At 50.1% G+C, this 70,746-nt stretch overlaps 1 protein-coding gene across 2 annotated transcripts; it reads left to right on the top strand.

Annotated features, from left to right (window-relative positions):
* The first annotated feature begins 18,726 nt into the window (after positions 1–18,726).
* LOC129517742 (proto-oncogene tyrosine-protein kinase receptor Ret-like) lies at positions 18,727–44,283 on the top strand. Of its 2 annotated transcripts, XM_055337826.1 has the most exons (18): positions 18,727–18,989; positions 19,916–20,074; positions 22,231–22,475; positions 23,695–23,890; positions 25,182–25,381; positions 27,850–28,108; positions 28,837–28,962; positions 29,508–29,618; positions 30,157–30,279; positions 31,261–31,517; positions 34,791–34,938; positions 36,439–36,546; positions 37,539–37,753; positions 37,839–37,961; positions 39,910–39,980; positions 41,257–41,394; positions 42,497–42,596; positions 44,104–44,283. In XM_055337826.1, exons 1-18 carry the CDS (start codon positions 18,791–18,793, stop codon positions 44,281–44,283), a joined length of 2,958 nt encoding a protein of 985 aa, XP_055193801.1. In that variant the 5' UTR covers positions 18,727–18,790. The 2 variants fall into 2 exon arrangements, with proteins under 2 accessions (XP_055193801.1, XP_055193880.1); XM_055337905.1 differs by lacking the exon at positions 19,916–20,074.
* The last annotated feature ends 26,463 nt before the right edge of the window (positions 44,284–70,746 follow it).

Below are 70,746 nucleotides of genomic sequence, written 5' to 3'. Positions count from 1 at the left end.
CCTCCCTCCTGGCAGTTCTCAGGCCAGCAAGGCTAAGTCTTCACCTCTGCCCTCTACTGGATGCCACTCCGGTTAGGTCCCCGGGCATGCGGTGGGAGAGGGTAGGAATGTCCATGTATGTGAATACAGGCATATATACATATGTATACATGTATGCCCATGCACATGTATACAGGGAAATGCATGTGAAGCCTCCCAGACCTTTTTCTAAGAAGAGGGCAATGCCCCCACCATAGTGTGAGGTTTCCCCTCAAAACCCTCATAGGTGGTGGTGGAGAGAGTGTGGAAAGGCCTGAGGAGGTCGAGCAGGACCACGGCCTCGGCTTTTACGTGGTCACATAGAGCATAACCAGACATCTAGCCTGTCCAGTGTCAGCCACTGCCTGGCCACAGTGGTCCCTGAGAGGTGTGGGGATGAGGCTGGTTGGAAGAATGGGCCAGGCCACCCGTATTCTGCATTCTCTTGCCATGAGAGATTTGTAATGAAGTCCCCTCAGCCCCTTCCTTCCTACTCAAGTCCCTTCCCTGGGCAGGCCTGAGTAACACAGCCTTGGTAGTCCTTATTAGCACCAGAAGTAAGGCTTGCCTGCACCCAAGAGCCCTCCCATGGCAAACTCCAGACCCTAAAGTCCAAGGCCCTGGGGCTCTGGTGGTATCTGGCAAGCAACCCAAGGTCTGGTGGCAGCAGGGTGGCTCTCCTGAGCTGGCAGCACAGCGCCCTGGCCTCCAGCCAGCAGGCCTGCTCTGGACATCTCTGCTGGCAGAAGCCTCGGGCAGCTCCTCCTGCCTGCCAGGGTGACTTCACTTTGACTTCCTATCTGCAGAGTGATGCGCTCATCTCTTACTCAGCCCTGAAGAGGGTGGGGCTCTCCTCACAGCAGGAAGAAGAGAGGCTGAAGAAGGGGCTCTCCAGGCCTCCCACCTTCGCCCCTCCCACCCCAAGGCCCCATGGGCTTCTCTTCCTCTTCACCTATGTGGAGGCCAGACCTTAGAAGACAGGTAGGAGTGGGAGAACGATGGACTTTTCTAGAAACTTAGACTCCAACTCCAACTTTACCCCAGGACCCCGCATGTTAGGGACCCAGAGTCTCAGTCTCCCCCTTTATATAGGACTGGGTGTGTTTATGGGCATCATTTACTTGGGCAGAAACGAAGGTATTTTGGGTTCCAGCTAGTTGCTCTCCTACCCAGTATAGTCCACACCCTAAGAGTTCTTCTGTTTGCGAAAGGAGGACTGTCACCCTCCAGGCACCCAATAGGCGCCAGGCAGGCCTCTCTGAAGGCCTGAGCCAGTTTCCGGCTCCCATCGGTCCGAGCAGTCCTACAGAGAGGGGGATCCCAACGTAGCCCCCGGGCCATACCCGGGCCCTAGCACGGCCGCGGACCCTGTAAGCCACGCGTCCGGCTCGCTCCACGAGTGCGCAGAAAGCGCTCAGGCTCCCCTCCCCGGCCCGGGCTCTCCCCGTCCTCCGCCGCGGCCCCCGGAGAGGCCGTGCTCCCCCCGCGTCCCCGCTCCCCCCGAGAGATGGCGGAGGATGCGCTCCGCGGGGGGCCTGAGGGCGGGGCGCCCGGGCTAGCGGTCCGCCGGGGCGCTCCCCTACGCGCGGTTCCCTGCCCTCACCCGGCGGCCGGCAAGGACCGCGCGCAGCAACCACGAGCCCACGCGCAAGCTGAGGACGCGGCCGGGGTGCGGGGCGGCAGGCCGGCTCCCCGCCGCCCGCACGTCGCTCCGCCCGCGCCCCGCGCCCCGGCCCGCCCGCCCGCTCCCCGCCGCCCGCATGTCGCTCCGCCGCGCCCCGCCCCGGCCCCGCCCCGCCCGCTCCCCGCTGCCCGCACGTCGCTCCGCCCGCGTCCCGCGCCCCGGCCCCGCCCGCTCCCCGCCGCCCGCACGTCGCTCCGCCCGCGCCCCGCGCCCCGGCCCCGCCCCGCGCCCCGCACCCCGCCCGCCCCGCCCTACCCGCCGCACCTGAATCCCAGCCACCGCACCCTCCCGCCTCGGCGCCATCGCGCACGGGCCATGGCCACGGCGACGCCGACGGCCCGCGCCGCAGGGCTGCGGCTGCTGCTGCTGCTGCTGCTGCCGCTGCTCCGCCAAGGTGAGTCCTGCGTGCGGCCGGGGCGAACTGGCTGGCGGGCGGGCGCTGGGAGGCGCCTTCCTCCGGGCGCGGGGGGCACCCGCCGGGCTGAGCGCGGAGCGAGGTGGGGCGGCGCTCCCGCACCCGAGGCCCCGCCGGAACGGGCCGGGCTCCATGCCCAGGGCGTGAGCCGCAGCCGCGCCTGGGAGCCAAGCGGACGGACGCCGTGGCCGCTCCCCCAGCTGGGGAGCCGCGTCAGAGCCGCGAAAGCCCACGACTCGGCGCGGCCAGCTCCGTGTCTGCACGCTGCTCCGCCCTGGCGTCGTTCCCGCTGCACGTCGGTGCCTTGCTCCTGCGGCTCGGATGCCCCGGCCTTCGGGGGTGCGGGGGAGGCCCGCTCTTGTAGAGGAGGTCGCTTTGCCCCGGGTGCGCTTTTGCCGCCCTAGTCTTTGAAAAACCCAAAAGCCCGTGGCGTCTGGGAGGCTGCCCGCGGGGCCCGCTCTGCCTGGCCCAGCGCAGCCCGCAGGGCCCGAGTTCCAACAGCAGCTTTACAGTCGCGCGCCAGGGCCACGGAGGGGGAGGCCGTCGGGGCCGGGGCCGGGGGCCGGCTCTTGGCCGCCCTGTGCCGAGCGCCCGGGGCCACCCTAGAGTGGGGCAGGACCCTGCGCTGCCCGCGGCCAGCTCGGCGCTGGAGGCTGGGATGTGGCCTTGCGAAGGCTGCTCACCGCCGCCAGCCCACACTCGGGCGGAATGAAGCTTGCGGCAGTAGAGTCTCCAAGCCCCTTAAGCCCCTTGGCCAGGCCTCTAGTTTCCCTCGAGCCAGCCTTGACTGCATCTCCTCCTTCGGTGCCGAGGTGCGAGCAGGGAAGGCCGCCCTCCCCCACTGCTTACAAAGGGCTTTCTCTCCCTGTGGCCCCCAGGGACAGGGGAAGTGGTGGTCCCCTGCCTCTTGCCCCTGCTCTTGCAGACTCTGGGCTCACAGACCTGCCGCAGGGCTTCGTTTGTGTAACTGGATACTGAGTTTCCCTGGCAGATCCTGAAGCCAGAATCTGTGTTCCCAGCGCATCATGGGGAGGACAGGGGAGAAGCCATTCCCTTGCCTTGAGAAGGAAAGAGGGGGAGAGGGTCTGTTTCCTGTGTTAGAAGTCTGGGGTCACTGGGCTGCTGGGGGAAAACCGCTAGGAGGCTGCAGTCAGAGCAGAAGTAAGCACAAATAGAACGTTCTAAAGGTGTCTTGTGCAGTCAGAGCAGAAATAAACACAAATAGAATGTTCTAAAGGTGTCTTGTGACTCTTAGTTGTAACTTTGTAATTATAGCTGTGTGGTCGGTGTGAGCGGAGGCCAGAGCTGGCTAGGCAACCCGTGCCAGCTTCTGCACCCTGCAGAGGATTTCCCTGTGCTCTTCCACAGCCATGAGCTGAGCTGGGGTGCCGGGAGGCTTTAAGGACTAGACTGTGGGGCCCAGGCTGCCAGGGTCTGCCTGTGGCACTTGGCAGGAAGACAGGTGGCTGTCTCACACCCCTGGCCCACAGAATCTGGTGGCCAAAGACAGGCTTCCTGATCCAGGGAACAGAAGCGTCCCACCCTGCCCACCCTTCCCTTGGAATGACCAAGAAACCCCCATTGGCCGATGCTGAGACTGGAGAAGTGGCCCTGCAGCACCCAGGAGGAGACAGCTGGGGCCCTTGGAGAGGAATATGGGCACCCTTCCCTTGAAGCCACCGTGGAGCTGATGAGGCTGGCTCTCACTGAGCTGAACCAGACCGCCACCGGCGGCCCCCTGCTGCTGCTCCAGGACCCACCCAGGCTGAGAGCCGCGTGGCCTCGGGCGCCCTCGTGTGGACACAGCATCCCAGTGGCCCGGCCTTTCACCCAAGAGATGCTCTGAGACTTTAGGGGAGACCTTCCCCTTTGGCTGACAACTCCCCAAGGCAGGAAGCTCTCTTTTGTGCTGTGGACTGACAGGAGGGGTGTAGGGAGGCAACCCAGATGAAGAGGCAGGGGCCTGGAAGAAGGGGCCCCGCTGCTTCAGAGCCAGCCAGAAAGGTGGGAACAGGGTCACTCACGGCAAGGCCACGGGACGTGAACAGATACCCGCAGCTTGTTCCCTCTGTGTGTGCACGTTGTCATAGTGCGTGAGCACATGTGCCTTTAGAAAGACGTACCGACACAGACTCCTCTCCTACATCATGCTGTCCACGTGTGGGTGGGTTTGTGTGCACATGTGCATACACATGTACACACAGGGTTTCTCTCTCTCTCAGGGTCTCTCTCGTACACACACAGGGTCTCTGTATCTCTCCCTGTCTCTGTCTCTCTCTCTCGTCTCACACACAAGACACAGTCCTGCTCTTGCTCAAGGATCTGTGATCATGCTGCCTGTGGACACACACACACTCCCACAGTGAGTGAGGCCTGACCACCCTCATACTCCACCTTCACCCAGGGAACCCAGCCCCTTTTCCTGCCATGTACACATATTGGGTTCCCACATATATACATAGGGACCCCTGCCCTTCACCCCCTCATACACTCAAGGACAGAGCCCATCAGCCCCAGCAAGCCTAGAACCAGAGCTGGGGAACCTCCATCTAAGACTTGTTCCTAGAAGAGTTTCTGGCATTTTGCTGCTGACACAGAAACAGCCGCCCTTGGGATGTGGATGAGCAGTTTGAGTCCGAGCTCTGGGGCTCTCCCAGGCTGACACCTCACCCAGCACCATTTCCCTGACTCCTGCGTTTTCCCAGCAGGCTTCACATCTCTCATCTTCCTGGCCTGGCTTCTTGGGTTCCCTTTTGCTCAGCACCTATGGTTTCAAGGAAGGACCCTCCCTCTCTCCCTACAGGCCTCTAGGACTTTCACTCCCTGGCAGCAAAGAAGGGAAGACTTGCCATGGCTGGGCGCGCTCCCTCTCCCGGATGCCAGGCCCAGCCCTCTGCAGTGTGGCCTGGGTGGGCCACTTATGCCTGAACCAGCAGGTGTCAGAGCAGCCCCTGCTGGGAAGGCTGCCACCTACTTCTCACTTTCCTTGGCCAGGGACCAGAAGACAAGTCCCGGTTTACCAGCTCACCTGGGCTCTTCCCTCTTTCTCCTCCACCCTAGCCTGTGTTCCTACTAAGCCACTCTGACTTCTGGGTGCTGCTGGCGTCCCACGCTGCTGCCCTGGGCCCCCAACATCTCCTAGCCTAACCAGGGACACGGTGGGCTCCTAAGTAAGGGCAGGGCCTGCAAACGGAGAACAAATGGGGAAGTTTATTGAGCCCATTGCTAAATTGCCTTTATTCTGCAGAATTGCTTTAGGGATGGCTAAGTAAATCACTGTTTCCTTGGTGGTGTGAAGAAAATGGGATGCATTCACCTAATGGGGAGCTAATGGCCTTTTAGCCAGGGGAAGAGAAAACTGATTAAAAATGATGGTAACTGTTAAAATGGAGCCCGAGGGTGCCAAGGTGACCGGAGGGCCCGGAAGCTGCCACAGCCCCCTGAGGCCTTACCCCTCTCTGTGACCTGAGAGAGGACTCCTCTGTCCTCTGGTCTTAACTGGATAAGGCTGATGTCAGCAGCAGCCACCCCAAGGGAGCTCACAGCCTGCTGGTGCTCAGCTGAGCACTGCATGTCTGCTAGCTCCCTGTAACCTCCCGGAACCCTGAGGGACATGGCCTTGGTTTCCCATTTCACAGGTGAGGAAACGTGCCCTACATACAGCTGGTGGAGAAGACTTAGTGATTCTCCGCCCCAGGCCTCTGGCTTTCAGCAGTGCCTTCTCTCTGGGCCAGTGGTGGTGGGGCCCAGGGATGGGGCTGAGAGGGATCCTGGGAAGGGAAGGTAGCCCTGAGCCTGCTCACCCACCTGCTCAGGGCTCCACCAGTCTGGCACGGCGATGGGAATGAAGTGTGGCGCTGCGCTTGAAACAGGAGCTCTTCAGGGTCATGGCTGATTTCTTAGGTCAGACCACTGCTTTAGCTGATGTTTGGGAGTCTTACGGGTTTAGAGACAGCCCCCAGGCATGGCCCTGGCATAGCCAGCCCCAGGAGAGGGACGTGTGTGCTCTTGTGTGACAGGAGGAGATCTCTGTGAGGGTGTACCCTCTGCCTGGGGACCCAGCACCTGACAGAAGCTACTATGCAGTGGGGTGCTGAGCTTCACAGGGCATGGGTGCAGCTGTGTCTCCTTATCCAGGACACAGACCTCCTCCCCAGGGCTCCGGGGCAGACTGGGAGAAGAAGGCGCCCAATCAGTCACCCCGGAAAGAAAGCAGAGTTAGAGAGGCACCCCCGGCCCCCTAATACTGCTTCCTTCCGTCCTGTGGAAGTGGCTGCATTTCTCCTGTGGAATCCCCTCCCTCTTCCTGTGGGAGTAAGGGAGGACACCTCCTGATGTGAGGGTAATGCAGGGGCGCCTAACCTTGGCAGCACTCAGCTCAGGTCCCCATGTCCTCTTCCTTCGCCCCATGTCCTCCCCTTCCTATGTCTGCCTCCTCCTCATGTCTTTCTCCTCCTCCCATGTCCTCTTCTTCCTCCCCACGTCCTCCTCTCCGTGTTCTCCTCCTCTTGCCTGTGTTTTCCTGTTCCCCATGCCCTCTTCTTCCCAGTGTCCTCCTCCTCCTCATACCCTCCTCTCCATGGCCTCCTTTCCATGTCCTCCTCCTCCTCCTCCTGTGTCCTCTTCCTCCTTCTGCCTGTGCTTTCCTATTCCCCATGTCCTTCTCCCCCTCCCCGTGTCCTCCTCCTCCTCATTTCTGCAATTGTTTCTCTGAATGAGTGATTTAATAATAACAATAACAGTAATAGTGATCCACAAACACTCCCAGAGGGACCATCTGCTGCCTAGAGAGCTTCTCCAGGGCAGGGGATGCCTTCGGGGAGACAACATAAGGGCCTTTGACCTCAGAGCTGTCACTGTTGGCAGGGGGTGGGGGGTAGGCAGTAAAGGAAGCACTAAGCCATCACTTCTCTCGAATACATGTGTGTGATTTCAGAGGAGGTGCTCAGCAGGAAGCAGGCTAAGGGGCAGGGTAGGAAAGGGCCGTGGGCAGCCAGGCAGGCAGGTGACTATCCTGATTGTGGACTGCAATGTGGTAATGACAGCAGGGGGTCATCCAGTCCCCCTGCACATCTCCCTTCCATGCAGGGGGACTGGATGACCGCCTGAGGAGGTGCAGAAAGTGGGCCTCTGCTGGCCTGGGGAGGGTGCTCCTGGGAGGCTTGAAGAGGTGGGAATGCCCAGGAGGCCTCCTAGAGCCCACCTGGCTTTCCCTTCACCACCCCAGAGTGGCAGTCCAGGCCTGGTGTTGGGGGTTTAACGGAGGCTGTGACTTTGGAGGCAGGGCTCTACCTCACCTCGGAAGACCTTAGCAGATTTTTTCTTTGAGCCAAAGGTCCAAGACACTTGGGAGCCCGTGTAGACTGGGCCTTCTTGTCCTCCCTCCCCATCCGTCTTTCTACTGTCCACCTTTCCTAAACTCTGGGAGCAGACCTGGGCTTCCGTCCATCTCAGGCTTCAAAGCTGTGTGGTTGTAGGAGCCTCTAGGACCTCCCTTCGTCCCAGAGACTGGAGCTGTGAAGCCAGTGGGCTCCTGCACCATCTTCTCCGAGACTCTGGGCAAGGATCAGGTGGGAAAAGAGGAGGCAGCAATGTAGTGTTGTTCCCTCAGCCCCCTGCCCCGGGAGCTGATCTGCCTAGAAAACGCGGTCATGGGGTAGATGACGCCAACAGGACCTTGAGATTGGCAGTTCAGGTACCACCTGGGCCCCCAAGGAGAGCAGGTGGCCAGTCCTGAGCAAACACCTCTGTTTGCTTTTGCCTTGTGAGTGGCTCCACAGAGTACAGCAGCCGGGGTACCAACCACCGCAGAAAGGTCACCTGTGCACCTGTGGGCTGGCTGGTTCTGGTTGTCCATAACAATATCGAAGCCCAGAGTGGCCAAGGCTGGGGTTCTGTGACAGGCAGGGCCCAGTTCCAGGCCTAGCTCAGGGAAGATGCCTGTGCCCCTGGAGGCGCAGGTCCTGGGGCCCCAGTCCCCGTCCCAGGTTCAGGCACTGGCAGTTGTACCTCATTGCCATCTTGGACCTTTGCTCCTCTGCGACAGGGATGCTGATGGGTTCCTCAGGGTCCAGGGCTCTAAGCAGTGCTTAGAAGGCAGGATGGCCCAGCGGGAGGATGCAGGGAGTTGAAGTTCTGAGCCCTGCTCCGAGCAACCGGCCAGACCTGATCACTGATTGGAGAAAGGGCTCTGCTGCTAAAATAAATCAGAAGGCCCCCAGCAAGATACTGCCCATCAAGGCTGGTTCTGGTGCCACCCCCACCCCACCCCCCCATAGATGTCTATATACCAGAAAATTCCAATGATTCTCACTCTTCTAGAAAGGGGAAAAGAAAAAAAATGCAACTTCCTAAAATTTAATTAACAGCCTTGACAATGCTGGGGAAAATGTGCATTCTATGTGCCAGGACCCAAAGGTGGGGTGTGTGGGGGGAGTTAAACTGGAGGTGTACAGAGTGATGGCACGCATCTAGAGAGTCTAGTGACAGTTTTCTTTAAATTTCTCTTGCCAGTGAAACAAGCAAAGACAGAAGCAGTGAAATGCTGAAAGGCAGGCCTGGGGCTTGTCCTGGGTGTGTGCAGGTGGTTTTCTCCTTGCCTGATCCCCATGCTGCCCCTCCGATACTGGTTGTGGGGCATCTACTGCTCTCTGTCATTTCTGGGGAGGAGAGAGGGTGGAGTCAGGGGGCAGGGCTCTGTTCCAGAAGCCACTTAGCCCTGGAGTAGCTGGCAGCAGAGTTAATGTGCATTTAGCACGGGGGGGGGTGCTTTGCCACTGGAGGGTTTGAGCTTTGTTATGTCGGCAACCCGCAGGGTGGTCTTCACAGGACATTCATCCAGCAGGACCACAGACATGACTCCACAGAACCTTGAAGGGTCTTGAGTGAGAAGCCATTGAAATACTCTTTGCTTCTCAGCTTCCCACCCACTCGAATCTTTGAGGGCAGGTGAGATTGTACTTGGTAACAGAGACCCCCCCCCAGTCTTAGTGACTCTCCTGCTTGCGGTGCGGTGCCCCTCTAGCTGCTGCATGGCCAGCCATGTGCTCAGGGAGGGGCACTCTGCCCATGTTCTGTGGCTTGGAGTCCCATCACATGGCCCTTCTCTCCTCAAGAGAGGCCCAGGGTACAAAGGAGAGCCTGGGGAGTGGGAATGCACACCCTGGGGCTCCTGCATGCACTCTCGGGGGCCCCCTTCTCTAGACTCGCACCCCTGAGCCCCACCACCTCCATGTCAGCTCCGCTGGTCAGCACAGCCAGCGCCTGTGTTGGGCCCGGGGACTAGGATGGGATGGGAGGCAGATGATTGCACTTTGCTTTTTTTGGTGGGGTAAGATTCCCATAACACGCATCAACCATTGTAAGTGAACAATTCAGTGGCATTTATTAGTATATTCACAGTGTTGTCTAGATGTCACTTTTATGTAGTTCCACGACATTTTCATCACCACGAAGGAAACTCCGAAGCCACTAGGCATTGCCTCCTCGGCCCCCGTCCCCTGCCGGCCCATGGTAACCACCGCTCCGTGTCCTGTCTCTGTGGGCTTCTCTGCTTTGGATATTTCATGTAAATGGACCTTTGTATCTCTGGCATCTTTCTCTTAGCATCATATTTTCAAAGTACTTACACACTGTGGCATGTGTATAATCAGTATTTTATTTCCTCGTAAGGGCAACATTCCCTTGGATGTAAATACCACATTTATTGATCCATTCACCTACTGTTGGATATTTGGATCGTTTCCACCTTTTAGCATGGTGAACAATGCTGCTGTGAACATGCGTGTACAAATATCTGTTTGCGTCCCTGGTTTCAGTTCTTCTTAGGTATGTACTTAAGAGTGAAACTGCTGGCCCGTATGGTAATTCTGTTTTATTTTTTGAGGAATTGCCAAATTGTTTTCTACAGCAGCTGCACCATCTTACATTCTCACCAGCAGTGTGTCAGAGTTCTGATTTTTGTCACGTCCTCAACAACACTTGTTATTTTCTGGATTTTTGTTTTGTTTTGTTTTAATTATAGCCAGCATACTGGCTACAGTGTATCTCATTGTACTTTTGATTTCCATTTTTCTAATGACTAGTGATGTTGAACATCTTTCACGTGCTCATTGGCCATTTGCATCTTCTTTGAAGAAATACTATTCAGGCCATTTGCCCGTGTTTTAATTGGGTGAGGGTTCTTTAGGTTATGGGGTTTACCTTGCTTCATCAAACCTCCACCGGGTATTCCTCAGAAGCCCTTTTGTGTCATTAGCATTTCACTGTGTCACTAGCCTTTCTGTCACTGAGAGGCCTAGATCCCTTTTGAGGACCTAGGTTCACCTGATGTTTGGGGCGGGGGAGGGGGGTTGCTGCTGAGTCACCATAACCCCACTGGGACCCTGAGGACATTCTCAGAAGACCTGGACCCTGAGACACATTAAGCTCGAATGCCCCAGAAACAATGGCATCACAATTTGTGTGTAAGATGCCCCAGCCCAGGGATCACCCTGTGAAAGACCAGAGAAAGGAGGGGTGCCGGGAATCAGCAACCCACCCAGCCCACCTGACAAGGCAGGACTCAGCAGGGGAACTCAGGGCTGCCCTGTCTTGCTACACCTCAATCTTGACTCTAAAAATAACCAGGCAGATCCGGTGTAAGTTGATTATCGTAATTGTAGCTGTGTGATATCATGCTGCTGGTCTCTAGAAGCCATTTTCCTGGGACAGCAGTGTGTTCTGGGGCATTTGCTCCCCCTTGCACCCACAAGCTACAGGAGTGTTTGGCAGTGGCACGGAGCTGGGCAGACCTTGGCTGAGGAGTAACTGGAAGGCTTAGTGGGCTCCAGGCAGATGCACCTCCAGAGTGGGAGAGGAAGAGTGGAGGAGGGAGAACAGAGAACTGCTTCTGTCTGCAGGTGCTCTGTACCTGGCCTGTCCCAACCACGCTTCCAAGGAGGGGTTCCTGTCCTGGTTCACAGCTGGGAACGGACCTGGAAAGGCTGCATGCCAAGCTGGACACACAGAGAGGCCTAGTGAAGGGGTATGGGCTTGGGCCCAGCTCTGCCCTTGTCTTTCTGCTTCCGTGTGTTACACTAAAATCTCTCTCTTGGATCTAGGCTCATGTCTTTTTGCCTTATCATTGGTGGTCTAGGAAGACAATTGTGATTCTAATCCTATTCTATCACATGGCCCAGCCCCCTCCCCCTGCACAGAGACCACCTAGGTCAAAGCCCACCCCAGTTTCCATCATGCCCACCACCATCCTGCCACTTGTCCCTGGTCAGGAAGTTCATTCTATAAATTCTATCACATAAACTCATATGGGAATCATAATGAAAAGGAGCCTCAGCATCAGATGCAACCTTGTCCTTGTATAGACAGGGAAACCATATAGATGGGGAAAGCCCTAGGTGGGCAGTGGACCCTTAAGACCTGCTGACTTCTCTGGCCCCAGGTCCGTGCTATGTTGGAATCTGCCCCTCTCAGAGGCTTCCCCAGCTCTCTTCCTTACACCCTCCCAGCAGAGCAGACTCTTGGGCCTTCTTTGAGGCCTCCCACATCCCCAGAGAGAACCCAGCTTCTGCTCCAGGGATCGCGGTGGCCCTGCCGGGGCGGTGGGGGTGGGGGGGTGGGGTCTCACCTGCTGTTGACTCTGACTGCACCTGTCCTGGCTTACAGTGGGGAATACGGAGAGGAGGGAGGAGCAGGTCCAAAGCTGCAGGGAGGGAGTAAGGGGGAGCTCCCGGTGGAAGTACTGTGACATCCCTAACCTGCCGCACGTAGGAAGGAGTGTGTACTGGGGGCAAGAGGCCAGGCCTGTTCCTTGAATCCCTGAGAAAAGGGCCTTCCTTGGAGAGGGCCCTTTCTAGTTCTCTCAGACTTGACAAGGAAGCACATCCAGACCATAAGGTGGCCTTCCAGCCCCCATCGAGTGATAGCAGTCTCAGTAGGCCCTGCTCTGACCAACACGCTATAGCTGGCTTGTGCAGATGCTTTGGTCCCAGTCAGCCTGTATAGGTACTACCTTCCCAGGGGCTGCCCCGACCACCCCCCAGGAGGTAGGAGTCATGGGTCGCCATACATATGCAGAAGCTAGACTTTGCTGATTCCACCTTTTCAAGTATTTGGTGAAAATAGCACCCAGTGGGATGGAGGGAAGGATTCCTCGAGGCTCAGTTCTGTATCCAGCAGGACACGTCAGGCCCCTAGCATCGTTGGGCAGCTGCCAGGTGCCCCCTCTGAGGCCACAACCATTACTGTGTCTGTCCTCGTCAGACAGATAATGCCTGAGCAGACTCCCCATCACACTTACCTGAGCTTCACCCCATTTCATTGAAATGTTAACATATTTACACCAGGTAACTTCTAGGGCACCTGCTTTTTAGAAGAGGCTAAGGGAGGTATGGATGGTTATGTATGATGGCATTTTCTAGCTGGTCTGGAAGCAGGTGGGTTGGTGTCCCAGGTCCTAGTGCCCTGGCTTCTCTGCACGTGTGTGCGCACATACAGCCGTCACTGAGCAGAAGGGCTTGGCGGCCACGCATACCACCCAAGGCAGGACCCTTAGCTTAAGTCTTGGCTTACCGTCTGAATGGCCTTGGGCATAGTACTTAGTCTCTCTCTGCCTCAGTTTCCCCCTCTGCAAGACAAGCATCATAATCATCCCTACTTCTGGCAGTTGTGTTAATTAAATGGAACAATGCACGGGAAGTACTTTAGAACAGAGTCTCTCGCCAAAAGTGTACTGTAGAATTCTTGCTAGTTAATGTTGCACAAAGAGTGCTAGGGGGAAGACAAAAATGAGCAGGACCATCTCTGTTCAGGAACTCAAGGTAGGTGGGGTGACACATTTGTTTAGATCTAAGTCACTGTGCCCTTCTGGGAGCATGAGGGACAGTTCCCCAAGCAGAGGCACCAGAGTCAAAGCTGGTGATGTCCTGGCCAGTCACCCCCAGGCCAGGGCCAGCACACCCGGAGTCAGCTGGGGCCTAGGGCAGGAGAGTCCTGGAGCCAAGGGGGCCTGGTGACCCACACACAGTCATCAGCAGGCCACTTGGGGTGGCCAGTCTTTTTCCATCCAGGCCTCGCCCCGGGTAAGAAATTAATTGCAACCTAATTGGCAGTTTCCTTTGCATAGAAGCCGGAAGGAACTGCCAGTGAGGCTGGTGATTAACTCAGCAGCAGCTGGAAAATCACATTTGGGCAGGAGCGTCCATCATCTCAGTGAGGCTACTGCAGCTGGCCTGGACTGGTGTGGAAGTGTGGGCGGTGGTTGCGGGTGCATGCGGAGTACAGCCTGGGGCCCAGGCCCCTCAGAGCAGAAAGCAGGGGCCTGTGTGCAAAGAGTGCATCTGGACTACTGGCTCCCATGCTACCCGGGCTGTAGACCTCAGTCATTGGCCTCATTCCCCCAAACTTCAACCATGCCCAGACCCCTTCCCCACTTTTGGCAGAGGTCTACGTAGGCGATACAAGCAGTTTCAGGAGACCTGGGCCCTGACTGCACTTCCACCCGAGTGTGAGAGGTGAACCTCAGCTTCTCTTTCCCGTCGTTGAACGGGGGGAGTGACGTTCCTGGCCAAGGACAAGAGCTCTGGCGAGGTGTGCAAGGAAGAGCTTTTCACAAAGGTAGTGGGGTGTGCCTGTGTGTGCAGAGTGGCATCTCTGAGGCAAGGGCTGGCTTCCAGGTCTCTCTTCCTCCATCCAGCTGCTCACCCAGGCTACCAGCCACCTTTTACAGTCAGGGCCCAACAGGACAGGTGTCCGAGGATATAGTTCACCCCACATAGGGCTCCCTGCCCTTCCCTGCCATGAACCACACAGTGAGGACTGAGGCAGGAGGGAGGGATGTGGTGGGCCTTGAGAGCTGTGTGTGCCCCTGGCCAGACAGGCAGGAGCCCTGGGGTCTGTGCCAGAGAGAACCTTTGGGAACAGAGCCCCAGAGCTCATCATGGGAAATTCAGGCACCCAGGATGTGCCGGGATGCCCACCTGCTCCTCCTTGTGTGATGGCCTATCCAGTTTGCCCTTGCTGTGTGCCCAGCCCACACCAGGATGGCCACCCAACCTTGTGGCCATGGTGGCACAGGCTGCCCACTGCATGCTGCTGGCAGCATTTTGGGAGTGAGTGGAAGACTGGAACTGAAGCTGCACTGCTGTAATGGTGACTGATGTCCTTGTTGGGACATTAAAATAATTAAGTAATTAAGATGATTACTTTTATGTGTATTTTACCACAATTAATTGTAAAAACTGGGATTCCCTTGTATGCTTCCCAAACCTGTTATTTATAAAATTGATTTGCAAATTTGATCTGTACATTATAATCCTTTGTAAAAGCAGAACCTCCTACTGAGACAAAGCATAGTGATTGCAGAGTGAGCCCACATGCGTGTGTGTGTGTGTGTGTGTGTGTGTGTAAGTGAGCACACACATTCTGTCCACCATCTCCAGTTGGCAGTGTTCCTCAGTCACCAGTAAGTCATTTCCTGAGCAGGCATCAGAGGTTTTGTTGTCAGCCTGGTGGCTGTTTGCTCAGCACCCACCACTGGCCCCACCAAGATGGCTAGTGCACTGGAGGGCACCACATGTCCCTTATGAGTCTTGTGAGCATAGGAGGAGCATCCAGGTGGCTCTTCCAGCTCATCCTGCTGCTGACTCTGCACCTGTGGCTCCCAGTGCCCATCAGACCCAGCCAGGGTATCTTAGCTACACCCTCTCCCTCTTCCCAAATTTGTACCATTTCCCAAAAGCCTCAGATTCCTCTCCCTTTGTGAAACCATGTATATATTGGTTTGCTCCTTCATTATTGCCTTCACTGGTTCACTCATTTGTCTGTTCTTTCAGCTCATACATAGTGAATTGGCTGATATTCCTAGAAGGCGGGTGCTCGAGAGAGTGGGGAGGACAGTTGGGGCCTCATCCCTGGTAAGAAGCTCTGTTTTATTCTACAAGCTATGGGCACTTAATACAGGGCTTCAAGCAGAGAGTAACATGATCCGACTGACCCTGGTTACTCTGTACATGTGGCCTTGGGTTAAGAGTGGGCTCAGGAAGGCCCCTTGAGCAGTGTGGCATCATCCACTTGAGGGAGGTGTGGGAGCATGGCAACTTGCACTGGGGATGGCAGAGGGCAGTCTGTGGGCTGGTGGGAGGGGTGGGAGACGGGAGAGCACATTGTCTGTGTTTGGGAAGCAGTGGTCCTGACACTGTCTGTCTGGAGCTGTGGAGAGGATGAAAGGTCAACATGTATGCATGGAGGATTAGCCTTGTCCTGTGTTGCCTCCCAGAGCCATCCAGCCAGGTTGTGCTCACCCTACACTCCACCTTTGAGAGGCAGCAGCAGCCTGCAGGGGGCCAGCATCTTCAGAAGGTTGTGGGGGGAAGAGAGTCATTCTTTCTGTCCGTGGGGCAGTGAATATCACCTTCCCTAACACCCTAACACCCCTGCCCCAGCCCTCACTTTGAGCTCCTGCTGGATGCTCTGACTTGTGGAACCTTCATGGAATGTTGGATGGCAAGGAAGCCTAGCTGGCTGCTGCTCATGATCCAGTCCCCTGTTGTGGAGCAGCAGTGCTGTGCGTGGCTCTGATTCCCCTTCTGAACCTGCCTTCCAGGACTCGGCCGTGCTGGAATGCTGCCATGGGTTGGGAGCCCCTATAATATCAGATTTCTGTGGGGGAGACTGGATGGCCCCGCTGAGGAGCACAAGCCAGGAGTCACCCTGCCAGGCAGCACAGAGCAGGCTCTGGCACACTCCTGGTGGGAGGTGGCTGCCAAGCCCCATCTGGGACTCCTCTACCACTGTCCCCTCCCTGTGGGTGGCTCCTCACACACAGGGAGCATTTCTGTCTTTGTCTGAGCCATGACTTGATGAGTCAGTAGGGTCCCCTTTAGGGCTCCACTCTGTGAGGTGTGTGAATGCCTCTCGTGGGACATGCAAGCCTCTGGAAGGGATCCTACCTGTGCAGGGACCCTCCAAGGACCTATCAGCCATGGCCCATCACTCAGCTCAGCCTTGTGCTCGTGTCTCACTTCAGCAGGCCAGCCATTACAGCTCTCTGAGCTGCCCTCCTGTCCCTGTTACCTGGCAGCCACTGAATCCCAAGGAGGTCAGCCCTGAGTGCATCTGAGAACCTGTGTCCTCCTGGCCAGTGGGGGATGTGGGGAGATTCAGGTGGCATTCAAGCTAGCTCCTGCCCATAGTGTCTGCTGGTGAGACCCCAGGGTGGGGGAAGCATGGTCTCAGCACTCCCTCCCCAGTGTGACTTCATGGCGCTCCATAAGTTGCCTCCCCCTTGAATGGCAGCCAATGTGACACTTTGGAGTAGATCCTTCCCCCAAGAAACCTTAGCTCAGAGCACAGGGCAGGCTCCTCGGAGGGCCTCTCTGAACTGCACCCATAGGGACCAAGTAATTCTAGGTCCCACTCCAAGAAGACCTCTCCTAGAGAAGGTCTGAAAGGCCACTCTATGAATGTTGTCGTGCCTCCACCCCACTTCTCTCCATCTCTGTGGTTAGTGTGGGGTTCATGCCCTTGGCTCTGGCCAGAGCATCTATCTCCCTTCTCTCCCTTTCTCCCTCTCTTCTCTCTCTCCTTCTCTTCCCCGCTTCCTTCTCCCTCTCTCCCCTCTCGCTCCTTCCCAGTCCAGGCCTGTCTGGCAGGGAGCAGGTGGGGCCAAATGCACGCTTCCCCCAAGTTGGTACTCGCAGCCTTGGCTGCCTTTTGAAGTCATCCTGGAAAACATTCTACAGTGCAGGCAGCCTTCCTGTTTGCTTATTGTTTTATCATGTCTGGGGACCTGGAAAGGGATTACTTGGTGTCTTCACCTGATTCCACTTGGCACTTGATTCCCCATACCCAAATGTGTCCTTGGGGCCCCAAGTGGTGCTGGGAGTGTCCTCTGTTGGTGCAAACTGGCCTGGCTGCTAACCCCAACAGCTATGAGAAGAGTGGGGTCTAGGTAGAAACAAGTTTATTGAAAAGATAAATTGGCTACACGAGAGCAAATCCACAGGTAGTTCTAATGTTTGCATTGTGTATTGGGTACTTTCTATGCATTATAGAGTATTTGCAGGGTTTTAGTGGTTTTCAAGCATTGTTCGTCTATTTATCCTAATTGGAAATTCTATTTTTAAAAACTTTTTAATATGAGAAATGTTGATCTTACACAAAGTCAGCAGAGTAGTGAGGTCCTACATGAGCTTACCCAGCAAGGCCATGTTCAACATCCTCTCCCTTGAGGCAACCATGGCTCTCTCTACCCACAGTCCCTTGGTGATCGGGTTTTTAGGGAAAATGTACCTAAGTTGAAATGCACAACCCTTAGCTGTACATTGTCAGCTAAGACCCACACTGCTATCAGGACGTGGGACCTACATTCCCCAGAATGTTCCTTTCTGCCCTTTCCAGCCCTTTGCCTCCTCCCACCCCTAAAAGGTAGCCAGTCTACTTTCTGTTACCTAAAATTAGTTAGAATCATGCCATGTGTGTTCTTTTGTGCCTGGCTTCTTCTCTTTGGCATGATGTCTTACATATCTTTCCAGGTTGTTGTGTGTATCAGTAGTTCACCTTTTTTATTGCTGCATAGGATTCCGTGGTGTGAAAACTACACTTTGCATATCCACTGACCTGCTGAAGGGCATCTGGGCTGTTGCCAGTTCTTGACTGTGTGAATAACCCTGCCGTTTGTGAATAGGTCATTTAATGGACATATGTTTTCATTTCTCTTGGATAAATTCAGTGGGATTTCTGGGTCAAACGGTAGGAGTGTTTAACTTTAGATAAAGATTTGTTTCTCTTATAAAGCGCCCGGGTCCAGGGACACCTAGGTGGCCCAGTTGATCAAGTGTCTGGCTCTTGGTTTTGGCTCAGGTTATGATCTCATAGGTGATGAGATCAAGCCCGACTACAGGCTCCAAGCACAGTGGGGAAAACTGCTTGAAGATTCTCTCTCTCTGCCCCTCCCCCAATATGCATACACTTGCATGTGCACGCTGTCTCTCTAAAATTAATAAATCTTATAAATGAATGAATGAATAAGGTGTCCTGGTTCATTTTAGGTGATTGTTGCCTGCCCTGCTTGTCTGGCATCCTCGTGTACACTTGAAAACCTTGGGTTCAGGTGATTTGGTGAGAAACCAGGGTAAACTCCCAGCTTTTATCAAACTTGGATAATTGAGAATGATTTTATAGTGGTTTTATACTGCCTCCTTCTCCCTTTATCTGTTTTACAGCAATCCACTTTCAGCTTGTGTTTAGCTACACAGATAGTTGTTTGTGTGTTGATGTTAGGATTATAGGTGAGAAAGTCCTACGAAGATCAGAATTTTATTTATTTCTGTATTTCTGTATGAAAGCCTTTAATTCTATAAATTCTGGAGGCTGAGATCTCTTTCCTATAATTTCAGAATGAGGAGACTCCTAACTTACACACAGTTTTGCTTATAAACTATTACTTATGCTAGATTGGAATTTTAGTTAGTAAAATTTTTGGTCCATAGAGAACCTTTTATCAAAGTGTGAACTAAAGCTGCTAGAGAGTGCTGGTCTGCCTGGGAGGTCTGCTCTGGATATTGTCATCACCACTCCCTCCCTCACATGCTTCCCTGCTTTCTGCAGCTCCACTGGGACTCTACTTCTCCAGGGATGCTTATTGGGAGAAGCTGTATGTGGGCCAGCCATCTGGCATGCCCCTGCTCTATGTCCATGCCCTGCGGGACATCCCCGAGGAGGTGCCTAGCTTCCGCCTAGGCCAGCACCTTTACGGCATCGCCTACCGTGCAAGGCTGCATGAGAACGACTGGATCCGCATCGAGGAGGACACAGGCCTTCTCTACCTTAACCAGAGCCTGGATCACAGCACCTGGGAGAAGCTCAGCATCCGCAGTAAGGAAGCTGCCTGACCCCACCCTGTCTTCTTCTCTCACAGCCCACATCACACCCACACTGAGGCTCGGGAAGGTGGCTCCTGTATGATCCCTGCTGTGTAAGAATGAAGGGTGAGGTGCAAACATAGGGGAGTGGCCACTATCCTGGGGCTGAGAGAGAGGACCCAGGAAAGAGTCCTTATCACTCTGGCAGAGATCCAGACCTTGTTGGAGAAAGAGCCTCCATGATGGAGTTTGCTGGAAATTCCCCCCTCCAGGTGCTGGGAAAGTCTGTCCTCTGTCTATGGGTGTGTCTCTGCAGTGGTGCCGATGAGGAAAGCCCTTGGGGAGGGTTGGGGAGGGTGAAGACCCCCCCCCCCATGCAGTACTGTGCGGCATGCAAAGTAGAAACCAGCCTGGCAAAGCTCTCCACCTGCTATTAGACCCAGGACTCAGGGCACCCCTCTGAGGGGGCAATGATGCAGTAGAGGCTGGTGGGGAGAAATAGGAGGAATAGTAGACCCCAGTGCTCAGAGCACCTGAGGGAGTGGTATTTGAGCTGAGACCTGAATGACAAGAGAGGCAGGCCTGTGAGGCACCCAAGGCAGAGGGAGCAGAACCATGGGACCATGAGCAGAGACAGGCACCAGGTCTAGGGCAGCTCAGGGCAGGCAGGAGGTGGCCAGGCAGCGTAGAGAGCCCAGTGGAGCCCTGTGGACAAGGGTGAGGACTGGACTTTCCACCAGCCCTGGAGCTCCTGCCCCCTCCCCTGCTGGTATGGTGATGCCCCACCAGGCCTGACTTCTCTGTCTACAGATGGCGGCTTCCCTGTGCTCACCATCTACGTCCAGGTCTTCCTGTCATCTGCATCCCTGCGTGAGGGCGAGTGCCAGTGGCCAGGCTGTGCCCGTGTGTACTTCTCCTTCATTAACACCTCCTTCCCAGCTTGTGGTTCCCTCAAACCCCGGGAGCTCTGCTTCCCTGAGACTGGTGTCTCCTTCCGCATTCGAGAGAACAGGCCTCCCGGCACCTTCCACCAATTCCGTCTGCTGCCCGTGCAGTTCCTCTGCCCCAACATCAGCGTGTCCTACAAGCTCCTAGAAGGTGAGTGCTGACCTCGCAGAGTGACCCTTGGTGCTGCTGTGTGCCAGGTATGGCACCGCCAGCTCTTGACAGCCATCTGGTATACTCTTCACCACCACACCATCCTTTCATTTAATATCCCAGAAATATTTCTTGTGTGCCTGTCATGAACCAAGTACCGTTCTAAGGGCTAAAGATGTGACAGTGAACAAAATAAGTCACAATCTTGCCTGCCTAGAGCCTCCATTACCCCTGGGAAGTGGAGGCCATGCTCATGCCAAGGCAATGGAGGCGATCTCTGGAACATGCTAGTTGGGAAGTAAAGTTCCAGGAATGTGGAGTGGTGGAGACTGTGGTCTTCTGTGCCCTGGCTGGGGAAGGGAGCACTGGAGCCAAGGTGGGAGGGCACCAGGCAAGTTGCGCTAGCCCCTTTGATCGCTGTGGCGGGGCCACTGTGTGGCTGGACTGGGGAGAGTAGAGGCACATGAAGATACAGAAGTTCCTGAGGATTTCCCCTTGAGGGACTGGGGAGTCATGGAAGGCTTATAGGGGGTGGCACTGACAAGACCTGCCTTACCCCTAAAGGATTATTCCAGCTGCTATGCTAGGAATGATTCCGTATGGGCAGGGGAGGGTGGAAGCAGGGTCACTACCTGAGAAATCCCTAAGCAACAGAATGAAGACTGGAAGAAGGGTGGAAGCCACAGAGCAGCGAGAAGCAGGTGGCTTCTGGGCATGTTTTGAAGGAAGATCCAGCATGATTCCTTGATGAGTTGGATGTGGGTGTTAAGGGAAAGAGGGGAGTCAGTGTGGTTCCAGGATTCCACCTGAGCAGCTGCAAGGGCAGCCAACTTGGCCACAAGATGGCCCTGGGGAGGCTGGCCAAGGTGAGAGCAGGCAGTAGATCCCGAGGGAGTTGAGAGAAGCCACATGAACAGATCCATGACAGGAGGCACCATCGAAATATCCAAAGCAAGGAGGTGGGACACAGAAGTCACACTGCTAGCCCGGGGGACGTGGATTCACAGCAGGTTTAATTGCATACACATGGCAATGATGTTAAAGCAGATCTCAGTAAGGTAAGGAAAGGAGCCATCCACTCCCCCAGCCTCCTTCCATTTGCCCTGCAGCTGGGCTAAATGTCTTTGTGCAAGGTTGTCAGCCACACATCAGGTTTAGCAGGCTGCCCTTCCTCATGAAGATTACATAATTAAATTTTGTTGAGCATGTGTTTTGTAACCATAAACAACAGAGAGAAACATATGATAAGCATTTCCCAGGTGTAATTCACATATAATATGTGGCTCTGATGTGAGGGACCGAGGGATGCTTGCTCTCCCATGCAGTGGAGCTGACATAACCCTGCATGCTTGGCTGTGAGGGTGGTCAGTGTGGACCTTCAAGCCTTCAGCATTTCCCCCTTTTTCCTGAAGGATGAGTTATTCCTGAAGGATGAATTTCAGGACAGGCTTGGATTGAAGAGTGTGCTATCACGACTGGTCCTCCCCTCACCAGGTTGTGGGAAGATACACGAATCACTGACCATATGGCAGTGCCTAGTGAGGAGCAGGCATGTTAGCCTTCATCTATCGTGTCTTCTGGTGAGGAAACTGGGGCACAGAGAGGCGGAACAACCAGTCTGGGATCACACGGCCAGGAGGTGTAAAGCAGGGGTACAAAGAAGGCAATTGGAAGCATTTGTGTGTTAACTTCCAGTCACACACTAAAAGTCCACCGTGTTTGTTTTCAGATGGTGGAATAGTGGCTTTATTTCTCATGTTCTCTAAAATGAGCACGTACTAGTTCCGTAATTTAAAAATCGCCTGTTTTTTTTTCAAAAGCCAGCCAGTGCTAGGAGCTGTATCTCTGGGCCTACAGCCTGGTTGAGCTGGTGTTCCCCTCCCCCATCAGTATGGAGGTGGGGAAACTGGCAGGCACAGGAAAAGCTCATTAGAGCACAGTCATCACTGCATACAGGTGCTTGGAGCTCTGTGCCCCTCCCCCAATCTGGAGCCGGGGAGGAGGAGCTCAGGGCAGGGCTGGCATGGTCCCCAGCTTGGACCCGCAGAGCCCCCCTCCCCTGCAGCCACTCCTGGCGGGCCCAGAAAAAGACAGCTAGCTCACCCTGATTCCTGGAGGGAAGTCATGTTGGGGTTCCTGGTCTGCTTGGTGTGTAGGTGAGAATCTGCCCTTCCGTTGCGCCCCGGACAGCCTGGAGGTGAGCACGCGCTGGGCCCTGGACCGTGAGCTGCGGGAGAAGTATGAGCTGGTGGCCGCGTGCACCGTGCGCGTCGCTGCGCGTAAAGAGGAGGTGGTGATGGTGCCCTTCCCCGTGACCGTGTATGACGAGGACGACTCGGCGCCCACCTCCCTCGGGGGCTTCGACACTGCCAGCGCCGTGGTGGAGTTCAAGAGGAAGGAGGTGCCTGTCTGCCTCGCCTGTGCTTGTGTCTTGTCTGTCGTCCATCTGTTGGGCCTCTGCCACTCCGCCCACCATCTATTCTGGGTCTGTTCAGGTCCGTCCGTCTAGCCATCCAGCCACGTGGCTGACCATCCTTCCAGATATGTGTCTTTCATTTGCCGGCCCAGGGCTTTCTTGGGGCTTTCTGCCTGTCTCGGGGGTAGCAGAGGAGAGGGGAGGCCAGCCCCGCTGGCCTATGACAGTGTCTGGGGACCCTGGATGCCTAGCATGTGCCTGACCAGGCTGTCAAGGCCAAGCGCTTGCATCAGGTACCGGGGCGCACCTGTGCCGCTGCCGGTAGGCACAGCGGTGCTACCCCGCGGCGGGGAGAGGACAGTTGCCCAGGAGGGCGCTCCCTTCCCCCGCTGTCAGCCCTCACTGGAGGTCTCAGAGAGACTCCTGAGCGGTTCTGGCTGGGATCTCCCTGCACGGCTCCGCCCACCGCGGCCTGCCCGGGCGCTGGTCCACACTGGTGGAGCGTGACTGCCACCTGCTGGGCCTTGGGCGTCCTGCAGCCGGCCGGCGAGGGGCACAATGGGAGCTGGGTGTTACCTGCCTCTCCACGCACCCCGCACCCCGGGTGCTGGTTTGGCGGATGGGCTGGCGGGAGGAAAGCACAGCTCATTGGTAAAGACCCCATAAGCTTGAAAGGGCTTGCCTTGGGGTAACAACAGAGTCTAGTTAGCAGCGAAAGCAAATATGCCCTGTGACTGCTCTGAACTTTTCTTGTGATCCCCTCCCAGCCTGGTATATGGAAGGTACTTGGAAGAGAACATTCTGGTGTACACCGGGGCTTGACTCTGCTTCTGCCAACTATCTCAGTGTGACAGAGAGCTAACCCCACCCTGGGTGGCCTGGCCTACTGTTCTCCTAAGGGACCTGGTAAAGCCTGTCAGCAGAGCACCTGGACATCTGCTTTAAAAGTCTCTTCCTACCGGAAGTCTGTAGATGCCTATCACACCTGTTGCACAGGTGAGACACAGTGGCCTAGGGATGGTGACTGGGCCAGACTTGCAAGGGACCCCATGGGAACTCTAACACAGGTCAGTCTGTTGTTAGAGTTGGCTCTGACTACATAGCTTGGCCCACCGGTAGGGCATGTGCCCTTCTGAAGTCTCAGGCTCCAGGGTCTCAGAGGGGTCCCTCTCACCAGCTCTGACTGGCATCCTGTTGTCTGCAGGGCACTGTGGTGGCCACAATACATGTCTTTGACGCGGACGTGGTACCAGCATCTGGGGAGCTCCTGAGGCGATACACAAGTACACTACTCTCTGGGGATGCCTGGGCCCTCCGGACATTTCGTGTGGAACACTCACCCAGCGAGACCTTGGTCCAGGCCAATGGCAGCTTTGTGCGGGCAACTGTGCATGACTACAGTAAGAGGGGCCAGGCATGGCCTGGCTGGGCCCCCTAGGGAACTGGCAGTCCACTCTTCCAACAGCACCCTACACACACAGACACCTGTCCTGGCCTCTGAGCCCCAGGCTACAGATCCTTCCACCCTACCCAGCCCTTCATTGTCTTTACTGGGCTCACCTTGGCCACACTGGTGGGTTTTTACAGGCTTTCTTCTCTCCTTGAGCTGCCTCCTGGCAGATGGACTTCCCAGGTCCAGGGAAGTGCTGACTGTGCCAGGGCTCACTGCCCACTACAAACAGACATCATTGCCTGGGGCCTTCCTCTGGCCTCTGCTTTGTGGGCCCCCAAGGTGCCTAAGTGCTTGGGGATTATTTCTCCCTTGTCCCCATAGTTCTCTATTAGTAGGTTAGTATATAATGGCAGCTCTGTGTGCTTGAGTCAGAGGATTCCACAAAGATTGTCCTATCTGGCTTCTGGAATGTACCACAGAACTAAGCTCCAGGGATGCATGGTGCTCACCTGCAGGTTGGGGCACCTTCATCAGCTGCCTTGCCTCCTCCACCCTGTTGCCCATATTTTTCTAGAATCACCTTCCAAATACCCAACTTGCACTTGAATCCTTGTTTTGAGATCTGCTTCTGAGGGATCCCAGAACCGCTGGTACCATTACCCCTTTGTGCCTGGACCTATCCTGTTTGTTTCTCATCCTCTCCACCCCCATTGAGCCTTTGAAAGTCTCCTTGCCTGTACAAGGGAAGATGTTATCCCTGCCCAGGCTCACTCATTGTATACAGCATGTGTACGAAAACCTCCCCTATCGTTCTGTCTCTGCAAAACTAGGACCATAGCCGTGGCATATAGCAGGTACAGAAACGTGCAGGCTCCAGGCTCTGGAGGAATGGAGGCCAGTATAGTCTTCCCAGGGCCTCAGTGGTGGTAGATCTTTATCTTGTGTATGCCTATACCCCACACATACATACTCCATGTACACATGTAGACCCTATACACAACGCACACAGACACCCCACCACACATGTACCTACATACCACACATAGGTACAGGTTACCTCCCAGCTATGAAGGGTTCTCTTGGCTTCCAGCTCAGCACAGGGCCAACATTTAAACAGTGGTTCTAACTTAACACCACCTGCCAAGTCTGTTATCCACACAGCATAAGTGTGAAAGTCTGTGTTTGCACACATGGGTGTGCATGCTAGGCATGTGGCTGGGAGGAGGCCCGCAGTGGCATGGAGCAGTGGTCCTAGGCCTGCAGCAATTAGGGAGTCATCAGTGTGCTCCCACCCACAGGGCTGGTTCTCAACCGGAGACTCCCCATCTCGGAGAGCCGCTCCCTGCAGCTGACCGTTCTGGTCAATGACTTGGACTTCCAGGGTCCCGGGGAGGACATCCTCTTGCTCCACTTCAACGTGACGGTGCTGCCTGTCAGCCTGCACTTACCCAGCGCCTACACCTTCACTGTGAGCAGACGGGCCCGCCGCTTTGCCCAGGTGAGCCTGCAGCCCGATGCCTGGCCTGGGAAGAGGCCTGCAGGGGCAGAGGACCCCCGATGGGAGGGCACTCTGTTTAACAGATTGCAAGCAGGGCTGGGGTTGAGAGACCCTCCTTCCCTGGAGTGAGTACACAGAGTGGCCCAGGGGGAGCCATGGGCACAGGTCTGGGGAAGCTGGACCATGGCGGAGTTGGTAGAGTCCTGGGCAGGGGTGGTGGGCACCAGGGGTCTCCTTTTTGCCCTCTTCCATTCTTATCTTTAAAACGCGTTTTGTCCTAACATAAGAGCAATGCCAGCTAGATCTACATATGGTAGACTTAAATCTTCCTGGTAAATTATTTTTAAATTTTTTTTTATTATTTATTTATGATAGTCACAGAGAGAGAGAGAGAGGCAGAGACACAGGCAGAGGGAGAAGCAGGCCCCATGCACCGGGAGCCCGACGTGGGATTCGATCCCGGGTCTCCAGGATCGCGCCCTGGGCCAAAGGCAGGCGCCCAACCGCTGCGCCACCCAGGGATCCCTTCCTGGTAAATTATTAACCAGAAAGTGGTTTGTAAAAATACGGGCCTCATGTGGCTCCTTACGTTCAAAACCAAATTTTCATTAATGGAATTTGCCCATCTGTAAATGCAGGCAGTAAGCAGTGGCGCCCTCTGCGGGGAAAGGCTGGGAACACTTCCACTTTACCTGCTGCAAGTGCCTTTACTAGAGCCTGTCTTGTGTTTGTCGTTGGAAAACAATGAGAAGTGGAAAAAACATAAAGTAATAAGTATCCATTAAAGAAGACAAGGGACGGAGAGGACTGATCCCTTCTCACCCTGTCAGCTAGTGCTTATCATTTTGATACAGTTCTTTCTAGAATATTTCTCTTAAGGACTTTTGTCATTATACTTGGAATTGCAGCATGCATAGGACTTTCTGCTCCTTCCTGATGGAGTGGCTTCAGACACATCCCCTTCAGAAGGTCCTGCTTAGGGCTATTTCCAGTTGTTCCTGTCTCTGTGGTTGGTTCCCGTGCCCCCTCCAGCCCTGACAGACACCCAGGTCCAAAACACAAAGGACCCCACCCTTGGACATGTCCCAGCTCCCTGACCTGCCATCCAAGGTCTTTTATGGAGGCAGAGGTCAAGAATGGTGAGAGGTGGCAAGGCAGAGGGGCCCGAAGGGTCTCCGAGGAGCTACTGAATGGGAACAAGCACTGCAGAAGACGTGTACTCCAACACCCTCAAAAATCATAGGGACCTGAGTCCCAATCTAGCCTCACCCTCACTGTGATCTTTCACCCCCTCTCCAGGCTTTATGATTGTAAATTGAGGATAGTGGCCTGGGCAATTTGGAGGACCACATGGGGGAGTGGAAGCCAGCACACTTTATATGGGGATGTGCTGGGACAGCCACCATCCACGAGGTGGTTTTGCTGTGGAGTCAGGCCTGGGTATAGAGGAGCATGGCTCTGCCCTGGGCCTGAGCAAGGCTGAGCAGGGACCTGCTAAGTGGCCGCAAGCAGAGCCTCACCCTGCCCCACCCCTGCCCTCTGCCCCCCAGCCTTAACTAGTCAGAGTCTGGGTTTAAGCCTCTGAAACTCTCATTCTAACTCAAGTGGCCAAAGGATAGAAAGGAGAGTTTCAGCTGCCCAGCTCCAGGACCCAGCAATGGTACTACCAGCCTAGCATCCCCAAGAGAAGCATCTTGTCTTTCCCAGGGCTTCCAGCCACAGTCCCAGGAAGGCCCCCTGGAGTGTAGGACAGGCAACTATGGTACATGAATCATGTGGCCCCCAGTGCAGTGCTCTCACTGCCCCGGCAGGTAGCCTGGGCAGGGGGTGGAGCACCCTAGCCACTTGGAGTAAGGGTGGCAGTTGGTGGTCCCCAGAACAAATGTGGCCTGGCCAGAAGAGGTGAGGGGAGGGACCCACTCGGCCTTCATGTCAAAACAAGTGAGTGAATAAAGAATGAGCTGGAGGGATCCCTGGGTGGCGCAGCGGGTTGGCGTCTGCCTTTGGCCCAGGGCGCGATCCTGGAGACCCGGGATCGAATCCCACATCAGGCTCCCGGTGCATGGAGCCTGCTTCTCCCTCTGCCTATGTCTCTGCCTCTCTCTCTCTCTCTGTGTGTGTGACTATCATAAATAAATAAAAATTAAAAAATTTAAAAGAATATATTAAAAAAAAAGAATGAGCTGGAGAAGGGGCATCTCTTGAGGCAGTCTCTAAACCGAACCTCAGTCCCTGTGTCCTTTCACCTCTGGCTCCCAGGAGCAGGGGTGGGCGGTGGTGTGATGGACGGAACCAGGGCCAGGCAAGTAGATGGGTCTGCCAGTTCCAGGGGCATGGAATACAGGGACTTGTCATTTCTGGACCTGGTAGGGGACTGTTCAGGTTTCAGGCTGCCAAGAAGCCCCTCCGGCCACCAGCACAGGCCAGTGCACCACCCAACTGAGGCATTCCCTGTGCCCCATGCCTAGATTGGGAAGGTCTGTGTGGAAAACTGCCAGGAGTTCAGTGGCATCCACGTGCAGTACAAGCTGCAGCTCTCCAGCGCCAACTGCAGCATCCTGGGGGTGGTCACGTCAGCCAAGGACACCACAGGGATCCTGTATGTGAATGACACGGAAGCCCTGCAGCGGCTCGATTGTTCTCAACTCCAGTACACAGTGGTGGCTGCCGACCGGCCAACCGGCAGGCAGACCCAGGCCCTGCTGGTCGTCACTGTGGAGGGGACATGTGAGTACCAGGGCCCCATGGAGGGTCAGGACAGGCAGGGTGTGGTAGAACTACGGACTTTTCACACACAGAAGGGGCCAGGCCTGCCCCCCTTCGCCTATTGGTAACGTCCCTGAGACTGCCTGAGTATCCTTCCCTATAAAGTGAGAATAACAGTGCACCCTGCATAGCCAGGCTGGGAGGATAAAACAGTGTAGCCCAGAGTGACTGCATAGTAGATGGTCACTACTCCCCATCACCACTGCCCATGCATTCTGTCCATGCACTTGCTTCAGGGCTGCCTTATAAAGCACAAGACCCTGGTTAAATTTAACCTTCAGGTAAGGAACAAGCAATTTTTTGTTGTACGTCCTACGTAACCTTTGCAGAGTCTCTTAGAAGGCAGACTTCTAAGGGTGTCCATGCGGTGTTAGAGACACAGTTACACAAAGTGAGTATTCGGTGTTTATCTGAAATTCAGGTTTAACTGGCGTGTGTGTTTTTGGCTGAGTCTAGCCACTAGCCACTGCACATCCTCCCTCCATACTTACCCCACCTTGCCATGACTGCGGTCCCAGCCCTCTTCTTCAAGGGGCCCCATCACTGCCCTGTGTCCTAGTGCTAAGGCACTCCTGCCCTTCTGGGCTCACCCATGAGAAAGGCTCTACCGAGGCTTCTCTCTGCCCCTGGATGCTGGCTGGACACTGGGTCCAGGCCAGCCCCCTCTGACCAGTTTCTGCCACCTGCAGATGTGGCTGAGGAGCCAGGCTGCCCCCTGTCCTGTGCAGTCAGCAAGAGACGGCCTGAGTGTGAAGAGTGCGGCGGCCTGGGCTCTCTGACGGGCAGGTGCGAGTGGAGACAGGGAGATGGCAAAGGTAGGCCCCACACAGAGCCAGGCCTATGGCCAGGCAGTTGAGAGGGGTAATGGTGGCTGAGTGGAAATGGGGTCCATGTGGGCCTGCTGGCCGCTATGATGGCCCTCCCTTCTGCACCTCTGTTGTCCAGAGCCCTGTCCCACTTGTAGTTCCTGATGCAAGGAGAGGGTGGGCATGAGTGCAGAGTATGAGCAGCACAAGGACATTCAGGCTCTTCATCATTGTGGGACCGCAGGGCCCTTTGGGTTTGGGAAGGTCTGAGCCAAAGTTGGGATGTGCAGGAGACAGAGAGGCTCTAGCTGGAAGGCCCCAGGCCAGGCCATGTGGCCCCAGGCAGTAAGACTGGTACATAGACAGCAGCCAGGTCCACACTGTGCCCTCCACAAGGATCCCACTTATGGAATCTCTGCTCCGGCCTCAGTTTGCTCCTCTGGAGGGGTCAGAGTTGGCCAGGGAGGCCCTGGGATGCCGCCTTCTGGCTCTGGCAGTCTGACCAAGGCGGGTACTCCCAAATGGTAGTGACTGGCCTGCCGTGTGTATTATAGGGATCACCAGAAACTTCTCCACCTGCTCCCCCAATGTCAAGACCTGCCCTGATGGCCGCTGCGATGCTGTAGAGCGCAGGAATGTCAACATCTGCCCCCAGGACTGCCTCCGTAAGCAACCACTGGGCCCACCAAGTTCAAGGGCCTGGCATGGGTAGGGGTAGCCAGCCAGTGGGAGAGGCTTGGACTCCCACCCCTCCTTCAGCCAGACCAGCCTCATCCCTGAGTCTCATATACCAAGACTTTCTGACATTTCCTTGGAATAAAGGGCTCTGCTCCATCAAAACTCTGGAGACTGGTGCCCTGACCCACACTCTCCAGTGTCTCTCTGGCCAGCTGACTTGGGTACAGCTCCTAACCCCTGATTCTCCTGTCTCCCTGCTGCCCCTTCTGTGCTTTTGTAAAGTAACCTCAGCAAGGACCCTGGGCAGCCTGTGGGTTCCTGCTCCCATCTGCTGGTGCCAGGGACCTGGACTGGGGGCAGACTGTGCTGATTCCTGCCCAGGTTTCCCAGATTTCAGAGTTCACTGCCCTCCCCAAGTCTGAGCATGTTGACATCATGTGGGGAGGGACCTCTCATGTTTCCGCCTGGGTGGTCCTGGTTTGTCCAGTCACACCAGGAGGCTTAGTGGGCTGCATCTGTCACCAGGGGGTGGCAGCATCATCGGTGGGCATGAGCCAGGGGACCGCTGGGGGATAAAAGCTGGCTTCGGAATCTGCAACTGTTTTCCTGAAGAGAAGAAGTGCTTCTGCGAGCCTGAAGACAGCCAGGGTGAGTGGGTAGTGGGGGCACTGCTGCCGGGCAGGGCTCCCCACACCTCCCTGAGCCCCAGTGAGCCAGGGAGGAAATTGCAGGAAAGCAGGTGAAACCCAAGAGACCCTCTTCCTTTCCTCTGGGCCTCGATTCCCCAATCTGTGTAGACAGATCTAGGTCAGGGCCTCTACAGAGTGACTTCTGGCCCAAAGTTCTGTGACTAAAGTTGGGCTGGAAAGTTCTTCCACAAAAAAAAAAAAAAAGAAAGAAAGAAAGAAAGAAAGAAAGAAAGAAAGAAAGAAAGAAAGAAAGAAAGAAAGATAAGAAAGAAAGAAAGAAAGAAAGAAAGAAAGAAAGAAAGAAAGAAAGAAAGAAAGAAAGAAAGTTCTTCCACCAAATAATTCGGCATCTACTCAGATTGTCCTTGCCCAGGGCCTTGTCTGGGCCCCAGCACCATAGATCAGAACCCCCGCCCCTGCCAGCCCCAGCCTGCAGATGTTCCTTCCATGCTAGCAGGTACAGTGGGCAGCATGGGCCTGGGCACCCGGGGAGCTTTCATGACTGAGCCCAAGGATTTTTTCTCCTAGTTGAGTTGTTGCTGCATGGTGCTAGGTCCAGAGCCACTTTCCTTCCCTCTCCCAGTTTCATAAAGAAAATACTGCCTCCCACCAGTGCTCCAGGGCCAGCTGGCTTTGGTGCAGTGTTCCACGGCCGGTGCAGTCGTTGCATATGCTGCCTCTGCTGTGTGACCTCAGGCAGGCTGCTTAAACTCCCTGGACCTCTTGGCCCTTCTGTAGGAGGGTGACAGCAGTCTCTGTAGGGCAAACATAACGCACAGTCCCCGCCAAATAGTCAGTGCCGTGTGAGTGTCTGCATGTCTCTCACATCCTGACGCCAGCAGCACTTGCCAGCTGCTCAGTTTGCCACAGCAGCCTTCCAGCTGTGGATCCTGGGGCACCCTTCCGGAGCGCTGCCCCTCACAGCCACCCCTGCCCACAGACCCACCGTGTGATAGGTTCTGCCGCATGGCGATTGCAGTGGCTGTGCTCTTCTCCTTCATCGTCTCCATGCTGCTCTCCACCTTCTGCATCCACCGCTACCACAAGAATGCCCACAAGCCGCCCATCGCCTCCACCAAAATGACCTTCCACCGGCCCGCCCAGGCCTTCCCAGTCAGCTGCTCCTCATCAGGCACCCGCCCGCCCTCACTGGACTCCAGGGAGAACCAGGTCTCTGTGAATGCCTTCAAGATCCCGGTGAGGCTCTGAGCAGGTCCTCGCCATTAGAGTCCACCCTCCTGGAGGCCCTGCAGGTGGCTGCCTTCCGGCCTGGGGAAGCTGGGAGGTGTGGGGAGGGGTGCACAGGGCACCCTGATGCTGAGTGTCCTGTAGCCCACAGGCAGCTAATGCATCCACCCACCAGGAGGATGCTGTGAGCAACCCCCCCAGTCTTCGCGGAGCTGCCTTCTAGGGAGGGCAGCAGGCGGAGGGCTGCAAAGGCACAGGGGCAGTTTAGCAGAGTGGAGAATAAGTGCTAATTTAGTTGGACTGAGATTTGGGATGGTGGGCCTGCCATACCTGATAGGGCATGGTCCTGCGGATGCCCCAAGAACTGGGCGGAGATCCTGAGGAAGCCTGTGGGCTTTATTCTCAGAGGATAGGACCCTGGGGCTTAGGGGTTCAGCAGAGGAAGCCTATATTCTGCCTTCATTTCTGCAGGCTGCTCTGTGGAAACATCTATGGGGTGGGTGCAAAAGTGGGAGCCCTATGATGAGGCGCTCTCCTCATCCAGGCAAAAGATGGTGGCGGGCAGGGGCTGGACCAGGGTGGCAGCAGTGGGGAGGGGAGTTCATCTGTGGAGTGAAAAAAGAGGTGCTATGGGGCCTCTGGTCCAGCTGTGGAGGAGGCAGGCCCCAGGATTCTGTAACCAGCTGCCTGATAGAGAGTGCCAGCCAGAGCCAGCAGGCTCCCATCCCCTTCTCCATGGGAGGGCCTGGGCCCATAGTTACTGGGTACTCCATAGAACCTCCTCCTTGCTAGGCCTGCCATCAACCTGCCCTGCTTCTTCTGTATCCCTGCTGGCAACTGCTGAGGAGCTGGAAGCCAGGTTCTTTTTTAAAATCTTTAAAGATGTTATTTTTTGGGATCCCTGGGTGGCGCAGCGGTTTCGCGCCTGCCTTTGGCCCAGGGTGCGATCCTGGAAACCCGGGATCGAATCCCACATCGGGCTCCCGGTGCATGGAGCCTGCTTCTCCCTCTGCCTAGGTCTCTGCCTCTCTCCCTCTCTCTGTGCCTATCATAAATAAATAAAAATTAAAAAATAATTAAAAAAATAAAATAAAGATGTTATTTTTTCATGAGAGACACGGAGAGAGGCAGAGACCTAGGCAGATGGAGAAGCAGGTTCCCTGCAGGGAGCCTGATGCAGGACTCGATCCCAGGACCCCAGGATCACACCCTGAGCCAAAGGCAGAGCTCAACAGTTGAGCCACCCAAGTGCTCCAGGAAACCAGGTTCTTAAGAGGGGCTGAGAAGATGTGCATGTGAATAGAAGCTCCACCCCCAAGGCCTGGCAGGGAACATTGCATCTTGACTAGAGCCTCCAAGCAGAAAATTCAGGAACCACTGGCCTTTGGCAGTATCCAACCAGGGCTAGGAGGTGGCTAAGGTTTGTTGGAGGTGCTACCCAAGGGTGCTCACCCCTTAGTGTGGGCCTGGGCCATGGGAGCCATTCCCACTGGTGGCAGACACTGCAGCCTCTCTCCTAGCTTTCCTAGTTCCCGTCGCTACACAGATGGGATGTGATCCCTGTCCTGTAAAGCATCTCTGCCACCACAGCCAGCCTCTGGGATGAGCCACTTGATTCCTTTATAAACCCAGGCAGTGTACAGTGAGGTACACAGGAAGGGCAGTGCTGGCAGGTGCTTGTACAAGTGAACATACACCACCCTCCGCCTACGCCAGCTTGGGCCCTCAGCATGGAGAAGCCAGAGCCTAGTCTGCAGCCCAGGGCCTACTGACCAGCTCTGAGGACACATTACTCAACTGCTTGATCTTAGTTGTCTCTTATATAAAGCAGAGAGAATTTTTAATGTCCCTAAAGAAAATCAAATCAGTGCTATCCACACATGCTTAGTGCAGTTTCCACATGCAGCGAATGCCTATCCAGTGCAATGGGGAGGAAGGACACGAGGGTAACAATGATGATGTTGTCGACTCCACCCCTGACTGTGGGTTCTTGCAGAACCCGAGACAACACCAGGATGCCCAGGAGCTGGCCAGCAGGAGCCCTAGATACAGTGCTGAAAGGAGGTCACCTCTGCCCACAGGGCAAACACAGCTATACTTGGGTATTGGAAAACATGGCTCTGCTTGGCAGGGCCGGAGGACCCAATGGTGTCATCTGTGGGGGTCAGGCGAGTCTGGCAGGGTGCATCATAGCAGCACCCCCAGGCCACACCCACCTCCAGCTGCAGGGAGAGTTGGGGCAATAGATGCCCAGTGCCGGCACATGAAGGGAGGTTTCAGCCTCCCTGGTCAGAGTTCAAAGATTTGGGGCCAGGCTGGGGTCTGGGAAGATGTCCCAGAGTAATCTTTTCTTTTCTTTTTTTTTTGTAAGATTTTATTTATTTATTTGACAGATTGTGCGCGCACACAAACAAGTAAGCAGAGTGGCAGGGAGAGGGAGAGGCAGGGTCCCTGCTGAGCAGTCTCTGATGCAGGGCTGGATCCCAGGACTCTGGGATCATAACCTGAGCCAAAGGCTCAACTGACTGATGCCCAACTGACTGAGCCACCCAGGCACCCCCCCCACAGTAGTCTTGAGTGGGATTTTAGTAGGAAGGCAGGATGGGTAGAGGGGAGCATGGTGGCAGGTGGATGCAGGTTCAAGGAAATGGCCAGTCCCATGAGAGGAATAGCCTCTTCCACATGTCAGGATGGAGGCTTCCAACCCCCCTAGTGATATCTTTTCTGGGGCACCACACAGAAAAGGACGCTTCCATCCATAGTTAGGGGTCCTGTTCTGGGAGGCAGCATAAGCTGCTAATGCCAACAGGGTCCTAGGAATCTCTGGAGAGGACAGATTGGGGCCTAGTCTGTAGGACATCAGTGGCTTGTGGACAGTACCAGGAAGCTTGGGCTCAACTCCCAGGAAAGACGCCACACTCCTATGTGAACACCCCCTACATCCTTAGTAAGCCCTAAACTCCTTGTTTGAGAAACGAGGACATGGGCCAGAGATGGCCAAGGGCATGTTCGGTAGACTGGGGACAAGCAAGGATCCAGGCATCCAGAGTCCAGGCCATTCTGTGGCAACGTTTATCTTTCCATAAGGTACAGGTCCTGCCCAACTGTGAGGTCCCACTCTCAGTGCAGGTAGATGACCATTGCCCACTAGTCCAGGTGGCAGTTTGCACACGAGAGCTTGTCCATTGGAGACTAATTTATGAGTTTGTCTTCTTCTTTTCCTCTTACCCTCACCAACTTTCTCCCTTCTCCTCTTCTTCCCTTTCCTCCAACCCCACATAGGAGGATCCTAAGTGGGAATTCCCTCGGAAGAACTTAGTTCTTGGAAAAACTCTGGGAGAAGGTGAATTTGGAAAAGTGGTTAAGGCAACAGCTTTCCAGCTAAAAGGCAAAGCAGGATACACGACCGTTGCCGTGAAGATGCTGAAAGGTACCTGTCCAGGCAGTATGCACAGGTGGCTCTGGAGCCACCCTGACAACCAGGGTGTGGCAGCCAGCCTAGGGCCCTCTAAAGAGCACCCCCCCCATTGCTATTCTTGAGTGGCTGCATTCTGGAGATGCCCCCATGCACCATCACAGATAACAAGGGCCAGGGTAGTCCCTGGAGAAACAGGGCAAGAGAACTTTTCATCACTGGGAAGGTTCTAGAATGGTGCTGTTTCTGCACCAATGTTGGGTAAAGATCTGAGTTTTTTAAAAATTAAAAGGCCTTTTGGTTTTGAACTGACAGCTCTTCCATCCCGGTCTGCCCCATTCATCCCTTTCAACCAGGTGCCCCTGTGGTCCTGGTGAAGAAGCCACCTGTAAGGCTTGGCCCCTGTCTCTTGGGGCCCTACCTGGCCCAATTCCCAGTGGCCCCCAGTGGATGTGCCCTGCCTCTGAGACCGGTCGTGCCACAAGTCTGACTCTAAATGGGTACACACTCACCCATATACACACACACTCACTGGTGTTTCTGAGCAGAGACTGGGTGGATGGCCCTCTTCCAGGCCAGGAGTCTGGCTCACATGGACCAAGGGCCCAGTGGCCTTGCAGCGGGTACAAGTCGGCAGGTGCACATGAGAATTCTAGTGCAGCACTCAGGGCTACACTGTGCAAGGTGCTTGAATCCTTACCTAGGCCTCAGACTGTGTCTTTCTGTGCTCCCCCCTGAAACCCCACACACTAAGGGGCACACTGAGACCAGCCCCAGGCCACCATGTATGGGGCCCAGGACCCTCTCTCCCAGCTGTCCTCTCATTTCCAGACAAGTGTGTGGCCAGAGGTGGCGATGTGGTACAGCTCGGCAGTGAGCTGTGGGGCAGCTGCCCCAGGAGGCCTGCTTAGCCAAGGCTTCTGACCCCACATCCCTCCCCTTAGGCTTCAGCTCCTCATGGGAGCCCAAGCACAGCTCTGCTCACCCTCAGGATGCACGTGTGCACATGGCAGAGGCCACCTCTGTGAAGTCCCATAATCTCCAACTGTATCCAGGGCCTCACCTCCTGTTGAGTGCTTGGTCAGCAGCTGTTATAGGACATGAAACAGTCCTCTTACCTTCCCAGAAGGATTTATGAGGACAATGTCTGTGTACCACTGTCCTTGAAAGATGACAATTGCAAGGAAATATTACCACTTACACACACAGCCGGTCCTGGGAAGGTTTCCATAGAAAGACCTGGCTGATGTGGAAGTTTGCTCCTCAGGGTTATTATTCGCTGGAGGCAGCTGGAGGCATTTGAGGCTACTGTTGACCATCCTAAGGCCAAGAGCCCCAGGCAGCAGGGTCCTTGAGGACCTGGTCTAAAACCAAGTAGGCTAAAACCAAGTAGGCAAGGAGATAACCAGGGTCTGTGCAGACCTATGACGTGGATCGGGTGACCCAGGGGTGGTCACAAGAAGGGGCTTCCAGAAGGGATTTGTTGGCAACTCGCTATGTTTATGTGCATTTCAGAGAATGCTTCCCCAAGCGAGCTGCGGGATCTGCTATCAGAATTAAATCTCCTGAAGCAGGTCAACCACCCGCATGTCATCAAGCTGTACGGAGCCTGCAGCCAGGATGGTAAGGCCGGCCAAGGGACAGGCAGCTGCCCAGGGGAGGCTAAGGGTTCTGGGCTGCTTCATTCTTCCTCCTTCTCCTCCCTTGTCCTCGGTTGCTCCGGCCCCCACCAAAGTTGTGTGCATCCTCCTGTATGTTGGTGAGAGGACCAGGAGGGGCTGCTGCAGGACTGCTCGCATGATGCCTCTACTCCGAGGCCTAGGTGCTCCCTAAGCTGCTGCAGCTGCTCAGAGGTCTCTGGTGACATCCTGCTTTGTCAACACCATGTTCCAGGTGGAGCCCCAGAGCAGGGAGCTCTAGAAACAGATGGTGTATCCTGGGCACCTACTGGGGACTAGGCATACCATGACCCCCAAGTAACCCCAGCCCCAGCCCTGCATGATGGAGGCATCATCACCATTTCTCACCTAAGGACACAGGAGATTGGCCTGGTCTGTGCCACTTAAGAACTTCTCCGTGTGTGTGTGCTCCTGTGCACAGATGTGTGTGTTGCAGGTACGAGAGGGCATTGTGCACCAGGGAGAGGGCAGAAAAGATGCTGGTTGGCACCAGCAGGACTTGAGGCTGGGCCTGGGACAAGACGGCAGCCAAAGCCCTGTTGAGAACAGGGAACACGTGCCATGTGAGGCTTCAGATCCTCTGTCAGCCATCCCTAGCCTGTGCTGCAGCGAGGCAAAGGGTGTAGAAAGACATGACATCCTAGCAGCAGGAGTGTGCCTTTCAGGGGAATGCTGAGCACAGTGGCACCCCAGAAGGTTGCGCTCAGCAGCCCAGGGAGCCCACCGTGGCATGGGCAGCGTGAGGAGAGCAAGCCACACGAGTGAGCAGACACTGACACATGGACTCATGCTGCTTTGGCACCCAGGCCACTGGCATGGCTGTGTCCTTCTGCCCACTTATTGGTAGGATGCAGAGCCTGCCTGGGGACCCTGCAGCCTCCTCCCATGCTCCTAGAGCTGGCCGGACTTCTCACAGCCCCCTTTCTCTGCCCCCAGGGCCACTCTTCCTCATTGTGGAGCATGCCAAGTATGGCTCACTGCGGGGCTTCCTCCGAGAAAGCCGCAAGGCGGGTCCAGGCTCCGTGGGCAGTGGAGGCAGCCGAAGCTCCAGCTACCTGGACAACCCCGAGGAGCGGGCGCTGACCACGGGCAACCTCATCTCCTTCGCCTGGCAGATCTCTCGGGGGATGCGGTACCTGGCAGAGATGAAGGTGTGTGCTATGCCAGCCCCGGCTCCCCACTGCCAGCGATGGGGACCCGGGCTTGAGGGGTCCCTGCCTGTTGTCTTCCCTGCAGCTTGTCCATCGGGACTTGGCCGCCAGAAACGTCCTGGTGGCTGAGGGGCGGAAGATGAAGATTTCAGATTTTGGCCTCTCCCGAGATGTTTATGAGGAAGATTCCTACGTGAAGAGGAGCGAGGTACCAGGTCCTTGTGGGGCAAGGGAGGGCCCAGGGCTCCCCTAGCAGGGTGGAGGGCAGGGGGCAGGGTTCCTGCAGTGGGTAGGGGCAGAGCCCCTAGAACACCGAGGAGGAGAGAGCAGAGTTTTAGAGTATGAACTTCTATCCTCATCTTCAAACCCTTCCCTGATTCCTGGGTTCCCAGAGAGCCAGTTCAGGACCTCCCCTCTCCCCCAGGTCTCTTTCTTCTCTTCCTAAGGGCCATACCGACGCATTCAGAGGGCCTGCTAGGGAGTGGGGCCCCTGGGCTTCTCTTGCTTTTAACCACCAACACTGTGGAAAGTCACCTAGTGCTGCAGAAATGACAGTTCCTCCATAGTTGTTCCTCTCGCTTCCACAAGATGAAAGGTCCCTTGTTTCCTCTCTGTAACTTCAGCTCTTCACTCAAAGGAGACTGAAGTCAACATACCTGAGTGTGGCAGTCATTCTGGGCAGGGAGGAATGAACTGCTTTACAGGTAGTGGTTCCCCTGGGATGGCGGCCTGGGAACCTCTGGCTGGGTGAGTTTGGAAGGTTCACGGGGAGGCCCTGAGATGGAGTCCAGAGACAGAGGATAGGTTCTCAGACAGCTTTTTCCGAACCTCTGAAATAGGTGGTTGGGGACTCTTCTGAGGAAGTCTGCTTCGCTGTCTTGTCCAGCTCCCTGTGGCATTCCTCCTAACGCTTGTGATTCCACTGCCCTCTCAGACCTTCCCTTGCAGCCTTCTTGTGAAAGATGAGACAGGGCCACTCACAGGGCTGTTCGAGAGTCACAGCTGCCTGGCCTTCAGAATGAAACTGCACAAAAATAAAAAAAGAGAAAAAATTTAAAAAGTGGCTGCATACATTTCAGATCTGCTCTAATGGGTCAGGAGAAGCCCTGTGTTGCCACAGGCTGTGAGGATGAGGTTTAGTTTCTTCTGGGGTTTCCGTTATGACAGCACATCTCAGAACTACTAAAGGGGATGTGGAGAAGCCTCCTTTCTGCCCCGTGCAGAGCTGTGGACAGAGGCTTTCTATTGATGCACTGGTCCTCCAAGAATGGCCTGTGTCATGGAGCAGAGAAGTACCGGCATCCAAGCACAAGGGCCCCTAGAGAGTGCAGGCAGCAGGTAGTGTTGTTATGAACACATGCTCCCAGAAAATCACCCTTCATTAAGGATGTAAATCCTAAAAAATGCTTCAAGGAAAAAGAAATTATAGGAAAAGTTGCATTAAAATCCAACACATGCATTTTTGGCTGACTTGTGTCCTAATCCTTAACCTACTGAAAAGCTATTTGTCAAGTTGCATGGGAAGCCTTGTTAGGTCTGACCCCAGCACCTCTCCAGTGGGGGCACTGTGTCAGAGGATGCTCACAGGGCTTTGGGATAAAATGATGGGGAAAGAAGCAGCCCCAAAGCATGGAAACAGATTTCTTCCCTTGGGGTGTCTCAGAAAAGCCTTTAGCGTATTGGTTTGCATCAAAAGTCCCCAAGATGGAAGTGCTGGAAGTTGGTATCCCAAACTCATTCACCCTCAGAAATCGGGAGATATTGCTGCATGGTGTTGTTTGCCCACACATTGGGCTTCACCACCCTGGGCACCCAGAACCCTCTGGACCTGCCTGTAGGGAAGGGACCTGGCTGGTGTGAGCCAGTCAGCCAGTTTCTTCTCAGCAGGGATGTAGTGCATGACAAGCACGCCCTGTGTACCTGTGGGCAGGCCAGCTGACTCCCTCCAGTGTCTCAGCCATGCCAGATTAGAGTTCCAGACCCTCTGGAACTTGCTGTCAATTCTGTACCTGGGAGCACTCTGCATGTCGTTACACAGCATCCTTCCAGAGCCGGGAGTGCCTGGGACATGACCTCACCCTCCTCCACACCCCCAACCCCTGGTTCCCAGGGTGTTGTCAGAGCGATGTTAATGCCTTTCCTCATTCCCTTTATAGGGTCGGATTCCAGTCAAGTGGATGGCAGTTGAGTCTCTTTTCGATCATATCTATACCACCCAAAGTGATGTGTAAGTGTGGGTGTTGCTTTTCTGGGGTCAAGGTTACATGTATAATATGCCACAATGACTATCACGATGACTATCTGGGCAGCGTGGCTGGGACACCAGTGCCTGTTGGCTCATACCAACCATCTGCAATGACTGCTGCCCCTCCCTGCAAGCTGAGGGAGCTTCGTATATTCATTCAGCAAATGGCAGGGACCTGTGCAGTGGTTCTGAGAGTCGCAGTGGAGTGCATGAGAGCCATGAGCAGGTAACTGCAAATTCTGCTCACTGCTCCCCTTCCCAGCCCCTCCCTCTCCTCTTTGGGCATCTTCATGCCACCCAGGCCCAGCCAAGCAGTTCCCCGGCTGTGGACCTGAGTGTGGGCTGGGCTCAGGCAAGTTCCCCTGGGAGCAGAATGGTCCCCACCCACAAGGAGCATGGCCTTGAGTGAGTCCCAAACTGCTCAAAAAGTGAGAACTAAAAGTTGGCCTTCCAGGTCCAATCATAAGACCAGATAGCTTTCAAAAGCACAACAGACCTGTTACTCAGTATGCTGCCATCAACAGACGTGCATGTCTTGAATAATGTGAGCTGAGGAAAGGCAGCTCCTGAACAGTTCAAACCAGCGATGTTGAGAGTATGTGAAATGTTGGAAAATGCAGAGAACAGGGTAATGAAGACACTGGAAGTCACTTGGATCCCACTGCCTCTAAGTAGCTCCTGGCCTACATGGGCTTTCTAGTGTTCTCCTTATGTGCAGGCGTATGCTGTTGTTGCTCTAAGTGGGCTCATGTGACAATGCTATTTTGTAATGTGGTTCGCACTTCACAGTTAAATATTTTTCTATGTCAGGGCCTTTTTTCTTCTAAGATTTCATGAAAATTTCCAAGCCCACAGGAAAGGTGAAGGAATTGGTGCAAGCAGCCCTGGGTCCCATGGCCTAGATCCCCGTGACCTAGGTCCCTGCCTTGCACCTTGCTGCACTTGCTCAGCTGCTTTGTGCTGTCTCCGATGCTTCGGTGCATCTCCACAGGGCCAGCCAAGTACCCCTCGTGCGTGTGGCGTCTGAGCTTGGGCAGTGGCCCTGTCGGGCTGCAGCACTGCAGGGGTGAGAGCTGGGCAGGCAGACAGCTTACCCCACCTCCATTCTACATCCATCCATGAAGTCAGGCCCCAGATGGCTCTTTGCACTGAGGGCTGGTGGGGTGAACAGCTGCTGGGAGGATGGACATATCGTCTGCTGAGGGGAGGACACCGCTGGCCCAGGACAGCCGCTCACTGGTTGTCTCACTCCCCTTAGGTGGTCCTTCGGTGTCCTGCTGTGGGAGATTGTGACTCTGGGGGGCAACCCCTACCCTGGGATTCCTCCAGAGCGGCTCTTCAACCTTCTGAAGAGAGGCTACCGGATGGAGAGGCCTGACAACTGCAGCGAGGAGATGTGAGCAGGCTTTGCTTTAGCCCAGCCTCCCTCAGACACAGACAATATACTCATTCCCTCCCTGCTCCTGAGCAGCCCTGGACGCGAGCCCAGGGTGAAGCAGGTGGTAGATAGTAACAGGGCAGAGCATGCCAGAGGTCAGAGAACCACCACTAGGCACCACAACAGATGCTGGGGACCCTGATTCCATTGGGGACTGAGTGTGCTTCCTGAGGGTGTGGGGGAGATTTGGATGAGCGGCAATTGGGAAGGATGAAAGGGTGCTTCAGACCCAGGGAGCAGATGAAACCCAAGGCCTGTCCCTGCAGAATACTTGAGGAGGAGCAGGTAATTCAGAATGAGCCGACAGGTGCATGTTGGGGAGTCCCCACATGGAAGCACAGAGGTCAGGAGGTAGCAGACATAAGGACCCTGCACCACAGCCCAGGAGCCCCAGAGTCTTCACATATGGTGGTTCCAGCAGACAATTCTCAGAGGACAGGCTGAGAACACATGAGAAAGCGACCATCATAGGCAGAAACACACTGGTCCATTCATTCCACAAAATCTGTTGTGTGCTGGCTACCCTGGCTCAGGGCTAAATGAGGGAGTGCAGGTGCCATCTCTCTGGGTGGCCTGGTCTGGCAGGCAGCTGGCCCAGCGCACACCCACATAGCAGCCCTGGGGCCCCTGCAGCCATGCCATAGACCCAGAGAAATGAGGAAGTGAGGCAGGTACAAGACAGGTGATTGGAAGATATTTTGCTTGTTTATTTCTACAACCACTTAATATTTCATAAGTGTTTGAAGGACTGGCATTGCTCCCTCAGCCACCATAGTAGGCTTGGCATCCTATTAGCTGTTTTCTAATATGTCTGAAAAGGAATTGAAAACAAATCTCTCTCAAGGGAAAGGAGACTCAGAAGATGCCGGACCACAACACCAGGCACCCTGAGTGGGCCTAGTGACCCCGTAGATGCAACTCAGAGAAGGATGTCATGATGCAGAAATGGCTTTGAGTTTGAAAACAGAGCCTTCTGGGCTGAAGGCACTGTGCTGAGTGTGGTGGCTGTGATCGGGCAATCCTTGCAGGGTCATAACTGCCTATCTGTGCTTCCCTCCAGGTACGGTCTAATGCTGCAGTGTTGGAAGCAGGAACCAGACAAGAGGCCAGTGTTTGCTGACATCGGCAAAGACTTAGAGAAGATGATGGTTAAGAACAGAGTGAGTACCTGGAGCCAGTTCCTTGTGTTGGCCACCTGCACGCTGAACACAGCAGTGGGGGACTGCAGCCTCACCTCAGTTCTATGGAGGTCCCAGTGCAGGGGCAGAGCAAGGCCATGCAAAGGGAGACAGTCATGCTGCCTCCTGAGGGCAGCCAGCAACCAAACCCTTACTCCTTGAGCCAGGCCCCCTCTCAAATCATAAAGAAACCAAGGTTCTTCCCTTTATACTTAGAACTCTCCGCAGACAGATGTGGGAGGCAAATAATCCAAAGTCAAAATAATTTTTAGTAACGGAACATGAAAGAGTGGAGTTGAAGTAGGGGTTGGAAGTGGCTAGGGAGTAGTTGGGACCATGGCAAAAACAGAGGGGCACGTCTGAAGGGCCCCTCAGCATAGCCACATGTAATCTGTAGGAATATGAGAGCCAGAGTGTCAGGTCCTCTAAATTTTAAAGGATATTTGTGTTAAGATTCCCAGTCTCTAATGTTAATAACTAGTTTAGATTTCCAAAAGCTCAGTCTGCTCCAAGGAAAGCATATCTGGGAATCCAGATTTAGCCCGTGTGCTCCAGGTTACCACTCTGTAGGTAAATAAGAAAGCCAACAACTTTCAACTTATACTTACTGAGCAACTGCTATGTAACATATTCTGTCTCAGATGCTGGGGATACAAGCAAACAAGACAGGCACAAGTCTTGCTTTCAGGGTTTCATCTTTGCATTGACACATTTACTAAAAGTTGGCATTGCTTCATACACAATAACAAAGACGCATAGTGTAAGGTGCTTGTAATAAAACCTAACATCAGTGTACCACTGTTTGTGCCGAGCCTCCAAATCCTGTGAATATAGGGTTGCCTTAAATAAAAGTAATAGGTGATGCCAAGAGAGCCAGCCTTCCTAGAACAGAGCTGAGAAAACAGCCAGGAAAATGGTAGAACCATTCTTTACACATTTAACCAGGGCAGCAGCAGTGGCAGGCCCTGGGAAATCCTGCATTGAAGCTGAAGTGTATAGCAGTATCCTATGCAAAACCTGCATCAATGACTTCAGATTTCTGAGCCCTGATGTACTGTTCTAGAAGATAGGGGTCCTCAGAGGAAAGCTGAAAAGTGTCCAGCAAGTTGGAGACGCTTTTTGACACTCCCACATGAGTAATGCTAGAGTGAGCTGTCCCAGAGCCTTGGGTTTGGTAAACAGGCTAGGTCCCTGGTGCTGGGTGTGGTATACCACCATGCTGCAGAGACAGGACTTGAACAATGAAGGAGCACATTTCTCCCCCCAAAAAGGTGAATTTCTAGGGGAAGCGACAAGGGCTGTGGAACAGCACCAGTGAAGCAGAGGCTGGGGGAGGGGCTGTCTGGTGAAGGTTTCAAGTCTCCGGGAGAGGCCAGTAGGCCAGCATGGGGTAGGACTCAGCCAGGGCTTCTGCCTTTGGGTGGGGAGGGGCAAGGGGCAAGTCCAGTTGTGGCCTACACCAGGGTGAACAGCCATCTGTCTCTTCTAGGAATACTTGGACCTGGCGGCGTCCACCCCATCTCACTCCCTGCTTTACGACGATGGCCTCTCGGAGGAGGAGACACTTCTGGTGGACTGTAATAATGCTCCCCTCCCTCGAACCCTTCCCTCCACGTGGATTGAAAACAAACTCTATGGTAGAATTTCACATACACTTACTAGATTCTAGCAACGTTGTGCCTCTCTGCACTATCCTTACTCTCTGTAATGCTTTTTTTTTTCTGTAATGCTTTTTAATAGTGTTTCTGGTCTGAATGAAACCAAAGCTCTCTCTGAACCTCTTTATTTGTAAATGTCTGACTTTCCATCCGTTTATGTTCAGGCATTTTTTGAAACTGTTTTTTTAAAAGGATGTGAAAATAAGTATAATTACCACACTGCCCAGCAACTTACTATTATAGAGAAGAAAGAGAGCTGGGCAGAACTCTCAGGGGATATTGAGAAAATGATAAATCATTTCTGGGCTGGGTATGTATCAAGTCATAGTACTTCTAATTTAACTACTGGATAAGTTTACCCAATCTGAAGAGGCATTTAATTTAGACAGGAGGAGCCAGGACCACTCTGCCTGCACTGAAGGCACAGCCTGTGGTCACTCCCAGACCCCAGCTGGGTGGTCAGGTGGCTCCCAGAGGCCACTTGGTACTAGGGAGTGTGGGCTGGCCTGGCCTGGCCCACCCACATGCCCCCCCATCAGGGAGGACACATACAAGCTGCTGTTTTCACATCCTTTGCATTACACACTGTCATGACAGTTGTCGTTTATGAAGTCAGTGCTAAAAGCTGGAGCAAATGCTTTTGAAAGAAGGTAGTCTGTGGTGCTGTGGTCTTGCAATGGACAGTAAATACGGTTCTTGCCAAAACTCCTTCTTTTGTCTTTGATTAAACACTTAGGGGATCCCTGGGTGGCGCAGCGGTTTGGCGCCTGCCTTTGGCCCAGGGCGCGATCCTGGAGACCCGGGATCGAATCCCACGTCGGGCTCCCGGTGCGTGGAGCCTGCTTCTCCCTCTGCCTGTGTCTCTGCCTCTCTCTCTCACACTGTGTACCTATCATAAATAAATAAAAATTAAAAAAAAAAACACTTAAAAATTTTTCTGTTTCCTAACTTGATCATTGATTGTTTTAAAATCTTGGAGTTTCATTCATTTTTCAGCTGAGATTGTTCCTTTTGCATGCCTCCTGAATCACTGATTTCCTTGCTGGCTTTGGGTCTAGCACTACATGCCATTTGTCCTGTTGACGGTATGGGGCTCGCCCGTGTGTACCCTTGATTTGGAAGATTCTCTCCTCCATGGTGGGCTTGAATGGAAGACAAGTAGGCTTCTTATGTTAGAGAACTTTTTTTTAAAAGCTTCCCACTTCAGTATGCCCTTTAATTCAAAAATGCTTTATGCTATGTTAGAAAAAGACTTAAACGGGTCAACAAATACTTAGATTTGGAAGTTTGAAGCTCATAAAAGTCAAAATTGGTAGTTCTTGTTAAGTTCTGGTTACTAAGAGAGCACGTGATCTTTCCCCCAAAATATAACAGTGTTTTGGAAACCTGAAGCAGGAAACCATTCATGTAATTGGCACAGAAACCAGAAAGTTTGGTTTGAACCTCAAAGGGAGTTTTGCCAAGGCCTTACTGTCTGCACATGAAGTTTTGGTTCTTCAGTGCAGAACAAATTATCTATTTTCATTTTTAGGCATGTCAGACCCAAACTGGCCTGAAGAGAGTCCTGTACCACTCACAAGAGCTGATGGCACAAACTCTGTGTGTCCAACATATGCAAATGATAGTGTATATGCTAACTGGATGGTTTCACCCTCAGCGGCACAATTAATGGACGCATTTGATAGTTAACATTTCTTTGTGAAAGGTAATGGACTCACAAGGGGAAGAAACTTGCCGAGAATGGAAAGTCTGCCGGCCCCTCCTTTGTGCACCTCACACTGGCTGGTGATTTTCCCTCCTTTTTTTAAAAAAAAAATTTTTATGATAGGCACACAGTGAGAGAGAGAGAGAGAGAGAGAGAGAGAGAGGCAGAGACACAGGCAGAGGGAGAAGCAGGCTCCATGCACCGGGAGCCCGACGTGGGATTCGATCCCGGGTCTCCAGGATCGCGCCCTGGGCCAAAGGCAGGCGCCAAACTGCTGCGCCACCCAGGGATCCCTGATTTTCCCTCCTGGCACACGTAGCCACTGGACCAGAGTTGTGAGTCCAGCCTCTAGTTATTCCTTCCTCTTCGGCCCTCAGTAGTACCCTGTGTTGGTCCGTGCTCATCGGTGACCGCCACACATTCTGTGCTCACACATGTGGGTCCTTCAATCACTACCTGAGCTGTTTTATTTTTCTGGTTGCCACCAAACAAGGCAACAAGATTTAAACACGGAGCACACACACCAAAAGGCAACAGGAAAAATAAAATCTGGCCCAAACACCATGTTCTTGTTCAGAACAAGAGCCCAGCAAGGCCTTGTAGGGGTCTCAAAACCCACTACAGCCAGGGCTGGAGGGAATGAGGAGACCTCGGGATGGGCCTCAACTCAGCGTTTGAGTTCTTGAGAACGTTTTTGGTTTTATTTTTTTAATCATGGCGCCTTTTCTTAGGAAGACGTTTGATTTTTGTCATAATTTAAATGATTTTTAAATTTAGCACAATGGAGAGATTTGATGCCATATTTACTATGTAGGTGGGTGGTTGTGAGGGGAATGGGCTCACAGACGCTTCTGTCCCCATCACTGAGTGATCACTGCGCCCTGACAAGAACGGTATGAAGAAAAGGGGCGTTTGAGTGGAGTGGCTCCAGTCCAAGGATTGCTGACAGCCGAGACTTGGCTGCTGTGACTCCCACTGCTGCCAGCCTTCATGCACCACATGTCCAGCGCCAGAAAGCAGTGGCTTGTCTCATACATTAGGAGTAGTGGGTGGGGTTAGTGCTCAGCTTAAAAAGGACAGTTCAGCTAGTTATGTTAGAAGTAACATTGACAATGACCAAGGACTGCTACCCTCTGATTACAGTTCTGATGTGGAAAAGACAATGTTTTGGCTCTCATAGAGCTTGTGTGAAAAGGTACGTGTATCCACTCTTTCTGTCTTTGTAAGTTAATGCTGCTATAGCGAGACATTCTTGTTTATTAGATTCTGACCATGACTCATAAGCTTCTTGACATTCTTCACTGCTTGTTTGTGGTCACAGACACTCTGTACTCCTCCCATCTGTGGGGGTGGCTTTCGGGAAGTTCCCAGCTGCTCTTCTGACTGTAACCTCTAGGGAGAGGGTCAGTTCCCAACACGCTGCCTGGCCTTCAGACTTAAAGCACTGTAAAGGACTGACAGTGTCTCATCCAAACGCTGTATCTCATAGGCGTTTCACAAAAGCAGTAAAATTAGGGAATTTTTGTAGCTTGGATGAGTATGTAGCAGAGCCTCATAGTATGTGTGTGTATGCGTGTGCACACAAACCCGCAGAGGGAGAGCTGGAAAAACACGCTGTAACGTGGCTTTAGTTTAGGCCACTTTTCAGACACACTGTGATAAGTTCTTTTACAAATAATCTAGTTGTGGTAAACTTTTGGTTTTCAGATGTGGTTAATGACAGTCTTATTAAATGCAGAAAAAAGGATAAACTCTTCAAATTGTTAAAAAATACCTACTCAACAGGTGCGAGTTGCCACAGTGGGTTTGTTCTTGGCAGGGTGAAAGCTCCAGGTCTTAACCCTTGACCAGTTATCTAATGTCTATTCCTGAGTTTTAAAAGCACTCATACTTACTGGTCCTATCAGACTATTTTCATATGCATATACACTGAAGTTACCAAGTATTAAGTATTACTGAGCATTAAGTAGCAATCTGTCAGTTATTAAAATTTGTAAAATCTATTTATGAAAGGTTACTAAACCATACCATTGTTAATTTGCTTTTGTAACAAGGTGACTAAGGAAATAATTTCAATTATGTGAATAAAATCATCTATCATAAAATGTGTAAACTTCTTTTCTCTTTTTAACTTCCCAGTTGGAAACATCAGGTTTCTGATTTTGAAGTTTCAACGTGTAAGGATTGAAATACCACAAGGAGATCTGTCATGGTAACCCCTGGGGAAGTGACAGTGCTCAAAGAACTAGGAGGTGCTTGGTCATTGACTTATCTTGAACAATATGTAGGTGACTAGGCACATTATGGGAACTGTTAAAGTGCCGCTAGTTCAACCATTCTTTCCTTTGTGTTTCTTTCCCTGAAATAGAGCAACAGCCACATCGAGTTCAGGTGTTTGCGGTTCTCTAGCAAATTGGCTTATTTCTTAAAGCTGCCATTAGACAGATGTGCAAGAAGGGATGCAAAATGCATATCCATAACTGAAAGTCTGGTACAGTCAGTGATAAACTTTTGCCCTGAACTACCATAAGTTTAAAAGACCAAGTCTTTCTGCTGGGTTATGCATGCATTCTCTGAACTCCTCCTCAAATGCCTGGCAGGGAGCAGATAGGTCAGTTGGCAAACACAAGTTGTTACCAATATAAATCTGATTTCTGAGTGTGTCGTGCACTAGATGCCAAAAGCCTATGTCATTTCCCACATTTGGTGTACACACGTGCACACACACACACACACACACACACACACACACCTGGACGGACTGCCCCTGGCCCTCGAAGCTCTGGCTTCCGGCCCTCAGCACCCATGTCCACTCTTGACGTCCCCCTTCAATCTGAATCACAGGGGCTGGAAGTAAACGTAATCTCTAGGGTGAGCGATTTGTTACAGTCTTTTCCTCTGACCGTTTAGAAACCCATGCTGAGAAAAGCTGATACTAAAATACTAAAAGCCCCCTTTTTCAAGAGCATTGAACTTCCATTAGGAGTGTTTGTATGTTTGGTTTATTTGTCTTAAAAAGCACATTCCTCCACCAATTTCCACAAACGATGCTTTTCTACCATAAGGGCAGCTTATTTTAAGAGTGGAAATTTAGTTGAATATAATGCCTGAGAATGGGGCTTGGACAAATACTTTATATGTAATAGAAAATTCAAAGGAAAAGCATAATCTTCCCCAGTATAAATAAAGCATCATTTCCCCAGTGAATGGTTTCCTCTCCTCCCTTGGGCATATTCATGTATAGGATATTTAGCAGGTGGCATTTAGGGTGGTTCTAGATGATGCCTGAGAAATCCATAACTCTGTGGCTCTGGAAAGACATGGTGGTCTGAAGGGCACGCGTAGTGGTGGAGGAGCTTCCTCATCCCTTCAGCATGAAGATATTCACAGAGCTTATTCTCTGCTCTTGTCCTTGTGCAGAAAACACCCCTCCACTGAGTCTGCCTGTTCTGTTCTCTCATCTCTTCTCCACAGGCAGCAACCTTGATGGCCTTGTTAGAACTCTAGGGATTCACAGGAACTGTTCTTAGCTGACATCACAAAAAATCAGAACCTCTATGTAGAGAATTTTTCAATTTGGAGCACCTATCCATTCTGCAGCCAAGGCTGGATGGGGGCGGGGGGGGGCAGTGTAACAGCAGCAAGAGTGAGCATCACACCCAGAGTCAAAGACACTGGCACGCACTATCAATGCCCAAAAGAAATCACGGTTAATCTTTGCAAGTCAGGTTTTGATGGCTATGTCAAGTAATGAGATAATTTTGCAGATGTTTTGGGGGATGTGCTAAATCACAGGACCTGGCCAACCGACATCTCTCAATGTGAGCCTGGCCCAGAGTTGTAACGGGGAAGCCATCTACAGGAACTTGGTGACTGCAGAAACATCAGTGTCACAAGGAACTGGGCCAGGCAGCATGGAAGGAGTCACAACCCAAGACCACTCCAACCCAACCACCATGACTTCAGGAGTTCTGTTCCACACCAGGAGGCACCATAGCCCTGCATCCATTCAGAGGACACAGCAATTCAAGTTCAAAGTTAGCATGAGCAGGCAAGGTAAGTACATTCCAAAACTAAAAAACAAAACAAAACACAAAAGTAACTTTTTGAGAAGGAAATCATATTGATATTTCATAAACATAATATTTACCATGAAAATGATCAATTTCATGAATAAAAATGTGAAGTTCATTTTAAGTGTCCCCGTTTCTTTTAATCTTGGTCAGTTTTGTAAACAGTACCAGAATAAACCATATGTTTTTTGGCTGCTCTTGTCTCTCACCTCCATGCCAGTCCTTTTCTGCACATGTCATTTACCCTGTGGAGGAAAGTCATTCCTATGGTTTGGGAAGGGTCTAGACTGGAAGAAGGAAGAACGCGAGGCTGCCTCTTACTCCCTGAGGCAAGGGACTTTGCCCAGAGGACTGTAGGGAGCCCACATGGTGCCTGTGTCACAGCCCCTGTCCTCAGATGCTTCTTTCACCAAGGGCCTATGACATGCTTCACATGTGCCTCCTGGGAGCTTTATTTTTATTTATTTTTTTAAAGATTTATTTACTTATTTTAGACACACACACACACAGAGAGGCAGAGACACAGGCAGAGGGAGAAGCAGGCTCCATGCCAGGAGCCTGATGTGGGACTCGATCCCGGGACTCCAGGATCACGCCCTGGGCCAAAGGCAGGTGCCAAACCTCTGAGCCACCCAGGGATCCCCATCCTGGGAGCTTTAAAGAGAAAATTTCCCTGGAGGGTCTGTGGCCACAGGGCCTGGCAGGTCAGGTGCATGCCAAGGGTTTGGGGAAAGAAAAGATTATCAGATTTTTAAGAAAAGGAGTGATACAGAGGATAGAAGGATTCTGGTCTTTCATGAGATAGTCATTGAAGTAAAAGAAGTATTGTGTGGGGGACTTGGGTGACTCAGTGGTTGAGCATCCACCTTTGGCTCAGGTCATGATCCCGGGGTTCTGGGATCAAGTCCCACATCAGGCTCCCTTTGGGGAGCCTGCTTCTCCCTCTGCCTCTCTCTCTCTCTGTGTGTCTCTCATGAATAAATAAATAAAATCTTTAAAAAAAAAAAAGCATTGTGGTAGAAAATTGTATTTTTTTCAGAGGACCCCAATTATCTATAAAATTAAATTTCATGGAAATAAGTAAAGACCATCCAAATGGAACAAGCAGAGGTTATTTAATTCTGAACTCGCTATAGTAAGAGAGTTCAACCACCATCAGTTGGTTTTGACAGAAACTCGAAGGCAGGCAGAGGAGGGAAAAGCTTTACAGTAAAAAAGGGGGTGAGGGAGAGAGGCTTCAGGCACGTTGTGCTTGGAAGTTGATAGCAGGGGGAAGCGGAAGGTAGGCTACCTAGAAGTCGGGCATCTTATGAGATTTGCTTTGGGAACATATTTGGCTCTCTCTGATTGGTTCTGATTTGGAAATAGCAAAAGTGGGGAACGTGGCAGTCATAGACCAAGCCCTGACCATTCTGGGCCAGTTCCTACAGAGGTGTGGGTCAGGGCTTCTCAGTTTACATGTGGTCTGGTCATTGTATGTCTGCATATTCAGTCTCTCAGTCTTCCTTTCTGATCATTTTCTTGCTTGTGAGAAGTTGGTGAATTTCGGGAAGTCTAGAAATCCAGATCTTCACCACTTTGAGATTGATTGTTCAGTCCTCTACATGGCCAACTGTATCATGAAGTCTTCTCAGCCTTTCTGTTGTATCACCATGAGGATCATCTGATGAGGAAAGTAGCTGTGCAGAAGCATTTCAGACCCTGGATAGAATGCAGTGGACCAGTATTACTACCCCTATGACATAAACAAGAATGAGAACAATTAATAACCCGTCAGATGCTTTGAACCCAGAATCCTAACCCAGGCCAAGAATAAATTCCATACAGGTCCTGAGGGTCAGTTTTACAGAGCAAGTAGCTTTTACTCGTAAGGCACTGTAGAGCCTGCCCCACCTTCCCTGTGTCACTGATCCAAGGACAGTATTAGGATTGGCACACACCATGACTTACCCACATGAAATTTAGAACAATGCAGCTGTCCCTTTACAGCTTCTCCAGTGTCAACTTAAGGTAGTAATCAATTTGTGCTCCATGAATAGTTTCAGGGAGAAAATTTAGCTGTTTGGCATCATGATCTGCAGAGCGTTTCCTTTAGCTTCAAAATTGTCTCTTTTTGCATGGTTCTCAACCTTCATAGTAGTCACCTTTGTAGTAAATAGAATGCATCTAATAGTTGCTTAACTTGTCCATTTTTGTGGGGGTTCTAGCATCCCAAAGTTGTGTGGCACCCCAAAAACATATTTCCTGTCTATATTATATGTTTACCCTCTAGTCTTTGGCTAGTTAACAAGCTGTAGTAAATTCAACACCTTCTGCCATTTTGACTGATTTTACCTCAGGAGAGGACTAAATTCTAAAGGAGACCTTCAATTAATGATAGTACATGCTGCTTGATATCTTCCAGCTTCAAGAATGATCCATCAGCAAACAGGATTAGTTCAGGGTTCTCAATATGAGACTATAATACATGTGAGTAAGGTACAGAGAGTTCCCAAATTATCTGAGGTAAAATGATCACTAGGCTCCCCTTCTTCTGCTAAGAGAAGCAGAATGCCTGGATTCAGGGTATTGTAGCAGTAAGTAGTACCTGAGAGGGAGAGAGTAATAGAATTTCATAAGATGTTAAGCAGCTGGCTGAGAAGTGCTGTTTCCAGTCAATAGTAATCTCTCTACTTCAGGAAGGATCATGAGGTCAAGCGAGGAGCCTGGAACTAGCTCGGCAGAAGCATCCACAAATTTTGCAGCAGAACACCTGCCCTAACACTAGGGGCATATAGCATGTCAAGGGAAGGCTAGGTAGTAAGTGATGGGTTTTGGATGGTTCCCGTGAAACTCCAAGGTCTTGTCCAGATTGCTCATGCACAAATAGACAGAAGGGCCTTCTGTTGTTTCAGATGTCTAGGGAAAGAGGCCACTGATGAGCCACCTTCAGGTTCCAGAAAGCCTGTTCATTTTGAGGCTCCCAGAGGAGAGAATCTCTTACTAAGAACTTAGTTCATAAAGAGGTATAAAAATCACAGAAAAAATTTAGCACCAATGGGTGCTGAAAAATCTAGTGGAACCTTTAAATCCTGGGATGCCTGGATACCTCAGCAGTTGAGCATCTGCCAGATGGTCCAGAATTGAGTCCCACATTGGGTTCCCTGCGAGGAGCCTGCTTCACCCTCTGCCTATGTTTCTGCTTCTCTCTCTCTCTCTCTCTCTCTCTCTCTCTCTCTCCCTCTGTGTGTCTTTCATGAATAAATAAAATCCTTAAAAATAAATAAATAAACCTTTAAATCCTCTCAGATGTGATTTTGTGAAGGAGCTACCATAGATTTGAGTAGGTTTTAGTCTATCAGAAGAGAATGTTTTCCCCTTCTAGTTGAACCACATCCTAAATAATAGACTGTATTTTGGCAAAATGGCAATTTGTCTTTTGAAATATTATGACCTTCTTCTAAGGCTGAGAATAAGTAAATGGAATCCTTTTTTCTCTGAGTAGAGTAGGAGATCATCTACATATGGTGTCCTAACAATCACAAGGGAAATTTAGATAACTTAAATTAGATCATTAATTTTTTTTCATTTTTCCTTTTCATTTAATTAAAATTAGATCATTTAGATCTTGATTAACAACTTGAGAAAAATAGTAGGATACTTCAGTGAACCCTTGGGGCGTGACCATCCTGAAGGACAGTTATCTTCCCCAGGTGAAGGTAAGAAAGGTACTGTCGTCATTCAAACACATACTCAAAAGACAAATAGTATGTGAGTCCATTCACATGAGTTACATAGAGCAAATTCATAGAGGCAGAAAGTAGAATGTTGGTTGCCAGGGGCTGGGAGAAGGTAAAGTGGGGAGTTAGTATTTATGGGGGAAGAGTTTCAGTGTGGGATGAGGAAAAAGTTCTGGAGCTGGATAGTGGAGATGGCTATGTAGAACAATGTAAATGTACTTCATGCCACTGAACTGTATACTTAATGGTTAAAATTGTAGGGTTTATGTTGTGGAAATTTGCTATTAATATGTACAAAAAGTTATTGACTGTCCTGTTCTAGAAGCACATTGAAAAAAGCTGAGCAAAGATTCACTACAGCCAGTGTCTTCAGCAAGTGGCTCACAGGATGGTATATGCGCCAGAGAATGGGGAATAACAGTTTTGTGAATGGCCCTGAGGCCATTCTTTACTGCCAGGATGGGCATATTACAAGGGTAGGGTACAAGAAGATCTTTGGATATAAGACTTCAACTATAGATTTAATCCCTTCCTTTGCTTTTGGTTTCAAGGGATATTGGAGAAGTTTGGGTAATGGTTTGGTAAGTTCTCTCTAAACTTTAATAGATTCTACTCCAATTATTCTTATTCCACTACAGTAGAATCTTTAGCCCAGAAAGTGTCAGGTATATTTGATACACACCCCCAGGTAAGAAAATTATCTGGGGGTGTGTATTAAATATAATGGAGAATCCAGAGCAGAATCAGCTTGCTTCTGAGTAAAGGGATCCTATGGAATCTCACAAATAGTCCCAAGTACTCTGGTGTGCATTTAGTATTGCAAAGTAAGTTTCTCCCTGTTACCTTTGAAGAGACAATGTCACAGAGCAGGAAGGAATGTTTTGCAATCAACGGCTCAAGGCTCATAGTTATGGTCTGGGAAATAGAGAAAATTGTGGGTTATTTAAAATGCTCACCATCTGCCATATGTTTACTCCTAGGAAAAGACTGAACAAAAGTGGCAGGGCTTAATGCAGAAAGAGTAGCACCTGAATCTATCAGAAATTGGTGAGGTTGCCATCTATAGTGGGTAGAATTGTGCCCCCAAAAGATAAGTTCAAGTCCATACTTCCAGAGCCTGTGAAATTGACCTTATCCGAAAATAGGGTCTTTATGGATGCAATCATGTTAAGATGAGGTCATGCTGCATTAAGGTGGCCCCTAATCCGATGATTCGTACCCTTACAAGAAGAGGGAAATTTGGACACAAGGAAGTCATGGGGGAAATACCATGTATAGATGGACACTGGCGTGGAGAGAAGACCAAACTCAGGTCTGTGAACCAGCTTGAGCAACAGGGTTCTAGGGCTGTGCCAGTGTTCTATCCTATGATTCTCCATATGATAAACAACACTTAGAAAGTACACAAAACATAAAAGACAGCAAAAGGGGATGAAAGGAATGGACTGATTCCATCAAAGATGCCTAACAAATGGAAATCGATAACAAAACCAGGTTCCCAAACTAAGAAATAGCCAAGGAACTCCATGCAAAGCGAGCAGTGGTCAGACCCAATGCCAATTTACCATATCCTTACAGACTTGATAAACCAAGAACAGCAATTCATAGGGGCCTCTGTGAATACCATGCCTGATTGAAGCCTCTGGTCTGAGGCAATAAGCAGGGAAGGGCATATCTTGGTGGCGCCACTGGGAAAACGGTGGAAACAAAGATGGTTGGAATGAGAATAGGCAAAGCCTACTCAGAGCTTGCTATAGCAAGGAAGTCAGCCCCTATCACTTTCATTTGGCAGGAGCTCAAAAACAGGCTTAGGGAGTGGGAAAGTTTTACAGGCAAAAAAAAAAGAAGCGTCAGAGATTGTTGGGGGGAAAAAACTACATTCTTCTAGTATTAATATACCACAACAGTACGTTAGTATTTTTCTCAATGGAACTATTTATTTTATGTATATCACCATTACTTGCCACAGAACTTGAATTACTCATTATCTCTCAAAATATAAATTATATACAGTTCAGTTAGTATTTTATTTAGCAATTCAAAAAATAATAAAAAGCTAACAATTTAAATCCATTGATGGCAGAATCTCAATTTATTTTAAAAACAACAATTCTAATGGGGGATTCAAATAACAGTTTACAAGAAGTGACAGATGACCCTAACCCTGCTGCTTTGATTTCATGTCAGGTCCTGTCCTGGGAGAGCCTCTGCAGTTTCTTCTCTGAGTTTCTGTTTCTTTCACTGTAAACTGAGGACCATAACCTACTCCACAGGGATGTCAAGAGGATTAGAGGGGTTAGAACAGAGGGAGCACTGAGAGAAGCATTTGCTGCTGAGTGCACACCCTGCTTGTGCCAGATGTGGCTACATGGCATGATCAGTAAGGAAAGTGTAGGGCAAAGGAAGAAAAACAAGTGCTATAAATAAAGAAGAAAACCCAGCACTTATAAGGCTAGTGGAGGTAGACAAAGGATAGAATATTTAACATGGATGGGAGTGGTTCTACTGTGCATTGCAGCACAACAGGAAGTGAGGCTGTTTTGCATCTGGTTAGTGGAAGTAGAGGCTTATCTTGCTATTACTTTGGCCTCCACTAGAGGAAAGTTAGAGCTGTAGAATGAATACTAGTATTTATTGATTCACGCATCTGTGGGTATGCAGAGAGCACCTATAATGGGTCAGGTCCTGGGCCCGGTTTAGGGGTGCCTGAGAGAAAAAGGAGAGGCCATGTTCCTGCCCTGGGAGAGTAGATAGTCTCATCCAATTTAAAGTGTCTAAGGACAGCAGAAAGAGAGGACAGCCTGAGCATTTGCTGGTTGGATATGAGAGTAGAGGACAGATCCAGATACTCCTTTTTCTGTAGACTTCCTAAGGGCCATCATCAGGAATGTCAAATACAGGCTGATTACAACATCTTAACTGAGGATATGTAGTGGACTTAGACTTGGATTGAGAGCTTCAAAGCTGCCAGCCTGGGAATGTAATCCTCTGACAGTTCAGTGGCCTGCCATTTATAATTACTTGCAGTAACACTTTAAGTATTTAAAGAACTTCTGTCTTAACCTCTTTTTTTAAAAAAAGATTTATTTATTTATTCAGAGAGAGCGAAAGAGAGGCAGAGACACAGGCAGAGAGAGAAGCAGGCTGCATGCAGGGAGCCCGACATGGGACTCAATCCCGGGTCTCCAGGATCACACCCCAGGCTGCAGGCAGCGCTAAACCGCTGTGCCACCAGGGCTGCCCAAAGAACTTCTGTCTTAACCTCTTAAATCCACCAATGTTGTGCTCTGTACCCACCAAGAGAGAATACTTCACCTTTCCATTCACACTCCCAAGTTGGATCCTCAGACTTACAGGACAAACAACCATGGCAGGCTTAAACACAAGATAACTTGGGACGTGCAGGTGGCTCAGCGGTTTAGTGCCACCTTCATCCCAGGGCGTGATCCTGGGGTCCTGGGATTGAGTGGATCTTGCTTCTCCCTCTGCCTGTGTTCTGCCTCTCTCTTTCTCTCTCTTTCTCTCTCTCTCTCTCTCTGTGTGTGTGTGTCTTTCATGAACAAATAAATATCTTTTAAAAAAACACTAGATAACTAATTTATACTACATAGACTCACACAAGACTGATTGCCATACTAGAGCATAACTAGGCATCCAGACAGAAAGCTTAATTATGTCAGACAGTAAACTTAATCATTCCTGCCATCTGCTCAAGGGGCTAGTCAAGTGGCAGAGATTCTGGGTAAGCGAGAGATCCTTGTGTGTTCTTATTTTAATCAATTCAATTCACATTTATTGAACACTTCCTTTTTAAAATTTATTTATTTATGACAGTCGACAGGAGAGAGAGAGGAGGGCAGAGACACAGGCAGAGGGAGAAGCAGGCTCCACGCTCCGGGAGCCCGACGTGGGACTCGATCGCGGGTCTCCAGGATCGCGCCCTGGGCCAAAGGCAGGCGCCAAACCGCTGCGCCACCCAGGGATCCCTATTGAACACTTCCTATGTGTAAAGTACTGGTAGAGGAAAAAGACATGGTCCTTACCCTCAGAAGGTCACAGACCCATGGAATCTATGACTAGATGAATTATTCAGTCTTGGGCCAGATTTGGGGAAGGAGTGTTAACACTATAAATGTTTATTTACATTTGCGCAGAAATGACATGAAAGAGGAATGACAACTTGAAATTAGGAAGAGGCTGGAAGGCAGCCCTGGTGGCTCAGTGGTTTAGCGCTGCCTTCCGCCCGGGGCATGATCCTGGAGACCGGGGATCGAGTCCCATGTTGGGCTCCCTGCATGGAGCCTGCTTCTCCCTCTGCCTGTGTCTCTGCGTCTCTCATGAATAAATAAATAAATCTTAAAAAAAAAAAAAGGAAGAGGCTGGACATTCAGCAAGCCTATCTTAGAAGAAGGCTATCCAGACTCTTACCTGTGGGATTTCCCACAAGACATATCTGAGAAGACTATCTGCATTAAAGACATCCCAATCACCATCATCCAGTGAAGACAGCTGTGATTAGGAGCAAATCCTCCTTTCTAGGAATGCTGCTTCTACAGGATGCATCCCATAGTCACCTCCATTTTCTGCTCTAAGTAATGTACTCAATGGTGACAGTAACCTTCAATTGCCTGCCACCTGCCAGGTAGAGTGCCAAACCCTTCAGACACAGAATTGCTTTTAACCTTCACAACAACCTCAGGGAAGCGTCTGCTATTGTTATTGTCCCTACAACACAGCTTGAGGAAAAAGGCTAAGAGAGGCTGTGTGGTAACCTGCGCTAAGGAAAGCAGAGCCTGATGGGAGGCCAGACCCCAGAGCTGCTCTTAGAACCTTCGTGTCCTGCCCAGACACAGGCAGAGGCTGGTGCTGCCTGACATCCCCTCCCCTGCTCAGACCATCACTCCCTAGGGCAGGACAAAGGGCCTTGGGGATGGCCAGAAATAAGCAGTTGAGTAGAGGGGATGCTAGGGAGGGCTTTCTCCCCCCCCCCTAAAATCAGACAATATCAGATCTCAAGCCATCTTGCACAATGTCTACCTCAAATCCCTCGGTTCACATACAAGGAAACCCTGCTCCAAAGAAATGGAATGGCTAAAGGTCCAGCGGCAGCTCAGGACTTCCTTGCTGCGGTCTCACGCGCAGCCCAGCACCCTCGAGGATGCCCGAACACCTCTGGCGACCTATCAATCCTTAGCTCAGCGTCCACCAAGGCATTCACCAACCCTTCAAGCTCCCAGGACAGGGGTCCCGGGCAGGACAGAGCTGTCCTCCTCAGCCGAGTCCCTCCCACTCTCAGAGTCCGCCGCCCGCCGCGGGCTGGTACTCGGGTCTCCGCAGACTCTACCTGCTCCGGTAGAAACGGTTTTCTGCCTGGGGCAATCTCCCGGTCTCCACAAATCATTCTTCGAGCTGCACGCACACACACACGCACACGCGCACACACACGCACACGCGCACACACGCGCACACAGGCGCACACACGCGCACGCGCACACGCACGCACACGCACACACACGCACACGCACACACACACGCACACGCGCACACACGCGCACACAGCGCACACACGCGCACGCGCACACACGCACACGCACACACACACACACACACGCACACACACAATTTTAAATAGACAATTGATCAATCAGAACCGTTCGCCAGCTTCTAGGCTTCCTAAGCGCGACATTGGGCGCTGGTGGGAAAGTGGGCGGGGCTGTCGGGGTCGGCTGTGGGCGGGGCCGGGGCGTGGGCGGGGCTGAGCGGGCGCGCGCCGCGGTGGCAGCCTCATTTCCTCACGCGCGCCAGAAGTGGCGGCTGTCGGCGCGGCGGGGCGCGGAGGGCGCTGAGGCGGTGGTATCCCCTGCGCGCCGGGCGCCGCGGGTGTCTGCCTGCAGCCGGGGAGGAGGCGTAGCGGGGCGGTGGTGGCCTTGCCTCGACGGGTGAGCGCGGTGAGTACGCGGCCCCACCCAGCGTCGCCTGCCCGCGGCTCTCGCGGCTCGGGCCCCGGCAGTGCGAGCGCCCGGGCGCGGGCGGAGGGCTGCGGGTCCCGGTCCGGGTCGGGTCGCTTCGCGGACGAGCTCCGGGGTTGGGACGGGGGCGGGAGGCCCCTAGCGGATGGGGTCCCCTCCTGGACAAGCCCTCGGAGGACCGCTGCGGTGTCAGCGAGAGTCACAGCTTTTCGGAGCAGTTTGAGTTCTCTTTGGAGAACGATGCTGTCAGAGGACCGTGGCTTTGGGTGTGTTTTATTTTTAGCACTTTCGTTTTTCATCTGACTCACCATCCTCTCCGCTTCTGTCCGCGCATAAACTCTCTAGTCAGCTGTTGCCTCCTTATGGCGTTAACGTAGTATTCTCTTGACAGCAGCCCCTCGCCGTGTCTGTCTGTCTCTGCCCGGCAGCAGGCGCCTTTCAGAGGTGCACATTTGTGTAGGAATCAGTGCGGCCGAGGAGGCTACAGGACAGGGAGCCTCTTGCATTTTCAGTCTTCATCTGGAAAATTGCGCTATTCCTGAACAACCTTCGGAGGAATCATTTCTAAACGCAGTAGTGATGCTTTAAGTGTGTGCGTGTGTGATGACATTATTGGCAGGATGGAGATTCGATTATAAATCTTAGGCTTTTATCTTTCAGCCTGTCCTTGAGATTTATATGCAGTGTCCGGACACGTAATCTCATTGAAGATTCTCAGGAGCTGAGTCTTCATTTCTGGTGGAATCAGTGTTGTCTTTAAATGTTGTATTAAGGGGCACCTTAGTGGCCCAGTGTTTGAGCATCTGCCTTAGGCTCAGGCGTCATCCCGGAGTCCTGGGATTGAGTCCCATGTCAGGCTCCCCGCAGGGAGCCTGCTTCTCCCTCTGCTTGTGTCTCTGCCTCTCTCTGTGTGTCTCTCATAAATAAGTAAGTAAATCTAAAAAATAAATAAATAAAAATGTTGTATTAAAACAGTACTTCCATACTTGGAGGTGGGAAACCAAGTGTTTTATGACTAACGATGTTAATCTTCATTTTGTATTATTATCCTGATGTGTCTAAAGCTGTCTTATGACTAAATGTAAAAAGGATGTTGGGTTTCCATACTTATGGCTAAATATGGTTAATTGTTCCAATATTTATTGAATATCGACATAAATATGCATAGTTTTCATTCCAGACAGTTTGGAAATTACATTTTTTTTCTTTCTCAACCTTTTTTATTTCAGTATGAAATACAGATGAAGTCATCAGGTACATAAATCTTAATTGCACAACTGAGTGGGCTTTTATTTTTTTTCTGAGTGGGCTTTTATATATTTAAAAACTTGTGTAACCATAAGCTACACCAATTTACACTTAAAGAACATTTCCATCATCCCAGGAGTTTCCCTCTGCTTCTTCCGAGTTTTACTCTTGCCCACCCCCATCAGTGTTCTGATTTCTGTCATTATCTGTTAGTTTTGTTTACACTCAGCACATTGCTTGTGAGATTCACCCATGATGTTTCAAGTTCATTTTTAAAATTGCTGTTCAATATTCCATTGATATGACTGTATGACTATTCTTCTGTTGATGGATATTTGTGTTTTCAGTTTCTATTTTTACATATTTTGAAGAATGCTAGGAACATTCCTTGTAAATGTTATTGGTGAACACCTATGTGCATTTCTTCAGCTGTGGAATAACTATCATAAGGTAGGCAGAAAATGGTTTGAGCCAAGATAGAGTCTTTCTTTTTCAATATAATTTCTTTTAACTTCTGTAAAAAGGATAACTATTTTGAGTTCAAGACTTAAGTGATTCATTACTATATTATTATTATTTATTCATTTGGTTGCACACCTGTAACAATCTTCTGCCAGACTGTCATTATCTGTTTAACTCTTAGATAAGTCTGTTAGATAGAGCTGGTGACGATCTATCCCTGAAGCTTATTGCATAACACTTAGGTAAGAACTGTGTTACTCAAGTTGGTGGTGGTTAGGGGAAACGAAACACCACAAGGATAGGACTAAAAATGGATTGAAGAATCATGGGACTGCAAGTCAAAGAACTTACCTTGTTGCTAACGTACTATATAAGTACTGTGTGTAACTATAAAATTGTTACAAATGTGAATTTACGCAGGAGTACAGTGATTTCCAACAGATGCTGAGTTGCTCATGCATTTATAATGGGGACAAACAACAGAAATCAGTAGCATATGAGAGATGCCCCAGACTGAACAAATACATAGAAATAGACCTGAATCAATAGAGTTGATGTAAGAAACAGAAGAAAACTTTAAAATTACTATTAGTATGTTCAGATTTGGGAGGGCATCATGCCTATTGAACATATTCAGGCTGCCCTGAAAACAAACAGTTCTTGAATATTAAACCATAGAAAGTAGGGGAAAAATAGCTATGACATGAAAAATAGATCCAGAGGAGTCAGTGAAAATCTCATAGCAGTTCTAGGAAGGAATAGAAATTAGAAAAGGAGAAATAACCACAAAAATCATGAGGGTAGGCGTATCCAGGCAGAATCTTGGGCCTCTAGAAAGATGTATCAGAAGATAAAGTACTGGCAAATCTAAATCAGCCCTTCCCTCTTTGGTCTCCATTTCATCTGTGTAGTGGGAATGATCAGTAAGTATACCTTCTCAGCAGGCTTGTAGAAAGATGTGGCATGGGTTAAGGGTTTCTTTCTGGTTGTGCTAACAGTCCCTGTTTCCCATTCTCCTCCCTTCTTCTCCTCCTCGTAAATCAAAATAGATACCAGATTTTCCATTCTTACCTTATGGTAGAATGGAAACAAAATACTACGTCAAAAGAAGAAAGGAAGGAAACAGGAAGGAAACGAGGAAATTTCTGAGTCAAAGTATCCGAGTTTATGAATGGACTAGACGTGGACTAGACTGAGAGTCTTAAGAGTATCGATAGACACACAAAGATACATTCCAATGAAAGTTATGAACTTCATGAATAAATTAATATACAGTCTCATAAGCTTCCAAAGAGAAACATGGTTACCTATAAAGGAGTGAAAACAACATTTACACTTAGACTTCTAATCTGGAACATGGAATGTTAGATAACAGTGGAGCAGTGTTTAAAAAGTACTTATGAGACCTATTTTGAACTAAGAAATCATACCTGTCATTCAAAGTGGGGGCAAAATAGGGGCCTCTGGGCAGCACAGTCAACTAAGCTTCTGACTCTTAGTTTTAGTTCAGGTCATGATCTTGGGGTTCTGAGATCACGCCCCATGTCAGGCTCCGAGCTCAGCGAGGAATCTGCTGGAGTTTCTCTCTCCCTCTGCCTCAACCCATGCTCACTCACTCTCTTATTCTTTAAAAAAAAAAAAAAAGTAGGGACAAAACAAAGTTATTTTCACCCACACCCACTAGGAATACCCTAGGATGTATTGTATCAAGTGAAAAAAAATTTTTTTTCAAATATTTTACTTATTTATTCATGAGAGACACAGAGGGAGAAGCAGGCTCCCTCCTGGGACTTGATCCCAGGACCCCAGGATCATGCCCTGAGCCAAAGGCAGACACTCAATCGCTGAGCCACCCAGGTGTCCCTCAAGTAAAAAATTAAAATTTATCCAAGAAAAATAGATGTGGAAATCAAGAAATAGTGACCAAAGAAAATAGTATAATTTATTTCTTGGCTACAGGCATTAATAATGATAACTAAGACATGCTCAGGAAGGATTCATAAAACTTAGTAGTTAAAGTCTATAATCTGGAACAAATACTTAACATGATTTTAAAAGTTGTTTGGGAAGGTGGGAAGTAGGTAAAGCCATCTTGGAAGGCTTAACCTGAGCAAGGGAAAAGCTATAGATTAGATACTGACCAATTTACATGCTGGAATAAAAACTTTAAGGAACTTTGACTTAGCAGTTCCATTTTCAGAAATTTATTCTATAGGTGAAATAACATGGTTCCACATGTTATGCTGGGATGTTTAATATAGTGGCAGTAGATTTGGAAGGATACACGAAAACTGGTGAAGAGACCTGGGCCTCTGGGCTAGAAGGAAGAAGTTTCCCTTTATAAACCCTTATATTTAACTTTTTTTCCCATGTGTATTTATTTTGTGGAATTTTAGAAATGTAAAAAAAATTTAAGTATACAAAAATGTAAAGATTCAGACGATGAATTGCCAAATATGACTGGCCACCTATATTTAGTATGACCTGTGACCTAAGAGTGGAGTGGCTTTTATATTTTTAAGTGCTTGAAAACAAAAAATGAAAACAAAAGAAGAATAATACTTTGTGAGATTAATTATAGGTAGTTCAACTTTCAGTATCCATTGGAATACAACTATGCTCACTCATTTACACATTTCCTTTTTTTTTCATTTATTTATTCATGAGAGACAGGGAAGCAGAGACGTAGGCAGAGGGAGAAGCAGGCTCCACGCAGGGAGCCTGATGTGTGGTACTCGCTCCAGACCCGGGATCATGCCCTGAACCAAAGGCAGAAGCTCAACTGCTGAGCCACCCAGATGACACCCTATTTACACATTTTCTGTGGCTGCTTTTGTGCTCCAGGGCAGAGTTGAATGGTTGTGATAATTCACTACATGGCCCTTTACCTGAAATGTTTGTTAACCCTGGTTTAGAGCCAGAAATAGACCTCCATATGCATAGGAATTTTGCTTTTGACAAAAACAGTATTTTAAATTAGTGACAAGAGCATGGTTAAGAATTGGCTATTTAATACATGTAAGAATTGGCTATTTAGGATTATTTCTAGTAGGAAAGCTAAAATGGAGAAGTCCTGCAGGAAGAGACCATTTGACTCCGTTAACAACAAAACAAAACTTTGCATAAGGGGAATAACACCTAACACTGAGCACTTAATGCTTGTCATGTTTTAATTGACTAATTGTTAAAATAATACTGCAATACTGTAGTTATTCCTACTTAACAGATGAGAAAAGCTTACAGAGATTAAAGAATAATGAAGAATTAGAAAGTTGTAGAGCAGATGTATGAATTTAGCCCATCTGGCTCCCAAGCCTATTATATGGACAAGATAAACTAAGAGAAAAGTTTATAATCTGTTAATACCATTTTATAGGTATTATCTGTGTTAAAACATCTGGGTCAAACTCATTCCTTTTGAATACTCTATTGTATAAATATCTACAGTTTACTTAATCTTTCTCCTTTTGATAGACTTTAAGTTGCTTTTATTTTGCTGTTACATATAGCAGTAGTAAACATAGATGTGATTACACACTAGTATGAGTATTTATGTAGTATGGAGTCCTTTTTTTAAGATTTTTTATTTATTCATGAGAGACCGAGAGAGAGAGAGAGAGAGAGAGAGGCAGAGACACAGGCAGAGAGAGCAGCAGGCTCCATGCAGGGAGCCTGACATGGGACTCGACCCTGGGTCCCAGAATCACACCCTGGACTCCAGGATCACACCCTGGGCTGAAGGCGGCGCTAAACCGCTGAGCCACTCAGGCTGCCCCAGTATGGAGTCTTAAAAATCTTAAAAGTGGAATTGTGAATTGCTGGATTAAAAAGCATGTACATTAAATCAAATTTGCCCTCCAAAAAATAAGGGGTGTGTGTGTGTGTGTCTATTTGTAGATTATCTTTAATGAAAGGAATTGAAACATCTTGGATGTCTAAATGACCTTGGTCATGTGTGTGCCTATTTGTAGTTTATCTTTAATGAAAGGAATTGAAACATCTTTGATGTCTAAATGACCTTGGTCATTTTAGAGAAATACTTCATTTTATAGATGAAAGCCAGATAGGTAAGTATTATGCCCAAGATTATACAATTATTAAGTAGCTATTATATCTACTTGATTTTTGTAGTTGTTTTTCCTGTGCCACAGGCTACTTTTGACACATATTTCTGTTTTACCTATAATGTTAGCATGACTATTACTATTACTTGTTTTGCTGAAATCTGGGTACCTTGAATATAATTTTCCCCAGAAACACTTCTCAAAATGATGTGGTGTTACTTGTTCTTAGCTCCCAACACAGTGTGACTGTCTTAATCAATTAAGACAGCTATAACAAAGTACCATAGACTGGCTTATGAATACTAGAAACTTATTTCTCTTAGTCTGAGATCAGAGTGCCAGCATAGTCGAGCTCTGGTGAGGGCCCTTTTCTGGGTTATTACAGACTGCCAACCTGTATCTTCACATGGCTGAAAGAGGGCTATGATGCTCTCTGGGATCTCTTTCATAAAAGCACTAATCCCATTAAGGAAGGGTGCACCATCATGACCTACTTAACCTCCCAAAAGCCTTATCCCTAATGTTATTGCATTGGAGGTTAGGACTTGAACATATGAATGGGGGCTGGGGAGAGAAGCATTCAGTCCATAGCAGTGCGTAACGCATGGTAGGTATAGTAGGTACTTAAACATTTGTTATGAATGAGTACTACTTTCTGGTGATCAGTACTTTTATTTCTAAGGACTTACAAACCATTTATTCAATAACATGTTAAAAAAATCCATGTATCGTTGTAACTCATCAATTGCTGAAGAAATAAAAGGTTCTAATTCCTTCCCTTATAAATATTTATTTATACTTCGTAATGTCTTAATTTGTTTTTCTGACAGTGCTTATGTTTTCCAAATAATTTTGTAACTTTGTTTTTGTTATATAAAAAATGAGCTAAAAATTATAAATTTAGTTTTTGAAAACTTTAGTAAGAAATTGTACAAAATTTAGGAAGACTATATACAATAGAACTTTTAAATAAGTAGATTCAAATGGATTGTATTTTGCAAAACATAGTAGGTTACTCTTACTGCAGAAGTTATTTTGACACACTGCAGTGTAAGTATCATGGAAATGATGTATGAAATACGTGTAAGTAGTACTATAAAATTATAGAATCAAAAGATTGAGTAGAAACTGCTTAAAAGTCATATTATGTGTAGGATCAGTGTCATAGAATGAACTGTGTTTAGCGCTTTTCTGTTGTCTCAAAATCACAATGCAAATAGAACAGATGTAATGAGACCTTCAGAGTAATAGAAGTTCTGCTTTTCTTAGAGAGCAGTTGTTTAATTTTGTTTTTGTTTTTTTAAAGATTTTTTTATTTATTTTTTAAAAAGATTTTATTTATTTATTCATAGAGACACAGGCAGAGGGAGAAGCAGGCAGAGGGAGAAGCAGGTTCCATGCAGGGAGCCCGACGTGGGACTCGATCCTGGGTCTCCAGGATCACACCCCGGGCTGCAGGCGGCGCTAAACCGCTCGCACCGGGCTGCCCAAGATTTTTTATTTTTAAGTAATCTCTACACCTAGTGTAGGACACAAACTCACAACCCCAAAACCAAGAGTTCTATGCTCTACTGACTTAGCCAGCCAGGTACCCCTCTTATTTTTGTGTTTTTAAATTCAAACTTGGAGTCAACACATCTTCATGCTTGTCTTAATGAACACAATGGAGTTTTCCTAAAATGTTTCTTTGGTGCTACTACTAAAACTAAATCTGATTTTGTTTTATTTTTTAAATAGCTTCATTGAAGTATCATTGACATACAGTAAACTATATATATTTAAAGTATATAATTTGATAATTTGAACATATGTATACAGCTTTGAAATCATCACCAGAGTCAAAATGATAGATCATATCTATCATTCCTAAAAGTTTCCTGTGCTCTTTTATAATTGCTTCCTGTTACCACTTCCCTGACCCACTATTCCGCCCCCCCACCCCCCTACCGGCAGGCAACCACTGACTCATACTGCTTTCTATCGCTACAAATTGCTTACATTTTCTGGAATTTTATATAAATGGAATCATACAGTATATACTCTTCTGTTGTCTGTCACTAAAAATAATTACTGAGATTCACCCATTATGATGCATGTATCGGAATGGCTATACCAGTTTCTTTATCCATTCACTTGTAAACACTTGAGTTGTTTCTAGTTTTTGGCTATTACCTATAAAACTATGAGTATTTGTATACAAATCTTAGTACAGACATATGCTTTCATTTCTCTCAGATCAATATCTAGGAATGAAATGACTGAATCAAGATAGGCTTACGTTTAACTTGTTAGGAAACTGTAAAGTCATTTTACATTCCCACCAGCAGGATATGAAAGTTGTAGTTCTTCCACATTGTCACCAACACATCACTTTTTAATTGTAACGTTTCTAAAATTAGCCATTCTGTGTAATGGTATCTCCTTGTGGTTTGACAGTGTTGAACATTTTTTTCATGGGCTTATTTGAAGTGTTTGTGCTTTTTGCCACGTTTTAACTGAGTTGTGTTTTTTTCTGTTATCACATTTTGATAGTTTTTAAGTATATATGCTGAATATAAGTCCTTTATCAGATATATGCTTTGCACCTATTTTCTCCAGGTCTGTAATTTGTCTATTCACTCTCTTAACAATGTTCAAGAGCACAAGTTGATAAATTTTGATGAAGTCTAGTTTATCAGTTATGCTGTTACTGTTGGATCAAAGAAGCCTTTGCCTAACTTAAGGTCACAAAGATTTTCTTCTGTGCTTGCTTCTAATTGTATAGTTTTAGGTTTTTCATTTAGATTTGTGAATTCTATCCTAGTGGATAGAATTTGAATTCTATCCTAGTGGATATGAAGTAGTATCTTGGTATAATTTTGATTTTCATTTCCATACTGGCTAATGCTGTTGAGCCATCTTCACGTGCTTATATACCATTTTTTATACATTTATTTTTATTGATTTTCAATTTGCCAACATATAGAATAACACCCAGTGCTCATCCCATCAAGTGCCCCCCTCAGTGCCCGTATCCCAGTCACCACCACCCCTTCCACCACCCCTAGTTCGTTTCCCAGAGTTAGGAGTCTCTCATGTTCTGTCTCCCTTTCTGGTATTTCCCACTCATTTTTTCTCCTTTCCACTTTATTCCCTTTCACTATTTTTTATATTCCCCAAATGAATGAGACCATATAAGATCTGTCCTTCTCCGATTGACTTATTTCACTCAGCATAATACCCTCCAGTTCCATCCACGTCGAAGCAAATGGTGGGTATTTGTCATTTCTAATGGCTGAGTAATATTCCATTGTATACATAAACCACATCTTCCTTATCCATTCATCTTTCGATGGACACCGAGGCTCCTTCCACAGTTTGGCTATTGCGGACATTGCTGCTATAAACATCGGGGTGCAGGTGTCCCGGCGTTTCATTGCATCTGAATCTTTAGGGTAAATCCCCAGCAGTGCAATTGCTGGGTTGTAGGGCAGATCTATTTTTAACTCTTTGAGGAACCTCCACACAGTTTTCCAGAGTGGCTACACCAGTTCACATTCCCACCAACAGTGCAGGAGGTTTCCCCTTTCTCCACATCCTCTCCAACATTTGTGGTTTCCTGCTTTGTTAATTTTCCCCATTCTCACTGGTGTGAGGTGGTATCTCATTGTGGTTTTGATTTGTATTTCCCTGATGGCAAGTGATGCGGAGCATTTTCTCATGTGCTTGTTGGCCATGTCTATGTCTTCCTCTGCGAGATTTCTGTTCATGTCTTTTGCCCATTTCATGATTGGATTGTTTGTTTCTTTGCTGTTGAGTTTAATAAGTTCTTTACAGATCTTGGAAACTAGCCATTTATCTGATACGTCATTTGCAAATATGTTCTCCCATTCTGTAGGTTGTCTTTGAGTTTTGTTGACTGTATCTTTTGCTGTGCAAAAGCTTCTTATCTTCATGAAGTCCCAATAGTTCATTTTTACTTTTGTTTCTCTTGGCTTCATGGATGTATCTTGTAAGAAGTTGCTGTGGCCAAGTTCAAAAAGGGTGTTGCCTGTGTTCTCCTGTAGGATTTTGATGGATTCTTGTCTCACATTAAGATCTTTCATCCATTTTGAGTTTATCTTTGTGTCTGGTGCAAGAGAGTGGTCTAGTTTCATTCTTCTGCATGTGGATGTCCCATTTTCCCAGCACCATTTATTGAAGAGGCTGTCCTTTTTCCAGTGGATAGTCTTTCCTGCTTTGTTGAATATTAGTTCACCATAAAGTTGAGGGTCCACTTCTGGATTCTCTATTCTGTTCCATTGATCTATGTGTCTGTTTTTGTGCCAGTACCACACTGTCTTGATGACCACAGCTTTGTAGTGCACCATTTATTGAAGAGACTGTCTTTTTTCCATTGGATAGTCTTTCCTGCTTGGTCGAATATTAGTTGACCATAAAGTTGAGGGTCCACTTCTAGATTCTCTATTCTGTTCCATTGATCTGTGTGTCTGTTTTTGTGCCAGTACCACACTGTCTTGATGACCACAGCTTTGTAGTACAACCTGAAATCTGGCATTGTGATGCCCCCGGCTCTGGTTTTCTTTTTTAATATTCCCCTGGTGATTTGGGGTCTTTTCTGATTCCACACAAATCTTAATTTGTTCCAACTCTAGGAAGAAAGTCCATGGTATTTTGATAGGGATTGCATTAAACGTGTAAATTGCCCTAGGTAACAGTGACATTTTCACAATATTAATTCTTCCAATCCATGAGCATGGAATATTTTTCCATCTCTTTGTGTCTTCCTCAATTTCTTTCAGAAGTGTTCTGTAGTTTTTAGGGTATAGATCCTTTACCTCTTTGGTTAGGTTGATTCCTAGGTATCTTATGCTTTTGGGTGCAATTGTAAATGGGATTGACTCCTTAATTTCTCTTTCTTCAATCTCATTGTTAGTGTATAGGAATGCCACTGACTTCTGGGCATTGATTTTGTATCCTGCCACGCTGCCAAATTGCTGTATGAGTTCTAGCAATCTTGGGGTGGAGTCTTTTGCGTTTTCTATGTAGAGTATCATGTCATTGGTGAAGCAGGAGAGTTTGACTTCTTCTTTGCCAATTTGAATGCCTTTTATTTCTTTTTGCTGCCTGATTGCTGAGGCTAGGACTTCTAGTACTATGTTGAATAGCAGTGGTGAGAGTGGACATCCCTGTCTTGTTCCTGATCTTAGGGAAAAGGCTCCCAGTGCTTCCCCATTGAGAATGATATTTGCTAT

Source organism: Nyctereutes procyonoides, unplaced genomic scaffold (assembly GCF_905146905.1).
Source record: "Nyctereutes procyonoides isolate TBG_1078 unplaced genomic scaffold, NYPRO_anot_genome, whole genome shotgun sequence".
Lineage (NCBI taxonomy): Eukaryota > Metazoa > Chordata > Mammalia > Carnivora > Canidae > Nyctereutes > Nyctereutes procyonoides.
The sequence above is the reverse complement of the archived record's forward strand: the minus strand, read 5'-3'. Positions and strand labels throughout refer to the sequence as shown.

Excerpts from the sequence above, each read along its gene's own strand:
- LOC129517742 (XM_055337826.1), top strand. The coding sequence starts at position 18,791 with ATGCCCCTGCTCTATGTCCATGCCCTGCGGGACATCCCCGAGGAGGTG. Across the intron at positions 25,382-27,849 it reads GGGCCCGCCGCTTTGCCCAG|ATTGGGAAGGTCTGTGTGGA; the intron begins GTGAGCCTGCAG and ends CCCCATGCCTAG. Across the intron at positions 36,547-37,538 it reads CGGAGCCTGCAGCCAGGATG|GGCCACTCTTCCTCATTGTG; the intron begins GTAAGGCCGGCC and ends CTCTGCCCCCAG.